The sequence below is a fragment of the Durio zibethinus genome, chromosome 15, assembly GCF_047325235.1.
Source record: "Durio zibethinus cultivar Kanyao isolate XHJ-2024 chromosome 15, ASM4732523v1, whole genome shotgun sequence".
In the NCBI taxonomy this organism is placed as follows: Eukaryota; Viridiplantae; Streptophyta; class Magnoliopsida; order Malvales; family Malvaceae; genus Durio; species Durio zibethinus.
The window spans coordinates 24930063-25002151 of NC_143176.1; the positions used below are offsets into that span (position 1 = coordinate 24930063).

Consider the following 72089-nt stretch of genomic DNA (forward strand, 5'->3'; position numbering starts at 1 on the left):
TTTCTAAATTTTCTTTTTCTGGTTTGTGCATAATTGTAAAATGCTTGATTGAATGATCATATTGCATGGTTTTCAACATGCTACAATAAAAACCAATCGATCCTCTTTGGAATGGATGTTTTTCTAAATTTTCTTTTTTTGGTTTGTGCATAATTGTAAAATGCTTGATTGAATGATCATATTGCATGGTTTTCAATATGCTACAATAAAAACCAATTGATCCTCTTTGGAATGGATCGATTGGTTCTTCACCCCGTAGCCAAAGTAAAGGGAAAACATAGGGAATCGATAGGTCCCCTTTGGACAAGATTGATCAGGTGTAAAGGCAGTAGCCAATTTCGTTGAACCTAAGAAGAATCGATCGGTCCCCTGTTTGACAGGATGGATCGAGTATTCAACCAGTAGCCAAAATGACTTGAAAAGGTGCAAAACTGATTGATCCCCCACTTCACTCGATCGATCGGTTCATGAATTTTAGGAGTGATAAATTTGGGTCCTCACCTGTTTAACCGACCCTTTCATCTTTCCTCTCCTATTCATCTCTTTCCCCTATTCTTTTTTTTTACAAATTTCTCTTGTAAACTTGCTACCCATAATCTTCCATGGCACCTAGAACCAAAGTCACGACTGGCCGATGAAACCCTCCAAGAGAGGCCTTAAGCTCCACCATGAAGCCTTCTTTCAACCAGAATTTCAACAATCTTGATGCCAAGGAGCTGTATGAGACGCACTTTGCTCACCAAGAAGTGAAACCTGGAAGGGTAATCTCACTAGACTTTCTTCAATCCATAGAGTTTCCCTATTTGCATACTTTTGAGTCTTTTGGATGGATGCCTTACTTGTGTATGGAGAGTCATTTATTCGAGAATCTAGTAAGAGTATTCTATAGTAATGCCAGCTGTGTTCAAATTGAAGGAACAAATAGGCATTATCTTGATAGGTTCAAAACATATGTAATGGGGAAGGAAATCTTAGTTACAAAATAAGTGCTAGCTAAGGCTTTTATGTTAGCTGATGAAGGGGAAACAAATCCTAGATGTGATATGGTGCAACTAGCTACGATATCTTTAAGAATCCCAATTTACAAGTTGCTCCCACATAAGCCTCTAGGTTACCTATGCATGATCAGTTGTTACACCTTATTGTAAACCATGTGTTAGCCCCATTTGGGACCTAATACTCCACCATTAGGAAACAAGATTATTGGTGGATGTACAAGATCAAGCATGAATAGAAACCAAATTTAGTGCACTTTATTTTTAGTGACATGATGAGGATTGTCTAGAATAGAGATGTTACTCTGGTATATGGGTATGCTATAAGCAATCTTTTGAGACATTTGGAAGTAAACACTAGAGGTGACAGAGAGATGCGCAGCAATGACCCATTTAGTATTCTTGGGCCTTCCACATTGCATAGTATGGGGTATGTTGAAACTCCAGATGGCCAATGGGTTAAAAAGGGGGATATTGGTGTTGCACCAAAGGAGGAGGAGGAGCAAGACCCTGTAGACATGCCTACACCTAAAGGAGAACTCCCTAGCACATCTTTTGACACTCAAGGTACCTTAGAGATGCTCTTACTTCAAATAAACAGCTTGCACTCGGTGGTTGGCACTATGAGCACTAAATTGGAGTCCATGAAGGAAATTCAAAATGACCTTGTGGCACAAGTCCGACATCTTCGAGCTGATATTGAGCATTTGAGGTCTACTTCTCAGCACATAGGACAATCATCGCATTACTCTCCTCCTCCACCTCCATCTCCTCATTCTCCACCTCTACCTCACTGAAGCCTTCCTATTGGCTTGACTTATGTTTTCCTACATTTTTTTTTGTAAATATAACTTTGCATTATGGCTTGTAGACTTTGATCTTTATATTAATACAACTTATCTTTTATTCTCTTGTGGCTTGTGAATTTGTGGCTTGTGGCATTGGTGTATAGTTTCATGTTTGAAGTGACCTTGGGTGGCCTTGAATTACTTATTCCCTCATTTTTCTTTGCTTCATTTAGTATTTTTTTCTATGACAAAAAGGGGGAGAAACATTGGTATGAAAATTTGATGATGTATGAAAATCTGATGATGTTTTGATATTGATAATGATGCTTTGATATTGATGGATATATTGATGGTTATGGTGATATTACTCTTGTCTAGTTGCCTTAAATCTTATGCCTAAATTTAGGGGGAGTTTGCCTTTCATAAGTTCAAGGGGAGCTTCTTTTCAAAAAGAAAAATGTTTTCCATGAAAATTTTTCATTTGGTTTTGTCATATCAAAAATTGTTAGCCTTGAATTGATTAAAAATTTTTATTTGACAAAATAAAAATTTGCCAAACTTGTTTCAATCTTGTCTAAGCTTAAATTGAACATTTTTCCATCCTTCTATCTTGCCAAAATTCAATTGAGAACCAAAACAACTCATATTCTCAGAACAAACATGATTTATGCAAGTTTTGATAGAAGGGATCGATCTCTTCAGGGAAGGGATCGATCCCCTCCATTACCAGATCGATCCCCTAACAAAAAGATCGATCCTATTTTCAACTAGAATAGAAAGTTCTCAAGATTTGGCAAAAATCATCGATCCCCTCCCTGTAGGGATCAATTGGTTAGTAGAATGGATTGATCCCCTCATTTAAGGGATCGATCACTTTTTCATACAAAATGCTTTCCTCGTGCAATTTTCCAGAAAAGGAATCGATCCCTTCACATAGAGGATTTATCACCTAAGGCAAGGGATCGATCTCCTCTTAAAGGGATCGATCAGTTATTCAAACAGAATGTCCCCCAAGTGTGGAAACCCAGAAAAGGGATCAATCCCTCACATAGGAGATCAATCACCTAAAAGAATAGATCGATCCTCTCAAGCAAGGGATCAATCGGGTAAGGCAAAATAGGCATAAAATCAAGCTTTCTCAAACATGAACCAATCAATGCCCTAAGGAAGGGATTGATCCCTTGAAGGCCTAAAACTCTCAACGGCTATTTTCTGTTTGAAATTTTTTGCAAGTTTGAAACATTAAATGCAATCCAACAGCTATCAACTTCTTTCCAACTATAAATCAAACATTCCACTGCAGACCAAGAGTAACAAGAGCTAAAGAAACTTATTGCTATTCACCTACCAATTTGTTTAAGCATTCAAACCTATAAAAAGAGAAAAAGTGCAAAATTCATATCAGTTTTTTCTCTACTTTCTTATTTATACATTTGTGTACTTCAACTTAGCAAACACCTAGCCTTTGTGAGGTTCTTAAAGTTTGCCAAACACTTCTGAATTTTTTGTACTGTGAGTGTGTAAGCTTAAGGGGGAGGATAACCCTTAAGAGTGTATGTTGTTGAGTTGAAAAGCTTTGTGAAAGCTTAGTTGTAATCTTCATCAAATAGTGGATTGAACTTCTTAGCAAGAAAGGCTAAGGAAAAGGACGTAGGTGCCTAAGAAAGGACTGAACCTCTATAAATCTTGGTGTTAAATTCTCTAACCCTATCTCTTGTTTATATTCATCTATTGTGCTTCTCTATTTTGATAATTTGTGGTTATTGAATATTAACTTTGAAAATTTTATTAAAACCAATTCACCCTCCTTTTTGGTTTATTCCAAGTCTTTGAGCTAACAATTATTACCTTTTTTTTGGAATAAAATAATATGAATTTATTAATATTTTGAAAATTATTAAGAGATTTAAAATATAAATCTGTTTACCAAACTAGTTCAATTAGTTATAACAATTTGAATAATTATTTATTTTAAATCGTTATGGCCATTTGTTTTGTCATAAAACAATTATTTCTATTGGTACAATTTTATTTAGAATAAAATAATGCTAATTTATTAATATTCTAAAAATTAATAAGTAAAAGATTTAAAAAAAGAATCTGTTGGCTTGACCAATGCAAATAGTTATATCTGTTTGAACAATTATCTATTTCAAATCGTTATGACCTTCTATTTTGTCACAAAACAATTGTTTCTATCCATACAAGCTTATTCGGAATAGCATAATTCTAATTTATTAATATTTCAAAAATTAATAAGTAAGAGATTTAAAAACTAAATCTGTTTATCGAACAAGTTCAAACAATTATGATTATTTGAACAATTACCAATTTCAAATCGCTATAAACTTTTGTTTTGTCATAAAATAATTTTTTCTATTCATACAACCTTAATTCAATTAAAATAATACAAATTTATTAATATTCAGATAATTAATAAATAAAATATTTAAAAAATAACTATGTTTACCGAATAAATTCAAATAGTTGTGACTATTTGAACAATTATTTATTTCAAATCATTATGACTTTTTTGTTTTGTCATAAAATAATTTTTTTGTTCATACAAGCTTATTCAAATTAAAATAATATTAATTTATTAATATTTTGACAATTAATAAGTAATAGATTTTAAAAATAAAAATGTTTATTGAACAAGTTTCAATAGTCATAACTATTTGAATAATTATCTATTTCAAATTGTTATGAGCTTTTATTTCATCATAAAACAATTATATCAATTCATATAGGCTAATTTAAAATAAAATAATACTAATTTATTAATATTTCAAAAATTAATGAGTAAGAGATTTAAAAAATAAATTTATTTACCAAACAAGTTCCAATTGTTATGGTTGTATAAATAATTTTCTATTTCAAATCATTATGATATTTTATTTTATCATAAAATAATTATTTCTGTTCATGTAAGCTTATTTCAAATAAAATAATATAAATTTATTAATATTCCAAAAATTAATAAGTAAAATTGTTAAAAATAAAATATGTTTTTTGAATACATTCAAATAGTTATGATTATCTAAATAATATTTTATTTTAAATAATTATGACCTTTTGTTTTGTCATAAACCAGTTGTTTCTATTCATACAAGTGTATTCAAAATAAGTAATGCTAGTTTATTAATATTCCAAAAATTAATAAGTAAAAGATTTAAAAATAAATCTATTTACTGAGCAAATTCAAATAGTTATGCTTGTTTGAACAATTATTTATTTCAAATAGTTATGATCTTTTGTTTTATCATAAAACAATTGTTTCTATTCATGCAAGTTTATTCAAAATAAAATAATAATAATTTATTAATATTTTGAAAATTAATTGGTAGGAGATTTAAAAAATAAATCTGTTTACCGAATAAGTTCAAATAGTCATATCTATATGAATAATTATCTATTTCAAAACATTATGACCTTTTGTTTTGTCATAAAATAATTGTTTCTATTCATGCAAAATTATTCAAAATAAAATAATACTAATTTATTAATATTTTGAAAATTAATAAGAGATTTAAATACTAAATCTATTTATCAAAATAGTTTAAATAGTTATTACTATTTGAATGATTATCTATCTCAAATCATTATGATGTTTATTTTGTCATAAAACAATTGTTTCTTTTCATACAAGCTTATTCAGATTAAAATAATACTAATTTAATAATATTCTAAAAATTAATAAGAGCTTTGAAAAATAAATATGTTTGTTGAACTAGTTTAAATAGTTAAGACTATTATAACAATTATCTATTTCAAATCGTTATGACCTTTTGTTTAGTTATAAAACAATTATTTCAGTTCATACAAACCTATTCATAATAAAATAATTGTAATTTATTAACATTTGAAAAATTAATGAGCAAGAGATTTAAAAAGTATAAATTTATTTATCAAACAAGTTCAAATATATTTGACTATTTGAACAATTATCTATTTAAAGTCGTTATGACTTTTTGTTTTGTCATAAAACAATTGTTTCATTTCATAAAATCTATTCGAAATAAAATAATACTACTTTATTAATATTTAAAAAATTAATAAACAAAAGATTTAAAACTAAAGTTGTTTTTTTTTTAACTAGTTCAAATAGTTATGAATATTTGAACAAATATCAATCTCAAATCATTATGATATTTGTTTTCTCATAAAACAATCTTTTTTTATTATACAAGCTTATATGGACAAAATAATACTAATTTAATAATATTTCAAAAATTAGTGAGAGATTTAAAAAATAAATATATTTGCTGAATCGGTTCAAATAATTATCTATTTCAAATCATTCTAACCTTTTATTTAGTCCTATAATAATTTTTTCAGTTTATACACGCTTATTCGGAATAAATAATGCTAATTTATTAACATTCCAAAAATTAATAAGCAAGAGATTCGAAAAGATAAATGTGTTTATCGAATAAGTTCAAAAAGTTATGACTATTTGAACAATTATCAATTTAAAATCATTATGACCTTTTGTTTTGTCATAAACAATTGTTTTAGTTCATAAAAGCTTATCCAAAAGAAAATAATACTACTTTATTATTATTTCGAAAGTTAATAACTAAGAGATTCAAAAAATAAATCAGTTGACTAAATAAGTTCAAATAATTATGGCCATTTAAACAACTATTTATTTCAAATTATTATTACCTTTTGTTTGTCATAAAATAATTGTTTTTAAAAAATAAATCTTTTTACCAAACCAGTTCAAATAGTTATAACTATTTGAACAATTATCTATTTCATATTGTTATAACATTTTATTCTATAATAAAACAATTGTTTCTATTCATACAAGCTTATTCGAAATAAAATAATACTAATTTAGTAATATTATGAAAATTAATAACTAAGAAATTTAAAAAATAAATATTTTGCTGAACCAATTCAAACAGTTAAGACTATATCAACAATTATTTAACTCAAATTGTTATGACCTTTTGTTTTGTCATAAAATAATTATTTTAGCTTGTAGAAATTTATTCAGAATAGAGTAAAACTAATTTATTAATATTTCAAAAATTTATAAAAGATTTAGAAAAGAATTCTATTAACAGAACCAGTTCAAATAATTATAACTATTTAAACAATTATCTATTTCAAATCATTATTACCTTTTATTTTGTAATAAAACAATCTTTTTTTTGTTAATATAAGTTTGTTCAAAATAAACTAATACTAATTTATTAATATTTATTAAACCAGTTCAAATAGTTATGATTATTTGAGCATTTATTTATTTCAAATTGTTATGACTTTTTGTTGTGTTATAAAACAATAGTTTCTATTCATACAAGCTTATTTAGATTAAAATAATACCAATTTATTAATATTTCAACAATTAATAACTAAAAAATTTAAAACATAAATATTCTTACTGAACTAGATCAAATAGTTATGACTATTTGAATAATTATCTATTTCAAATCATTGTGTGTAATAAAAAAATCATTTCGGTTCATATAAGCTTATTCAAAATAAAATAATATTAAGTTATCAATATTCTGAAAATTAATAATTAAGAGATTTAAAAAATGAATTTGTTTAACGATCAAGTTTAAATAATTTTGACTGTTTGAACAATTATCTATTTGAAATCGTTATAACCTTTTGTTTTGTCATAAAATGATTTTTTTCTATTCATACAAGCTTATTTTGAATAAAATAATACAAATTTATTAATATTAAGACAATTAATAAGTAAAAGATCTAATAAATCTACCCGACCAAGTTCAAATCTTTATGACTATTTGAATAATTATTTATTTCAAATTGATATGATCTTTTGTCTTGTCATAAAACAATTATTTCTATTCATACAAGCTTATTTGGATTAAAAAATATTAATTTATTAATATTTCAACAAGTAATAAGTTAAAGATTTAAAAAATAAATATGTTTATTGAACAAGTTTAAATGGTCATGAGTATTTGAATAATTAATTATTTCAAATCATTATGACCTTTTGTTTTGTAATAAAACAATTGTTTCAGTTTATAGAAGCTTATTTGAAATAAAATAATACTAATTTATTAATATTCTAAAAATTAATAAGTAAGAGAATTAAAAAATTAATCTATTTACCAATCATGTTCAAATAGTTATGACTATCTGAACAATTATCTATTTCAAAACATTATGACCTTTTGTTTTGTCATAAAACAATTGGTTCTGTTCATGCAAGCTTATTTTGAATAAAATAATATAAATTTATTAATATTCTAAAAATTAATAAGTAAAAATTTAAAAAATAAATATGTTTTCTAAACACGTTCAAATAGTTATGGCTATTTAAACAATTATCTATTTCAAATTGTGACGACCTTTAGTTTTGTCATAAGCCAATTGTTTCATTCATAAAAGCTTATTCAAAATAAAATAATACTAATTTATTAAAATTCCAAAAATTAATAAGTAAAAGATTTAAAAAATAAATTTGTTTACTGAGTGAGTTCGAATAGTTATGACCATTCAAATAATTATTTATTTCAAATCATTTTTATCTTTAGTTTTGTCATAAAACAATTTTTTCTATTCATACAATTTTATTTAAAATAAAATAATACTAATTTATTAATATTCTAAAATTAATAAGTTGGAGATTTAAAAAATAAATATGCTTACTGAACAAGTTCAAATAGTCATGTCTATTTGAATTATTATCTATTTCAAATCTTTATGACATTTTTTTTGTCATAAAATGATTGTTTCTATTCATACAAAATTATTCAGAATAAAATAATATTAGTTTATTAATATTTCAAAAATTAATAAGAAATTTAAGAATTAAATCTGTTTATCGAACCAATTCAAATATTTATGGCTATTTGAACAATTATCTATCTCAAATTATTATGATATTTGTTTTGTAATAAAACAAATGCTTCTGTTCATACAAACTTATTATAAGTAAAATATTGCTAAATTAATAATACTCCAAAAATTAATAAGAGCTTTGAAAAATAAATATGTTAATTGAACCAATTAAAATAGTTAAGACTATTAGAACAATTATCTATTTCAAATCATTCTTACCTTTTGTTTATTCATAAAACAATTATTTCAGTTCATACAAGCTTATTCAGAATAAAATAATTGTAATTTATTACTATTCAAAAAATTAATGAGCAAGAGATTTAAATAAAATAAATCATTTATCAAACAAGTTCAAATAAATTTGACTATTTGAACAATTATCTATTTAAAGTTATTATGACATTTTGTTTTGTCATAAAACAATTGTTTCATTTCACAAAAACTTATTCGAAATAAAATAATGCTACTTTATTAATATTTCAAAAATTAATAAGCAAGAGATTTAAAACTAAAGTTATTTTTTGAACTAGTTCAAATAGTTATGACTATTTGAACAAATATCATTCTCAAATCTTTATGATTTTTATTTTGTCATAAAACAATTGTTTCTGATCATACAAGCTTATTTGAATAAAAATAATATTAATTTAATAATATTCTAAAAATTAGTGAAAGATTTAAAAAATAAATGTATTTGCCGAACTAGTTCAAATAGTTAAGACCATTAAAATAATTATCTATTTCAAATCATTCTAACCTTTTATTAATATTTAGAAAATTAATCAGTATTGTTGTTACCAAACCCTTTTAGAGAGAAAATTAATATTTAGAAAATTAATCAGAAAGTTAAATTTTAGAGATTTAAAAAGTAAAATTGTTTACCAAACCCTTTCAAATAGTTTTGACTATTTGAATAATTATCTATTCCAATTCATTCTAACCTTTTATTTTGTCATCAAACAATTGGTTCTATTCATACTATTAGTCAAAATAAAATAATACTAATTTAATAATATTTTGACACTTAATAACCAAGAAAATTAAAAAATAAGTCAAATTGCTAAACCATTTCAAATAGTAAGATTATATGAATGATTATCTATTTCAAATCATTATGACCTTTTGTTTTATCATAAAACAATGGTTTTTTATCATACAAGTTTATTCGAAATAAAATAATACTAATTTATTAATATTTCAAAAATTAATAAGTAAGAGATTTAAAATATAAATCTATTTACCGAATTAGTTCAAATAATTACGACGATTTGAGCAATTATCATTCCAAATTGTTAAGATCTTTGTTCTGTCATAAAATAATTGTTTTTGATCATAAAGCTTATTAAGTTAAAAATAATACTAATTTAATAATATTTCAAAAATTAATAAGAGATTTAAAAATAAATGTGTTTATCGAACCAGTTCAAATAGTTAAAACTATTAGAATAATTATATATTTTAAATCATTCTAACCTTTTGTTTAGTTAGAAAATATTTGTTTCATATCTTACAATCTTATTCAAAATAAAATAATCCAAATTTATTAACATTTGAAAAATTAATAAGAAAAAATTTGAAAAAATAAATCTATTTATCGAACAAGTTCAAATAGTGATTACTATTTGAATAATTATTTTTTTAAAATCATTATGACCTTTTGTTTTGATATAAAACAATTATTTTAGTTTATGAAAGCTTATCCAAAATAAAAGAATAGTAATTTCTTAATATTTCAAAAATTAATAAGCAATAGTTTAAAAAAATAAATTAGTTTACCAAACAAATTCAAATAGTTATACTTATTTGAACAATTGTTTATTTAAAATCATGATGACCTTTCGTTTTGTCATAAAATAATTGTTTCAATTCATAAAAGCTTATTCAAAATAAAATAATACTAATTTGCTAATATTTCAAAAATTAATAAGTAAGCGATTTAAAAAGTAAATCGATTTACGAAATCAGTTCAAATAATTGTGGCCATTTCAATAATTATCTATTTTAAATTGTTATATAACAATTGTTTTTTATTATGCAAAGATTATTCAGAATAAAATAATAGTAATTTATTAATCTTTCAAAATTAATAAGAGATTTAAAAAATAAATTTATTTACCGAACTAGTTTAAATAGTTGACTACTTGAATAAATGTATACTTCAAATAGTTATAACCTTTTGTTTTGTCATAAAACAATTATTTTTGTTTATACAAGCTTATTCAAAATAAAATAATACTAATATAAAAATATTCCAAAAATTAATAACTGAGAGATTTAAAAAATAAATTTGTTTGCTAAACTAGTTCAAATAGTTAAGACTATATGAACCTTTATCTATTTCAAATCATTTTTGTTTTGTCATAAAACAATTTTTTCAATTCACACTAACTTATTTGGAATAAAATAAAATGAATTTATTCATACTAAAAAATTAATATGCAAGAGATTTAAAAAGTAATTCTATTTACCTAACCAGTTTAAATAATTATGACTATTTGAACAATTATCTTTTTCAAATAGCTATGACCTTTTGTTCTGTCATAAAACAAATGTTTTGTTCATGTAAGTTTGCTCGAAATAAAAGAATACTAATCTATTAATATTTCAAAAATTAATAAAGGATTTAAAAAATAAATCTGTTTATCAAACTAGTTCAAATAGTTTTGATTATTTGAGCAATTATTTATTTCAAATTGTTATGACTTTTTGTTCTATTATAAAACAATAGTTTTTGTTCATACAAGCTTATTTGGATTAAAATAATACCAATTTATTAATATTTCAACAATTAATAAGTAAAAAATTTCAAAACATAAATATGCTTACTGAACTAGATCAAATAGTCATGACTATTTGAATAATTATCTATTTCAAATCATTATGGCCTTTTGTTTTGTCATAAAAAAATCATTTTGGTTCATATAAGCTTATTTGAAATAAAATAATACTAAGCTATTAATATTCTAAAAATTTATAATTAAGAGATTTAAAAAATGAATCTATTTAAGAAAAAATTTAAAATAATTATGACTATTTGAACAATTATCTATTTGAAATTGCTATAACCTTTTGTTTCATCATAAAATGATTTTTTTCTATTCATACAAACTTATTTCGAATAAAATAATACAAATTTATTAATATTAAGACAATTAATAAGTAAAAAATTTAAAAATAAATTTGTTTACCGAACAAGTTCAAATCATTATGATTATTTGTGCAATTATTTATTTCAAATTGTTATGACCTTTTTTTTGTTATAAGACAATAGTTTTTGTTCATATAAGCTTATTTGGATGAAAATAATACCAATTTATTAATATTTCAACAATTAATAAGTAAAAAATTTTAAAAATAAATATGCTTACCGAACTAGATCAAATAGTCATGACTATTTGACTAATTATCTATTTCAAATAGTTATGACATCTTCTTTTGTCATAAAAAAATTATTTCAATTCATACAAGCTTATTTGAAATAAAATAATACTAAGTTATTAATATTATGAAAATTAATAAGTAAGAGATTAAAAAAATGAATCTGTTTGTCAAACAAGTTTAAATAATTTTGACTATTTTGACAATTATCTATTTGAAATCACTATAACCTTTTGTTTTGTCATAAAATGATTTTTTGTGTTCATACAAGCTTATTTTGAATAAAATAATACAAATTTATTAATATTAAGCCAATTAATAAGTAAAAGTTTTAAAAAATAAATCTATTTATTAAACAATATCAAATCTTTATGACTATTTGAAAAATTATTTATTTCAAATTGGTATGACTTCTTGTTTTGTCATAAAATAATTGTTTCTGTCATACATGTTTATTTCGATTAACAAAATATTAATTTATTAATATTTTGACAATTAATAAGTAGAATATTTAAAAAATAAATATGTTTTTTGAACAAGTTCAACTAGTCATAATTATTTGAATAATTATCTATTTCAAATCATTGTGACCTTTTGTTTTGTAATAAAACAATTATTTTAGCTCATATAAGCTTATTTGAAATAAAATAATACTAATTTTTTAATTTTCCAAAAATTAATGAGAAAGAGAATTAAAAAAGGAATCTTGTTACCTAACATGTTCAAATAGTTATGACTATCTAAATTATTATCTATTTCAAATCATTATGACCTTTTGTTTTGTAATAAAACAATTGTTTTAGTTCATATAACCTTATTTGAAATAAAATAATTCTAATTTATTAATATTCTAGAAGTTAATGAGAAAAAGAATTAAAAAATAAATCTTCTTACCAAACATATTCAAATAGTTATGACTATTTGAACAATTATCTATTTTAAAATATTATGACATTTTGTTTTCTCATAAAACATTTGGTTCTATTCACGCAAGCATATTTCTAATAAAATAATAAAAATTTATTAATATTTCAAAAATTAATAAGTAAAAATTTAAAAATAAATATATTTTCTAAATATTTTCAAATAGTTATGACTATTTAAACAGTTATCTATTTAAAATTGTTATGACATTTTGTTTTGTCATAAACCAATTGTTTTTATTCATAAAAAGCTTATTTGAAATGAAATAATACTAACTTATTAAAATTCCAAAAATTAATAAGTAAAAGATTTAAAAAATAAATTTATTTGTCGAGCAAGTTCAAATAGTTATGACTATTTGAACAATTATTTATTTCAAATCATTATGATCTTTTGTTTTGTCATAAAACAATTGTTTCTATTCATACAATTTTATTCGAAATAAAATAATTCTAATTTATTAATATTTTAAAAATTAATAAGTTGAAAATTTTAAAAGTAAATTTGTTCACCAAACAAGCTTAAATAGTCATGTCCATTTGAACTGTTATCTATATCAAATTGTTATTATATTTTGTTTGTCATAAAATAATTGTTTCTATTCATACAAAATTATTCAAAATAAAATAATACCAATTTATTAATATTTCAAAAATTAATAAAAGATTTAAAAGCTAAATCTTTCTATTGAACCAATTCAAATAATTATGATTTTTTGAACAATTATCTATCTCAAATCGTTATGATATTTTTTTGTCATAAAGCAATTGTTTTTGTTCATACAACCTTATTTGGAGTAAAATATTGATAAATTAATAATATTCTAATAAAATATTTAAAAAATAAATGTGTTTGCCAAACTAATTCAAATAGATAAGAAAATTAGAACAATTATCTATTTCAAATCATTTTGACCTTTTGCTTTTCATAAAATAGTATTTTCAGTTCGTGCATGCTTATTCAAAATAAAATAATACTAATTTATTAGCATTCAGAAAATTAATAAACAACAAATTTTAAAAAATAAATTTGTTTATCAAACAAGTTCAAATAGTTATGACTATTTGAACAATTATCTATTTAAAATAAATATGACCTTTTGTTTTATCATAAAACAATTTTTTCAATTTATAAAAGCTTATCTAAAATAAAATAATATTAATTTATTAATACTTCAAAAATTGATATATTAGAGATTTAAAAAATACATCGAACTAGTTCAAATAATTATGGCCATTTGAACAATTATATATTTCAAATCATTACAAACTTTTGTTTCTTCATAAAATAATTGTTTTTCATCATACAAGCATATTTGGAATAAAATAGTATTAATTTATTAAAATTTCAAAAATTAATAGGAAAGAGATTTAAAAAATATATCTATTTACTGAATCAGTTCCTATTTAAACAATTATCTATTTTAAATTGTTGTAACCTTTTGTTCTATCATAAAATAATTATTTCAATTCATATAAGATTATTTGGAATAAAATAATACTAATTTAATAATATTCCCAAAATTAATAACTAAGAGATTTAAAAAATAAATATGTTTGCTGAAGTAGCTTAAACAGTTAAGACTATATGAACAATTATCTATTTGAAATCATTATGATCATTTGTTTTATCATAAAACAATTGTTTCAGGTCATAGAAGCTTATTCAAAATAAAATAATACTAATTTATTAATATTCCAAAAATTAATAAGTAAGTTATTTAAAAAGTGAATCTATTTATCAAATCAATTCAAATAATTATGATCATTTTATCAATTATTTATTTCAAATTGTTATTACCTTTTGTTTTGTCGTATAACAATTGTATTTGAGCATTCGATTTTATTCAGAATACAATAATACTATTTATTAATCTTTCAAAAATTAATAAGTAAGAGATTTAAAAATTAAATCTATTTACCGAACTAGTTCAAACATCAATGACTATTTGAACAATTATAAACTTCAAATTGTAATAACCTTTTGTTTTGTCATAAAACAATTATTTTTGTTCATACAAGTTTATTCGAAATAAAATAATACTAACATAATAATATTATGAAAATTAAAAGCTAAGAGAATTAAAAAATAAATTTATGTACCTAATCAGTTCCAATATTTAAGACTATATGAATAGTTATCTATTTCAAATCATTATGACATTTTTTTTTGTCATAAAATAAGGTTTTTTGAATTCATAATAGCTTACTTGGAATAAAATAAAATGAATTTATAAATATTTGAAAAATAAATAAGTAAGAGATTTAAAAAATAATTCTATTTACTTATCCAATTTAAATAATTATGATTATTTGAACAATTATCTATTCAAAATCATTATGACCTCTTTTTTTGTCATAAAACAAATGCTTTTGTTCATATAAATTTGTTCGGAATAAAATAATACTAATCTATTAATATTTCAAATATTAATAAGAGATTTAAAAAATAAATCTATTTATCAAACTAGTTCAACTAGTTTTGACTATTTGAGCAATTGTTTATTTTAAATCTTATGACTTTTTGTTCTATTATAAAATAATTATTTCTGTTCATACATGCTTATTTGAACTAAAATAATACTAATTTATTAATATTTCAGCAATTGATAAGTAAAATTTAAAAAATAAATATGTTTATTGAACTAGATCAAATAATCATGATTTTTTGAATAATTATCTATTTCAAATCATTATGACCTTTTGTTTTTTCATAAAAGAAATGTTTCAGTTCATATAAGCTTATTCAAAATAAAATAATACTACTTTATTAGTAATTCAAAAATTAATAGTAAAGAAATTTAAAAAAGATGAATCTGTTTACTAAAAAAGTTTAAATAATTATGACTGTTTGAATAATTATCTAATTGAAATCGCTATAACCTTTTGTTTTTGTCACAAAAGAATTTTATCTATTCATACAATGTTATTTCAAATAATATAATTCAAATTTATTAATATTAAGACAATTAAAAATGTAAAAGATTTAAAAAATAAATTTGTTTACCAAACAAGTTCAAATCGTTATCACTATTTGTGTAATTATTTATTTCAACTTGTTATAGCTTTTTGTTTTATCATAAAACAATTGTTTCTGTTCATACAAGTTTATTTAGATTAAAATAATATTAATTTATTAATATTTCGACAATTAATAAGTAAAAGATTTAAAAAAATAAATATGTTTGCCAAATAAGTTCAAATAGTCATGACTATTTAAATAATTATTTATTTCAAATCATTATGACTTTTTCTTTTGTAATAAAACAATTGTTTCAGTTCATATAAGTTTATTTGATGTAAAATAATAGTAATTTATTAATATTCCAAAAATTAATGAGTAAGAGAACATAGAAAGAATCCATTTACCAAATAAGTTCAAATACTTATGACTATATGAACAATTATCTATTTTAAAAATTATGACCTTTTGTTTTGCTACAAAATAATTGATTTTGTTCATGCAAACTTATTTTTAATAAAATAATTTAAATTTATTAATATTCCAAAAATTAATAAGAAAAAAAATGTTTTCTGAACACATTCAAATAGTTATGGCTATTTGAACAATTATCTATTTCAAATCATATGATCTTTTATTTCATCATAAACTAATTGTTTTTGCTCATAAAAACTTATTCAGAATAGAAATAATACTAATTTATTAAAATTCTAAAAATTAATAAGTAAAAGATATAAAAAGTAAATCTATTTAACGAGCGAGTTCAAATAGTTATGAATAGTTGAACAATTATTTATTTCAAATCATTATGATATTTTGTTTTGTGATAAAACAATTGTTTCTATTCATACAAGTTTATTCGAAATAAAATAATACTAATTTATTAATATTCTAAAAATTAATAAATTAGAGATTTAAAAAATAAATATGTTTGCCGAACAAATTCAAATAGTCATATCAATTTGAACTATTATCTATTTCAAATCATTATGGCATTTTGTTTTTTGTAAAACAATTGTTTTATTCATACAAAATTATTCAGAATCAAGTAATACTAATTTATTAATATTTCAAAAATTAATAAGACATTTAAAAGCTAAATCTGTTTACCAAACCAGTTTAAATAGTAATGACAATTTCAACAATTACCTATTCAAATAGTATGATCTTTGTTTTGTCATAAAACAAATTGTTTCTGTTCATGCAAGCTTATTCTGAATAAAATAGTGCTAAACTAATAATATTTTAAAAATTAATAAGTAAGAGATTTAAAAAATAAATTTGCTTGCCAAACCGGTTATAATAGTTAAGACTATTAGAATAATTGTCTATTTCAAATCATTCTGACCTTTTGTTTTGTTAGAAAAAATTTTTTTTTTCAGTTCATACAAGCTAATTTGAAATAAAATAATATAATTTTATTAACATTCAGAAAATTAATAAGTAAGAAATTTTAAAAAATAAATCTATTTACTGAATAAGTTCAAATAGTTATGACTATTTGAACAATTATCTATTTAAAATTATTATAAACTTTTGTTTTATCATAAAACAATTATTTTAGTTTAATAAAACTTATCCACAATAAAAATAATATTCCTTTATTAATATTTCAAAAATTGAGAAGTTTGAGATTTAAAAAATAAATCAGTTTATCAAATTAGTTTAAATAATTATGGCCATTTGAACAATTATCTATTTCAAATCATTATGAACTTTTTATTTTGTTATCAAACAATTGTTTTTCATCATAGAAGTTTATTTGGAATAAAATAATATTAATTTATTAATATTTCAAAAACTAATAAGTAGGAGAATTAAAAAATAAATATACTTACCGGACTAGTTTAAATAGTTATTACTATTTGAATAATTATATATTTCAAATCATAAAATAATTATTTATGTTCACACAAGTTTATTCGAAATAAAATAATTCTTATCTAATAATATTATGAAAATCAATAACTAAGAGATTTAAAAAATAAATTTGTTTGTCAAACTAATTCAAATAGTTAAGGCTATATGAATAATTAACTATTTCAAATTGTTATAACCTTTTGTTTTGTCATAAAACAAATATTTCTGTTCATATAAGTTTGTTTTGAATAAAATAACATTTATTTTTTAATATTTTAAAATTAATAAGAGATTTAAAAAATAAATCTATTTACCAAACTAATTCAAGTAGTTATAACAATTTGAACAATTATTTATTTCAAATCATTATAACCATTTGTTTTGTCATAAAACAATTATTTCTATTGACATAGTCTTATTCAAAATAAAGTATGTTAATTTATTGATATTCTAAAAATTAATAAATAACGGATTTAAAAAATGAATCTATTGGCCTGACCAGTACAAATAGTTAAACAAATTTATTTTTTAAATCTCTTAGTTATTAATTGTCAAAATATTATTAGATTAGTATTATTTTATTTTGAATAAGCTTGTATGAATAGAAATAATTATTTTATGAGAAAACAAAAGGTTATAACAAATTAAAATATATAATTGTTCAAGTAGGTATAATTATTTGAAGTGGTTCCATAAATAACATTATTTTTTAAATCTCTTATAAAATTTTAAAATATTAATAAATTAGTTTTATTTTATTATGAATAAACTTGGATGAGTTGAAATAATTGTTTTATAACAAAACAAAAGGTTATAACGGTTTAAAATAATAGATAATTATTCATATAGTCTTAACTATTTGAACTGGCTCGACAAACAAATTTATTTTTTAAACTCTTAGTTATGAATTTTTAGAATATTATTAATTTAGTATTATTTTATTCCAAATAAATTTATATGAACAGAAATAATTATTTTATGATAGAACAAAAAGGTTGTAACAATTTGAAATAGATAATTATTCAAATAGTCATAACTATTTGAACTTATTTAGTAAATAGATTTATTTTTTGAATCTCATACTAATTCCTGAAATATTAATAAATTAGTATTATTTTATTTCAAATAAATTTGTATGTTCAAAATTATTGTTTTATGACAAAACGAAAAGTACTAACAATTTTATTTCGAATAAGCTTGTATGTTGAAAAACAATTGTTTTATGACAAAATGAAAAGTAATAATGATTTGAAATAGATAATTATTTAAATATCCATAATTATTTAAATTGATTCAGTAAACTGATTTATTTTTTAGATCTCTTATTAATTTTTAAAATATTAATAAACTATTATTATTTTTTTGGATAAACTTTTGTGAAATAAAACAATTGTTTTATGACAAAACAAAAGTTCATATCGATTTTAAATAGATAATTATTTAAATAGTTATAGCTATTTGAACTTGTTCAGTAAACGAATTTATTTTTTCAAATCTCTTGCTTATTAATTTTTGGAAAGTTAATAAATTAGTATTATTTTCTTTCGAATAAGCTTTTTTGAACTAAAAAATTATTAATGACTAAACAAAAGGTCAAAATGATTTGAAATAGATAATTATTCTAATAATCTTAACTATTTGAATTGATTCAACAAACATATTTATTTTTTAAATTATTTATTAATTTTGAAAATATTATTAAATTAGTATTATTTTTATCTGAATTAACTTGTATGATAAAAAACAATTGTTTTATGATAAAATAAAGATCATAATGATTTGAGATTGATATTTGTCTAAATAATCGTAATTATTAGAATTGCTTTAGAAAAGAGCTTTAGTTTTTAAATCTCTTGCTTAATAATTTTTAAAATATTAATAAAGTAGTATTATTTTATTCTGGATACATTATTAATTGAAACAATTGTTTTATGACAAGACAAAAAGTTAAAACAATTTTAAATAGATAATTGTTCAAATAGTCATATCTAATTAAAATTGTTCAGTAAATAGATTTATTTTTTTAAATCTCTTGCTTATTAATTTTTCGAATGTTAATACATTAGTATTATTTTATTCCGAATAAGTTTGTATGAACTAAAATAATAGTTTTATGACTAAACAAAAGGTTAGAACGATTGAAATAGATAATTGTTCAAATAGTCTTAACTATTTAAACTCATTCGACAAACATATTTATTTTTTAAATCTCTTACCTATTGATTTTCAGAATATTATTAAATTAGCATCATTTTAATCGAATAAGCTTATGTGAAAAGAAACAATTGTTGTATGACAAAATAAAGATCATTATGATTTGAGATAGATAATTGTTCAAATAGTTATAATTATTTGAACTGGTTCAGTAAATAGATTTAGTTTTTAAATCTCTTATTAATTTTCAAAATATTAATAAATTTGTATTATTTTATTTTGAATAATTCTATATGAATAGAAACAATTGTTTTACCACAAAACAAAAGGTCATAATAATTTAAAATAGATAATTATTCAAATGGAAATAACTATTTGAACTTGTTCGATAAACATATATATTTTTTAAATCTCCTACGTATTAACTTGCAAAATATTAATAAAGTAGTATTATTTTATTCTGAATAAACTTGTATGAATAGAAACAATTGTTTTATGACAAAACAAAAGATCCTAACTATTTGAAATAAAAAATTGCTCAAACAGTCATAATAATTTGAGCTTACTCAGTAAACAGATTCATTTTATAAATCTTTTACTTATTAATTTTTGAAATATTAATAGACTAGATTATTTTATTTCAAATAGGCTTGTCTGGACAAAAACAATTTATTTATCACAAAACAAAAAGTCATAACTATTTGAAATAAATAGTAAATATTCAAATGAGAACTTTGAAGGCCGAAGGGGGGAAAGGTTCCATGTGAGCAGCACTTGAACATGGATTAGTCGATCCTAAGAGGTAGGGGGAGTTAGTCCAATAGTGCATTGAGTCCGAGCTTTGAAAGGGAATCATGTTAAAATTTCTAAGCCAGAACGTAGAGGCTAATGGCAACGTTAGGGAGTTTAGAGTCATCGGCAGGGGACTCAGGAAAAGTTATCTTTTTTGTTTAACTGCCTACCTACCCTAGAAACGGCTTAGCTGGAGGTAGGGTCCAGTGGTTGAAAGAGCACCACACTTCACGTGGTGTTTGGTGCACCCTCAATGACCTTTGAAAATCTAAAGGATCATGCTATTCGTGCCCAGTTGTACTTATAACCTATTAGGTTTCCAAGGTGAATAGCCTTTAGTCGATGGAATAATGTAGGCAAGGGAAATTGACAAAATGGATCTGTAACCTAGAGAAAAAGATTGGCCCTAAGGGCTAGGCACTAGGGTCCTAGTGTCGAACCCATCAGCTACTGGAGCTTTACTCAAGTTGCTTCCATGGCTAGAGTAGGTCACCACATGCCAACCAAGGGATGGACTGGGAAAGGCTCCCTCAAGGGCTTTTCTCGGGTGATGAATAGTTAACTCAAAACTGATATAGACAAGGGGAATCTGATTGTTTAATTAAAACAAAAGCATTGTGATGGTCATTACAGATGTTCATGCAATGTGATTTTTACCCGGTGCTTTGAGTGTCAATGTGAAGAAATTCAACCAAGCATGGGTAAATAGCAGAAGTAACTATTACTCTTTCTAAGTAGCCAAATACCTTGTCATCTAATTAGTGATGCACATTAATGGATTAATGAGATTCCCATTGTCCTTGTCTACCATCTAGTGAAACCACAGCTAATGGAATGGGCTTGGTAAAATCAACAAAGAGAGAAGACCTTATTAGGTTAACTTTAGTCTAACTTTGTGAAATGACTTGAGAGGTGTAGGATAAGTGGGAGACCTCGAATGAAATTGAAATACCTATACTTTTAATATTATTTTACTTATTCTGTGAATCGAAAGTAGGGCACGACCTTTTTTTTTTTACCTAAGGTCGGCCTCAGTTAGTCAATCTAGGCAAAAAACATTCTTAGGTGGGGAGTTTGGTTAGGAAGGCAAATTTGTTAAAAGATAATGTAGGTGTCCCAAGATAAGCTCAATGAGAACACAAAACATATGTGGAACAAAAGGGTAAAAGCTCATTTGATTCTGATTTCCAGTACGAATATGAATTATGAAAGCATGGCCTATCAATCTTTTATACCTTTGGAATTTGAAACTAGGGGTGTCAGAAAAGTTACCATAGGGATAACTGGCTAGTGGTAGCTAAGCATGCATAGCAACATTGCTTTTTGATCCTTCGATGCCAACTTTTCCTATCATTGTGAAGCTGAATTCATCGAGTGTTGGATTGTTCACCCACTAATAGAGAACATGAGCTGGGTTTAGACTATCGTGAGATAGGTTAGTTTTACCTTATTGATGACAATGTCGCATTAGTAATTCAACCTAGTAGAGAGGAACTGTTGATTCACACAATTGGTCATCGTGCTTGGTTAAAAGTCAATGGTGCAAAGCTACCATGCGTTAGAGTATGACTGAACACCTCTAAGTTAGAATCTGGGCTAGAAGTGATGCATGCGCTTGTCACCTGATTGTCAACCCATAGTAGAAGCCTATGGCCCCCAAAGGTACATGTTGTAGGTGCAGCCTCTGAGGTGAACAAATTATGTGGGCCTCCTTAGAGCTTAATTCCTACAAAGCGGCAAGTAGAATCCTTTATAGATGACTTAATTATGTGATGTAGTACTATAAGTGGTAGAGTGACCTTGCTGCCACTCTACCATGATCCACTAAGATTTAGCCCTTTTTTGCTTCAATTCATCCTTTCCCCTCACACTCATTGAAGTCTATTCACTTTATTCTTTTAAATCGTACCTCTTTGGGGTAGGGGATGAATGGTGTTCTCCCTTGCAATCGATTGGGTTGGTGGATGACATCCCTACCTCAAGCATCCAAGTAAATGACAACCATATGCCTTTGGTATTTGTTATAGGAACAGGCTCACCTTTGGTACTACTAGCCTTGGATCAATTATGCCTACACATTATTGACAGCACTTGGCCCTTAGTTTGTATGGGCAATCGCATCCAACACCATTGGTAGATGTTGACCTATTATTTCCTTGAAAACCATCAGCAAATGCTGGCCCCTTAGTTCAGGATGCTACCTCAAACACCATCGCTAGATGCTAGCACTTGTAAAAATTTATCAACCTACGAAACTTAAGTGCTTAGCATAATTCTAGCTTGTCAAAGATTGTGCTATAGTATTAGGCATTCTAGAAGCCCACAAATTTGATCTTCCTAGGACTATGTTTAGGTAATCTCGCACATGGGTTTGATCGTGCGCTCGCACCTTGATCATCAGTGCCTACACCTGGGTCTGACTGTGTGACCGCACATTGCTCACAAGTGCATGTACCCGAACCTAGCTCAATTCTACCAAAACTAAAAACCTTGCTTATGTCTCTAGAGTCTTGATTACTGTCCATACCATTGTTTTTGGTAGTTCCCCATGACCTAGGACTCTAGTAAGCCTTATGGCTTGGTTTGCTTGGTAGTCGAACCCTGTCATACTAGAATTGAGACTGTTCCTCAACTTAGAGAGAACTCTTGGGCTTGGACCAACTTGCGGACCATGACACATACAGATGCCTCAATTCATCTAAATGCTCACCAACGCCTACACCTGAGCCTGGCTCAATTATATAAAACTTAAACACTGTGCTTGAGCCTCTAGAGTTTTGATCATTTCCCATACCACTATTTTAGGCTAGTGCCCCTTAACCTGGGCCTCCAGTAGGCTTTAAAGCTTGGTTGCTTTGGCAATCAGACCCTTTCTTATTAGAACTGAAACTACTCATCGACTCAGAGAGAACATTTTGGCATGGACTAGCATTTAGACCATGACACATGAACTTGCCTCGACCACCATTAAGACATGTTGGCCCTTAGTCTTTGCACATGCTTTGACCTCTAGTAGCACATGCTAGCCTTTTGTATAAATAGTTCCCTTAAACACTATTGGCATATGCTGGGCCACACATCGAGTGTGATATCCTAGGCCTAGACCACATACCATGCACACTACTATCGAGCAGTTGGTGGGTTCAGGCACATCTTTACATTTTTACCATGCGAATACCATTTTAATGGCTTGTCAATTCATCTAAACGTTCACTAGCGCCTGTACTTATGGCTGGCTTAATTTCTTAGAACCCGAACACCGTGCTTTAGCCTTTGGAGTTTTGATCACTGCCCATACCACTATTCTTCGCTAGTGCCCCACAACCTGGGCATCCAGTAGGTCTCAAGGCCTAGTCCCTCTCATAGTCGGACCCATTTCTGCTAGAATTGGAACTGTTCCTCAACTTAGAGAAAACTTTGAGCCTGAACTAGCTTACAAATCATGACATAAGTACATGCCTTGATCACCATTAGGATCTGTTAGCCCTTGGTCTTGGCACATACTTCGACCACCAATAGCACATGTTGGCCCTTTGTGTGAACAGTTCCCTTGAACACCATCAACACATGCTAGGTCGTGCACCACACTAAGTATCCTAGGCCCAAGCCTCACACAATGCATACCATGATTGGGCAGTTGGTGGGTTCCTGAACATCTTCACATTTCTACCATGCCAATGCCATTTTTATGGCCTATAAACTCACATAAGCACTCACTAACGCCCACACTTAGCCTTGGCTCAATTTTGCCAAACCTAAACACCATGCTTAAGCCTCTAGAGTCTTGATCACTGCTCGTACCACTATTTTGGGCTAGTTCCTTATGACCTAGGCCTCCAGTAGGCTTTAAGGCCTAGTCCCCCTCACAATCGAACCATTTTTCTTATCAAAACTAGAATTTGTCCTTGACTCAAAGAGAACCCCAGGCCTGGATCAACTTATGAATTATGATAGATGTATATGCCTTGACCACCATTAAAATATGTTGGCCCTTGGCCTTCGTGCATGCTTCGACCATCATTGGCACATGCTGGCCCTTTGTGCAAGTAGTTCCCTTGACCACCAATGGCACATGCTAGGCCATACACTAAGCATAGGTATCCTGGGCTTAGGTCACATACTATGCGTACCACGTTCGAGTAATAGATGGGTTCAGGCACATCATTATATTTTTGCCATGCTAATGCCATTTTTATGGCTTGTAAAATCATATAATGCTTACTAGCTCCTGCACCTTGGCTTGGCTCATTTCCACTAAACTTGAACATCGTGCTTGAGCTGTTGGAGTCTTGATCACTGCCCTTACCACTATTCTGGGCTACTTCCCTATGACCTAAACTTCCAGTATGCGTCAAGGCTTGGTCTCCCTAGCTATCGAGTTTTGTCTCGCTAGAATTGGAACTATTGCTCGACTAAAAAAATACTTCTAGGCCTGGACTAGCTTGCAAACCATGGCACATACACATACCTCGATTACCATCAGGATATGTTGGCCCATGGTCTTAGCACATGTTTCGACCATCATTGGCACATACTGGCCTTTTGTGCGAGTAGTTCCCTCGAACACCATCGGCACATGCTAGGCCGTACACCAAGTTCAGGTATCCTAGCCTATAGTCATGCACCATGTGCACTATAACCAAGCAGTAGGTGGGTTCAAGTGTCATGGTTCATAAGCTAGAACAAGCCAAAGGGTTCTCTCCAAGTTGAGTAGTAGTTCAAGTTCTAGCGAGATAGAGTTTGACATCCAAGGGGACTAGGCTTTGAGGTTCACTAGATGTCTAGGTCATGGGAAACTAGCCCAAAACAATGGGGTAGGTAGTGATAAAGACTCTAGAGGCCTAGGAAAGGTGTTTAGGTTAGGTAAGATTGAGCTAGGCCCAGGGGTAGGCATTGGTGAGCATTGCACGAGCATCCAATCAAACCCAGGTAAGAGCATTGATGGTTAAGGAGTAGGTACACAATCGAGCCTAGGTGTGGGCACACCTGAACACAATCTTGGGAGGATCAATTTTTTAGGCTTCTAGAAGGCTTGATAATCAGCATGATTTTAGCAAGTCAAAAATTATGCAGCAACACCAATCCCTTAAAATCAAGAATTGTATCTTATCTCCTAAAATCATAAGATTCAAGCCAGTGTAATCCCTAGAGTTTAGAAATGTATCTTGGCACTAATTGTAAAGGGGACTCAATTATAAATAGAGAGATTCTCATCCTTATTGTACATACACTAGAACCATTGAGTAATAACATCCTTACTTTTGCCTTAAACTTTGTTTTATTCTTTTGTTAGCCTTTCTGCAAGCATTTTTTGTGGCCTTTCATTTCACAACTTACTAGTGGCCAAGCCTTGTAGTCTAAAGTGTTCATGCACCGTTTCTTATGTTAGGCTAATTTGGGATGTAAAAGAGTCCATTCTTGTGTCCTGGAGTTGTGCAAGCCTGAAGCTTGAGTCTCAACCAGTGACACAAGCACATCTTCATATTTTTGTCATGCAAATGCCATTTTTATGGCTTGTAAATTCATAAAACGCTAACTAACACTCGCACCTAGGCTTGGCTCAATTTTGCCAAACCTGAACATCGGGCCTAATCCTCTAGAGTCTTGATCACTACCTGTAAATTCATAAAATGCTAACCAACACACACACACCTGTAGGCCTAGCTCAATTCTGTCAAACTCGAACACTAGGCCTAAGCCTTTAAAGTCTTGATCACTACCTGTTCCATTGTTCTAGGCTAGTTTCCTATGACCTGGACCTCTAATACACTTCAAGGCTTGGTCCCCCTAGCTTTTAGACCTTGTCCTACTAGAACTAAAACTGTTTCTCTACTTGAAAAGAATTCTTGGTTTTGGACCAACTTGTAGACTGTGACATATGTACATGCCTCAACTGCCATCAAGACATGTTGGCCCTTGGTCTTAGCACATGCTTTGATTACCATCGACACATGTTGGCCCTTGGTGCAGGTAATTCCTTCAAATATTATTGGCACATGCTGGGCCGTGCATTATGCAGACCATGACTGGGCAATAGTTAGGATCAAGCACATTTTCATATTTTTGCCATGCCAATACTATTTTTATGGCTTGTAAATTCATATAACAGTCTTCTATGCCTTCATGTGAAGTTTCATGGCAAGATGACTCATTTTCTATTTTTCGTGATTTTTAAAATTTTTCATGGTTTGGGATTTTTTAAAATTCTTTTAAAAGGAGTTTTGGTCGTAAATTTAGTATACGTGATCCTTTTATTTTTGTAGGCATCCATAAAAAAATTCAGCAAAGAACTTGAAGTGTAGAAGATCTTATGGCTATTTGAAAAAAGCTTCTTTATTTTAGACACTTGAATGGCTACTGGTTACAAACTTGTAAAAGCTCTTATGCTTTTTAAAGGGGTTGTGAGTTGTTGAGGTTCCTTGGGGGATAAGGGGCCAATATAAGGGCTAAGGACTAGCACCCATTATATATCATATGCACACACCCCTTGGCCCCCTTCCCTAATCGTTGGAACCTTCAATGCCATTAACTAGGTTCTTCAACAATCTTTCAGTGATGGTGCCCTAGGTAAAAAATGAGGCACCAGTACATGCCTGAGCCTAGCATGTGCATTAGGGCCCCAAATAAAACTTTAGCCAAGGCCTCGACCATCATCAGCAGATGCTGGCACATGGTACGAGTATATGCCTTGACCATCATCAGCACAAGCTAGCCTTTGGTAAAGGCACCTACCTCAACCACCACAGGCACTAACTGGCTTTGGTATGGGTAATTACCTTGACCACCATTGGTACATACTGGCCTTTGGTGAAGGCACATGCCTTGATTAGTATCAATAGAAAATGGCCTTTGGTGTAGGTAGTTACCTCAAACACCATCAGCATATGTTGGCCCTTGCTATGGGCACTTGCCTCGAACACCATCAGCACATGTTGGGCCTTGGTATGGGCACATGCCTCAACCACCATTAACACCTACAAACCCTCGTGTAAGATATGCCTGTTTGAAAGAAGTTCCCCATTATAGACACTTTAATGTTTACTGCTAACATATCTATAAAATTTATCATGCCTTTTAGGGGTGATTGTCTAGTCCCCCTTTTTCCCTCATAAGGGAGTAGGTGTGCATGATAGGTTTTTTGTTGCAAACATCCATGGCAATGTCCCTAGAGCAAAATCTAGGCCATGCATGCCTTCTGGTCATGTTATCAAGCAACTAGTTGCTTTGGTGACTTGTAAGAGCTTATGACCTTAACTAGTTGGTGTGCATATGGAAAAAGGGCTCAGTTATGCTGAGCTCAAGCCCATGCTACGATTGATGCTGCCCTAAACCCCAGACCAAGTTCCTAAATCGGGTAACAGCTCCTTAAAGTGGTACAAGCAGAAGTTGCAGTCATTGGCTTAGTCTGGCCAAGTCTCTTGAGTATTTGGCAGTCTCGTGGTCCCTTATCATCAACCATAAAAATGCCTTGGCTTTGCCAAGCCCGTGCATGTAGCCCATGCTACCAATGACCCTAGGAACAAATCCCTAAATTAAGCAACATCCCCTTGTGAAGGTTTCATGTGCTATCTCGACTAGACCAAGCATTGGTGGTGTCATGCCATTATTGCCTATTAGATGGCAACGGTAGTCTTTTGTCCCCTGCTTGTGTTTTTCCCATACCAAGCGGTTGTGGCATGGCCTCATACATCATTTCCTCCTCTCGCTCATCGAGTAATTGATTGGGTGGGTTATGGACTAGTGTGCATGGATGCTGCCACTTGTATGCAACAGGCATATGAGTGATGTTATGATTATGCATGTTGGTAGGCTCCATACTTGATGCATCAAATTGTCAACCTATCATCCTTTTCAATCTCCCTCTATGTGGTCATCGTACCTTGGGGTTGCAATCAGGATCCTATGCTACATACCTAAATTGATGGTAATTGGATGTCTTGCAATCCATCATTCTTCTTATATCTTTAAGGGCTATAGGTCAAACCTCAATCATGTGTTATGTCCTAAGTATGCCACCCAAACCTCTATAGCCACATTGGTGCACTAATGTTCGATTATGCTATTGGATGTGGAATGTTTTGTGGGTATAGGCTCTCGACCCTTGCACATTTGTTGCTATGCATTTTAGGAGCTTGACACGCATGATGCTTGTGCTTTGTGTTGGCTATCTCCATTGCTCAATCAATGCATTGAGGCCCATACAGTGCCAACATCCTAAAGGAATGCTACTTGGTTGATCTTGCCAAGTTGTCATATGCTTGTCTCGAAGATTAAGCCATGCTTATGTAAGTTTGAACTAATTCAGATAGTGAAACTATGAATGGCTTATTAAATCAATTATAGGTTATTTGATGGTATCTACTACTAGGATAACTATAGTAATTCTAAAGCTAATATGTGCAACAAACCCCAACTTTTGGAAAAGATGCATTCATTAGACAAAAGGTCTACACAGGCTTTGTCTATTACTCTGATGATTCATGATAACTCAATAGACCACACAACCTATATGCTGGAGATGCATCATTCAAAATTTTACCCTATCAACTTTTGATAGTAGGACAATGGCCTATTATGGTGGTGATGGGTGATGGAGAATTAGGGTTCGATTCCAAAGAGGGAGCCTAAGAAATGTCTACCACTTCCAAGGAAGGTAGCAGGTGTACAAATTACCCAATCCTAACATAGAGAGGTAGTGAAAATAAATAACAATACGAAGCTTTATGAGTCTGGTAATTGGAATAAGTACAATCTAAATCCCTTAATGGGGATCCATTGAAAGGTAAGTCTAGTGCTAGCAGCTGTAGCAATTCCAGCTCCAATAGCGTATATTTAAGTTGTTGCAGTTAAAAAGCTTATAGTTGAAACTAAGATTGGGTCATCTGGTCCATCTCACAGTGAGCACCAAGCTACTCTTCCTTACTACTGGTGAGGCACTCCTAGCCTTAATTAGCCAAGTCGTTCCTCTAACATTGTTACTTTGAAGAAATTAGAGTGCTCAAAGTAGGCTTGTGCTTGTATACATTAGCATGGGATAACATCATAGGATTTCAGTCTTAATATGTTAGCCTTTGAGATAGGAGTAATGATTAATAGGGACAATTAGGGGCATTCAAATTTCATAGTTAGAGGTAAAATTTTTGGATTTATGAAAGATGTACAACTGCAAAAGCATTTTCCAAGAATGTTTTCATTAATCAATAATGAAAGTTAGGGCTCAAAAATGATCAAATACCATCCTAGTCTCAACCATAAATGATGTCGGCTAGGGAACGATGGATGTTACTTTTAGAACTCCACCAGTACCTTATGAGAAATCAAAGTCTTTGGGTTCCGGGGGAGTATGGTCACAAGGTTGAAACTTAAAGGAATTGATAAAGGGACATCACCAAGAGTAGAGCGTATGGCTTAATTTAACTTAAGAAAGGCAAACTTACTAGGTCCAGACATAGTAAGGATTGACAGATTGAGAGCTCTTTTTTTATTCTATGGGTGGTGGTGCATGGTCATTCTTAGTTGGTGAAGTGATTTGTCTAGTTAACTTCATTAAAGAACAAAACTTTAGCTTGCTAACTAGGTACGCGGAGGTGCTCCTTCGTGGATAGCTTCTTAAAGGGACTATGGCCACTTAGGCCAAGGAAGTTTGAGGTAATAATAGGTCTGTGATGCCCTTAGATGGTCTTGGCCACACACTTGCTACATTGATGTATTCAAAGAGTCTATAGCTTTGGTTGACAAGCCTGGGTAATCTTTGAAGTTTCATCATGATGGGGATAGATCATTGTAATTGTTTATCTTTAACAAGGAATTCCTAGTAAGTGTAAGTCATCAACTCATGTTGAGTACATTCTTACCCTTTGTACACCACCCATTGCTCCTACCGATTGAATGGTTTGATGAAATGTTTGAATCACTATGACATGGACTATTCGTTACTTGTGACATCATGGGAAGTCCACTGAACCTTATCATTTAGAGGAAGGAGAAGTTGTAGCACGATTTTAGTAGGTGAACATACAGAAAGATCATTGTCAAAACCCACTTAACGAATGACTCATGAAAACATTAACGAAACATCAAAAGGGTGAGGGTGCCTTCATGCCCTGAGCCCCTTTTAGCCTCAGACGGGTGTGACACTTCATTCTACCTCTCAGAGGGGCGAAATGATTGGTATTGTTGCCTGTGGCTGAATAACAAAGCCATAATGTGAATTGTGCCAAACAACCAGAATGAAAAAGAATGCATGTGCCATCATCATCCTGTTTGCAATATGTGCATAGTTGGCATTGTGACTTTTTTTGTCATGAAAAACAAAAAATGACTCTCAACAATGGATATCTGAACTCTTACATTGAAGAAGAATGTAGTGAAATGCAATACTTGGTGTGAATTGAAAAATCTCATAAACCATCGAATCTTTGAATGCAAGTTATGCCCCAAGCCATTAGGCCGAGGACACGCTTGCCTGGGTGTCATGCACTGTCACCCCCTCTAAACCCCCGCCCATCGAGCTCTAGTGAAGGGGGTGGAAGATGGCCTCTTATGATCTTGTCGATCATGGTTGGCCTAAAAGTGAGTCTCTGGCAATGATAGCGCTGTGACCATCAATGGTTAAGCCCCTAATGTGCCTCATCTTTGATGACATGTACTTGTTGTCCACCCAGACCCTATTAGATCCCCCACATCACTTGGGTAATGCTTGCATCATGACCTTAGGTTAGGCGAGATTACCCACTAAGTTTAAGCATATTAATAAGTGAAGGAAATGAAATTAACCAAGATTTTTCTAATAGTGGCGAGCAAACTGAGAATAGCCTAGCTTGAGAATTGGCCACCTTCGGTGTCCAAATTGTAGTATGGAGAAGCATCGTCAATGGTAGACTGGGCCCAAGTACTCTAAAAAGGGGTGCCAAGAGGGTGAGAGCCCTGTTGTGCCTGGACCCTTTCATAGCACTAGGCATTGCCTGTGAGTTGGGTTATTTGGGAATATAGCCCTAATCAAGGGGTAAATTCTATCCAAGGCTAAATATGGGTGAGAGACTAATAGCAAACAAGTACCATGAGGGAAAAATGAAAAAGACTTTGAAAAAAGAGTCAAAAAGAGCTTAAAATTATCGAAAGGGAAGCAGATGGGGTTTGACAATGCACCTTCATCAGATGTGGAATAGTGAGAGCCAATTTGCTGATCAACTCAAGGCATGGATCGACATGGGTCATGATGGTGGCCCAAGCTTAGGCTTTCGATATACCTATAGAGATGTTATCACCGTGATCATGGAATGTAGCACACATCATCTTGGTGTGCCTTGACACCGGCATGCACTAGGCATTAGCCTGTTGTCTCACCATCTGACCCATTTTGAAACACAGACCAAGGAGTCTAACATGTGTGCTAGTCAATAAGCTAAAAAACCCATAAGGTGTAACGAAATTGATTGGCGGGATCTCTCACGAGTGCACCACCAACTGACCTTGAACTTTTTTATGAAAGGTTCGGGTGTGAGCTGCCTATTAGAACCTAAAAGATGGTGAACTATGCCTAAACAAGCAAAGCCAAATGAAACTTTGGTGGAGGCCTGCAGTGATAATGATGTGCAAATCATTTGTATGACTTAGGTATAGGGGTGAAAGACTAATCGAACCATCTATAGCTAGTTCCCTCTAAAGTTTCCTGGAGGATAATTAAAGCCCTTGGCATGTTCTATAGGGTAAAGCCAATAATTAGAGGCATTGGATGGACAATGCCCTCGATCTATTCTCAAACTTTAAATAGGCAAGATGGCATGCGTTACTATCTAAGCTTTCTCTTAATTAAGCAATAGACCATATGGCATTTGGATGGATGCTTCCCCATAAGTAGCCAAGGATAGTTTGATATCTAAATAGGCAACTAACAAGCCATAAATTAATCTCAAGAATATATAACGATATATTAGGCCATATTAGGAGCACACCAAGGCAACCTTCGATGTTCCCATAAGAAAAAAAATTGTTTTATTAATATTAAGAAAGTACAACAAGTATAAAAAAAGCACCGAGTCTTCCCACCATCGTCGAGGCCAGAGAGGTAGCCCGAGATGGGTGGTCTAACATGTACCTTGATCAGTGAGGTAGCCTAATAATATGTTGATTGCTTAACCCCTCGAAAGAGATTAAGAGATTTTATACCGATGCTACTAAGAATCATTACAAAGTTTGAAATGAGGACATTTTTTCTGAGCCAATGAGATTTACCCTCTTTTTTGGCACCTTTATTTAGTCATGGCCCTATACATGGGTGGCTCATTACATCCTATGCTCGGTTATGGCCCAATACAAGGTTGGCTTATGACATCCTCCCTCACCTATTTTGTAGATGACCTTATTGACTTGTTGGCATAGAATTCTTTAATCTTTTGCTTGAATGCTTGGAGGACATGATCTCTCTCCTAATTAGTTTCTTCTAGTCCTAAGCTCTCCCACTCCACTAAATATTCATGAACTATTCTTCATGATACTTAAGATACCTTGTCAACTAAAATCTCTTTAACTCAATGTTCTAATAGTGGCTTTATGGTAATGGCAGCTCTAGTTGATTCACCTTAACTTGTATATGTGGGGTTTGCATGATAAGGCTTTAAGTTGTTCACATGGAACACTAGGTGCACCTTCATCCATTTTGGTGGGTCAATTTTATAAGAGGCATTCCCAACTTTGGAAAGGATCTTCACTGGACCCTTATACTTATGCTTCAACCTATGATCTTGGTTTTTTAAGAACCTGGTTTGTTCAGGCACTAATCTAACAAGAACAAGATCACCAACTTTGAATTGTTGTGCCTTTTGACCCTTATCTACCCATTTCTTCATGTGGTTCGATGCCTTCTCTAAGTCTGCTTGCACAATTTCTGTGTTTTGTATTGATTTTTTGCTAAGGTTGAAGGCTCATGGATTCTTCCCTCGATATGGCTCAAGGGATGTATGTAATGGTCTCTGTAGTTATTCAGTGACCACTTTAAATGGATTTTTGTTTGTAGAAAAAGACTTGTTGGAATTAAAATAAAGCTGAGCTACATCCAACAATAAAGGCTAATTCTTCTAATTAGCTTGAACAAAGTGTCTTAAGTACTCCTCCAATAACCCATTAAATCATTTAGTTTGACCATTAGCTTGCAAGTGATAACTTGAAAAGATGTTGAGCTAAGATACCAAGATCTTTAAAATTCTCTCGAGAATGACCTAGTGAATCTTGGATCCCTGTCACTAACAATGTTTTAAGAAAAGCCTTAATACATGATTACATGTTTAAATATTATTCAGGCCATATCTTCTATGATGTTATACTTTTGGGTGAGAATCAATGTAGCATATTTAGAGAAATGGTCAATCACTACTAGAATAGACACAAGATCACCAACCTTAGGAAGGCCCAATATGAAGTCAAGGGAGAAACTTACCTAAGGTTTTGTGGGCATAAGTAATGGGTCAAGTATGCCTGTCGATTTCTTCTTTTCAACTTTGTCCTATTGGCAAATGAGGCAAGTCTTCATATAGTCCATCACATCTTGCCATATGTGAGGCCAATAATAGCTTTGTTTCAATAAAGCCAAAGTACATTGCCAACCAGGGTGACCTGTCCATGGTGTATCATGGCATTCCCTAGCATCTATCTTAGACCTCCTACTTTTGGCACAAACAACTAAGGACCTTTTACCAATAAGGCCCCATTTTTTTGCCAAAAGTACTTGGACTTCCTTTCTTCTACTAGCTCCAGGATGGCACTAGCCTATGGGTTTTTTTACAGATTATCTTCAATTAGCTTGTGAATATCTATTGTGGCTTTACTAGCTACCATTAGGTTAATTCTCCTAAGGGCAGCCAACTTTGCCTATCTATTCAGGGCATCTACCACTTGATTGGTTATTCCAGTTGTGTGCTTAAAAAAAAATTCAAATTCGGTTAGAAACTTTACCATTTAGCTTGCTTAGCCATAAGCCTCAGTTGGGTGAGAAAATGACTAACCGTCGCATTGTCTATCTTAACTACAATTGTGAACCTAACAAATAATGCCGCCATGGTTTCCAATAATGGATTACCATTAGAAGTTTTTTCTTTTGAGCCATATATTACTTTTTAGCTTCACTTAACTTTTGACTTTCAAATGCTACAGGGTGTCATTCTTGTAAAAGCACTCCCCCAATAACGAAATTAGATGCATTTGTTTGAACTTCAAAAGGCTTCCTAATGTAAGGGAGAGTTAAGACAAGGTCCTTCATCATGGCTTTCTTCAAGCCCTCAAAAGCCTCTTGACATTCATTTGTCCAACACCATTTATGCTCCTTTTTCAATGGCTCTATGAGAGCCATGATTCTACAAGAGTATCCTTTCACAAATCTCCTATAATAGTTCACTAACCCCAAAAATGAGTGGAGTTCACCTAACATTCTTTGGTGTTGCTCAATCCTTGATAGCCCTAACTTTTTCCATATCCATTCGAATGTGGCCTTGTTCAACATTATAGCTTAAAAAGTGAATTCATGTTTGAACAAATGCACTTTTTTATCTTTTAACATACAACTGATGGTCTTCTAGTATTTGAAACATAAAGTGTGGTGCTCTTGGTGCTCTTCCAAGGTAGAACTATAGACTAGTATGTCATCTAAATAGATGACCACAAACTTGTCAAGATAGTCATGAAACACTTAATTCATCAAGGTACAAAATATGGCAGAGGCATTAGTCAATCCAAAAAGCATAATAAGTCAAATGCACCATACTGCATTACACAAGTGGTTTTTAGCTCATCTCTTTTAGCAATTCTAACTTGATGATAGCCAAATCTCAAGTCCAATTTGGAAAAGCACTTGGCCTAACTTAGTTGATCAAACAAATCTATAATAGGAGGAATAGGATATTTGTTTCTCATAGTAACTTTGTTCAATGCCCTATAGTCCATACATAACCACAAATTCTCATTAATCCTATCTTTGTAAATTGGCAAGCCACATAAGAAGGCTCCCTTCTTTTTACTCATTTCTTGAATTGTAATGTTGAAATCATTTTTTTCCTACTTTTATGGAGGATTATGGCTGACACAATACATAAGCTTTCCCCCAAGAACAATAAACAACTAGCAGTAGCGATTGGGATTGCCTGAGCCAACATCATGAAGCCCAATCCTAGGACAACATCAAAGTCATCCATGAGGGAAATCAAGAATTCTACATTTCCATCCCATGGCCCTAACTTGGTCATCACACTCTTGGAGCTTTCACTAATCACAAAGGCTAATGAGTTAACTGCTTTCATTTGCCCACAGTGTTTATTAACCTAGAGACCACACATTTTTGCTTTCTCTGGTGTGATGAATGTATCAATTGCACCTATATCTACCATGGCTTTTGTGGTTTTACCATTGAGTACTAGGTCCACATACATCAAGCCTCTAACAGATTCTTTCTTTATTATGTTTAGTTGGGTACAAAAGGCATTAAAGAACCATATTGAGCCCATCCATGATGGTTTCTATTTAACTTCTTCAACAATTTTGACTATTTTGGAAGACTCTTGAAAGGAGGCTCTCAAAGCATTAAAGGCACTTTTACGTGGGCATTTGGCCATCCGATGTGACCCCTTGCACAAGAAACAAGCTAGCAGTTGCTTCAGATTGAAATTTGATACATTGTTTGCCTTGGGTTGGGTATTGTCTCAACTAGAAGGCATCTTATCTAATCCTTCATTGAAGGGTCTATGTACTTTGACCATCTTTCTACCATTCCCAAAGTTGGAGTTATTGCCATCGATAGAGGGTTCTTTCATTTTGAGGGGGCATTGTTATAGTCATTAAGACGTTTGGTGGCAGCCATGGTCATAGCCACATCTTGCACCTTTTATCTTTGTAATTCCATCCTAGCCCAAGGTTTGAGGCCCTTAAGGAATTAGAACATCTTGTATTTTTTAGACTTGTCTCTAATGTCCAACATCAAGGTAGAAAAGCTCCTTACAAACTATCACATTGTTCTTGTTTACACTAATTTTGGAAGCATCATTTGGGCCATATACTCCACATTCTCAGGGAAGAACTCATTTTTCAACTCTTGCTTAAGATTTGCCCAAGTTTTAATAGGGCATTCATTGCTTACAAATTTTGAACACCACTATAGCTTGGCATCCATGGCAAGGTATATTGAAGCCATTACAACCTTATCCTCCTTTGATTATGTGTGCATAGCTTAAAAGAATTGTTTTATGTTAAATAGGAAGTTCTCAAGCTCTTTGACATCTCTTGTCCCTTCATTACATCGAGGCTCTGGCACTTTGGCCCTTTTCTCTTTCTCCATGAGTTAAACTTGACCTGGCCATAACTATTTGTAGCATACTCACATGGCCCTAAACTCCTCAAACTCTCTCTAGAGGACACTCAAGGCATATTTGGTCTCTTTACCCAAGCTATGTAGAGTATCAAACAACTCCTATTGGGATATCTTGATCCCCTTTAGTGGATCATGAGTTACCATATGAGCTTTTAGGGTAGCCACCATGGCCTCAAGCTCCTCGATCCTTTGTTGATCATTAAATCCACCACTCGTAGCCATTTTATCAATTCTCTAGCACTTCTTAATTGTGCTCTAATACCACATGTCACAGGCTAAGCTTTCTCTCAATGAAGCAATAAAATGTGTGGCACTTGGATGGATACTTCCACACAAGTCAGCCAAGGATAGTTTGATATATGAATAGGCAACCAACAAGCCACAAGTTAATCTCAAGAATACATAACAATATATCGGTGCATAATGGGAGCACACCAAGGTAACCCTCGGTGTTCTCATAAGAAAAAATGTTTTATTAATATCAAGAATAGTATAATAAGTACATAAAGAGCATTGAGTCTTCCCACCATTGTCGAGTTAAGAGGGGTAGCCCTAAATGAGTGGTCTAGCACGTACCTTAGCTAGTGAGATAGCCTAACAATGCGTCAACTACTCAGCCCTCTAAAGAGCTAAAGAGATTTTACACCTATGCGACATGAACCATTACAAAGTTTGAAATGGGGACATTTTTTCCTAGCCCATGGGATTTACCCTCCACATTGGCACCTCTACTCAATCATGGCCTTATACATGGGTGGCTCATGACATCCTATGCCTAGTCATGGCCCTATATAACGTTGGCTCATGATAGCATGGTTGCTTCGTTTAGCCGTGCCACAGAATCAAGAGCTCTAAGTAGGCCATTTTTGGTAAGCAGAAATGGTGATACGAGATGAACTAGAAGCCAAGTTATGGTGCCCAATTGTGCTCTAACCTAGAACCCATAAGGGATGTTGGTCAATTAAGACAGTAGGATGGTGGTCATGGAAGTCAAAACCCACTAAGGAATGTGAAACAAGTCACCTACCGAATCAACTAACCCAAAAAATGGATGGCACTTAAGCACGCTACCTATACCTAGCTGTTGGGGCAAGGGCCAAGCTCGATGAGTAGAAGGACACAGCATTCACCATAAAACCCAAGGTGTGAACCTAGGTGGAGTGACCATCGGTGCAGATCTTGGTGGTAGTAGCCAATATTCAAATGAGAACTTTGAAGGCCGAAGAGGGGAAAGGTTCCATATGAATAGAACTTGCACATGGGTTAGTCAATCCTAAAAGAAAGGGAAAGCTCGTCTTATAGCATGTCTAGCATGAGTTTCAAAAGGTATTTAGGTTAAAATTCCTTAATCAGGATGCAACAACTAATGACAACATTAGGGAGTTTAAAGAAGTCGATGGGTTATCTTTTTTGTTTAATGGCTTGCCTACCCTGGAAATGGCTTAGTTGGAGGTAGGGTCCAACAACCAAAAGAGCACCACACGCCTTATGGTGTCAAGTTTGCCTTTAGTGGCCTTTGAACATCTAGAGGACCAAGTACCATCCATGCCTAGTTGTACTTATAACTGCATCAGGTCTCTAAGGTGAATAGCATCTAGTCGATGGAATAATATAGGTAAGAGAAGTCACAAAATGGATCCATAACCTTAGGAAAAGGATTGGCTCTAAGGGTTGGGCACGATGGTCCCAATCTCAAACCCGTCAGCTACTGATACATTGCTCAATCTACTCCTATAGTGAGAGCAAGTTACCATGTGCTGGTCAAAGGGATTGGGAATTGCTCCCTCGGGGGCCTTCCTTAGGTGAGAGCAGTCAAATTAGAATTGGTATAGACAAAGGGAATCCAACTATTTAATTAAAACAAATCAATGCAATGGTTTTTGCATATGCTCACGTAATGTGATTTCTACCCACTGTTCTAAATGTCAGAGTGAAGAAATTCAAACAAGCACGGGTAAATGACAAGAGTAACTATGACCTTTTTAATGTAGCCAAATGCCTCATCATCTAATTAGTGTTTCACATGAATGGATTAATGAGATTTCCACTATCCCTATCTACTATCCATTAAAACCATAGCCAAGGGAATAGGCTTGGAAGAAACAACAAGGAAAGAAAACCTTGTTGAGCTTGACTGTAGTCTGACTTTGGGAAATGACTTAATTGGTGTAGGATAAATGGAAGGCCTCGAGTGAAATTGAAATACCACTACTTTTAATGTTATTTTACTTATTCCATGAATTGGAGGTGAGGCATGACCCCTTCTTTTAGACCCAAGGTTGGCCTTGGTCAATCAATCTGGGCATAAAACATTGTCAAGTGGAGATTTTGGCTAAGGTAGCACATCTGTTAAAAGATAACATAGGTGTCCCAAGATGAGCTCAACAAGAACAAAAATCTCACATGGAATAAAAGTGTAAAGGCTCGTTTGATTTTTATTTCTAGTACAAAAATGAACCATGAAAGCGTGGATTATAGATCTTTTAGACCTTAAGAATTTGAAGCTAGAGGTGTCAAAAAAGTTACCATAGGGACAACTAGCTTATGGCAGCCAAGCATTTATAGCGATGTTGCTTTTTGATCCTTTGATGTCGGTTATTCCTATGATCTGAAGCAGAATTCACCAAGTGTTGGATTGTTCACCCACCATTAGGGAATGTGAGCTGGGTTTAGACTATCATGAGGCAAGTTAATTTTACCCTACTAATGGCAGCATCGCGCTAGTAATTCAACCTAGTATGAGAGGAACCATTGATTTACACAATTGGTCATTGTGCTTGGTTGAAGAGCTAGTGGCACAAAGCTACCATGCTTTGGATTATGATTGAATAACTCTAAGTCAAAATCTAAGCTAAAAGTGACACACGTGCCCATCACTCAATTGTCGACCCATCATGGGGGCACATGCTAGCCCTTTGTGTGAGTAGTTACCTTGAACACCATCAACACATGTTGGGTTGCACACCATGCACCCATTGACCTAGTAGTAGGTGGGTTTAGGCACATCTATTGTGCCAATGCCATTTTTATGGCTTCTAAATTCATATAAGCACTCACTAGCACTTGCACCTAGGCCTGGCTTAATTTTGTTAGAACTAAACAATGTGCCTAAGACTTTGTTGCCTTGATCACTACCCGTACCATTGTTTTAGGCTAGTTCCCCATGACCTGGGCCTCCATAGGCCTTAAGGTCTGGTCCTTTTGGTAGTTGGACCTTATCTTACTAGAATGCTCCTTGACTTAAAGAGAACCCTTAGGCTTGGACTAGTTAGCGGACTGTGACACATGCACCTGCCTCGACCACCTTTAGGACATGTTGGCCCTTAGTCTTGGCACATGCTTTGACCGCCATCGACACATGCTGGTCCTTTATATGGGTAATTCCCTCGAACACCATTGGCACATGTCGAGCCGCACACCACGTGTAGGTATTCTAGGCTCAGGCTACTCACCTTGCACACCATGATTGGAAAGTAGGAGGGTTATGGCACATCTTAATTTTTCTTCCATGCCAATGTCATTTTTATGGCTTGTCAATTCATCTAAGTGCTCACTAGCACCCATACCTAGGCTTAGCTTAATTCCACTGAACTTGAACATCGTGCCTAAGCCTCTGAAGTCTTGATCACTACCCATACCATTGTTTTAGGCTAGTGCCTTATGACTTGGGCCTCTAATAGGCCTCAAGGCCTAGTCCCCCTAGCAATCGAACCGTTTCTTGCTAAAATAAGAACTGCTCCTTGACTCAGAGAGAACCAATGGGCTTGGACCAACTTGCAAATTGTGAGACAAGCACATGCCTCAATCACCATCAAGACATGTTAGCCCTTGGTCTCTATACATGCTTCAACCACCATCAGCACATGCTAGCCCTTTGTGTAGGTAATTTCCTCAAACACCATCAACACATGCTACGCCATGCACCACACGTGAGTATCCTGGCCTTGGGCTGCGCACAATGCACACCATGATCAGGAAATAGGTGGATTTAGCCCCATCTTCATATTTTTGCAATGCGAATGCCGCTTTTATGTTCTATAAATTCACATAAGTGCTTACTAAGGCCTACACCTAGGCCAGGCTTAATTCTACCAAACCTGAACATCGTGCTTATAATTCTTGAGTTTTGATCACTGCCCGTACCACTATTTTGGGCTAATTCCCTACGGCTTGGGGCTCTAGTAAGCCTCAAAGCCTGGTCCATCTGGCAATCAAACCATTTCCCACTAGAACTAATACTACTCCTTGACTTAGAGAGGACCCTTAAGCTTGGACTAGCTTGCGGGTAACACATGTACATGCCTCGACCACCATTGGGACATGTTGAACCATGGTCTTCACACATGATTCAACCACCTTTGACACATGCTGGCCCTTTGTGTGGGTAGCTCTCTTGAACACCATTGGCATATGCTAGAATGTGCATCAAGCATAGGTATCCTAGGCTCGAACCGTGCACTATGCACACCATGAACAGGCAGTAGGTAGGTTCGGGCACATCTTCATATTTCTATTTTGCCAATGCCATTTTTATGGCTTATAATTTCATATAATGCTCACTAGTGCCCGCACGTAGGTTTGGCTCAATTTTGCTAAACCTAAACATTGTGCCTAAGCCGCTGGAGTCTTGATCATTGCCTATACCACTATTTTAGGCTAGTTCCCCATGACCTAGACCTCTAGTATGCCTTAAGGCATGGTCCCCTAAGCTGTCAAACTATGTCCTACTTGAACTGGAATAGCTCTTTGACTCAGAAAAAACCTATAGGCCTAGACCAGTTTGTCGACCATGGAACATGCACATGCTTCGAATGCCATTGAAACATGTTGGCCCATGGTCTCAGCACATGTTTCAATCACCATTGGCACATGCTAGGTCGTACACCAAGCACAGGTATCTTGGGCTCAGGCCATGCAATGTGCACACCATGATTGGGTAATAGGTGAGTTTAGGCACATCTTTATATTTCTATTATGTCAATGCCATTTTTATGGCTTGTAAATTCATATAAGGCCTCACTGGTGCCAGCACCTAGGCCTGGCTCAATTTTGCCAAACTTGAACACCATACTTAAGCCCTTGGAGTCTTGATCACTGCTCATACCACTATTTCGGGCTAGTTCCCCATAGCTTGGGCCCCAAGTAGGCCTTAAGACCTAGTCCCCTTGCCATTCAGGCCCTATCCTGCTAGAACTAGAATTGTTCCTTGACTCAGAGAGAACTTCAGGGCTTGGACCAGCTTATGGACTTTGATGTAAGCCCATCCTTGACAACCATTAGGACATGTTGGCCCTTGGTCTTAGCACATGCTTCAACCACCATCGGTACATGTTTACCCTTTGTACAAGCAATTCCATCAATCATCATGATATATGCTAGGGTACACACCACACACGAGTATCTTAGGCTGGAGTCATGCATAATGCGCACCACGATTGGATAGTAGGTGGGTTTAGGCACATCATATTTCTGCCATGCTAATGCCATTTTTATAACCTATAAATTCACATAAATGCTTACCAATGCCTGCACTTGGGCCTAGTTCAATTTTGCCAAAGCTGAACATCGTGCCTAAGCCTCTAAAGTCTTGATCACTGCCCATACCATGATTTTAGGCTAGTTCCCCATGACCTGGGCCTCCATTAGGCCTCAAAGCCTAGTCCCCCAAGCAATCAAACCCTTTCCCACTTGAACTAGAACTGCTCCTTGACTCAAAGAGAATCTTTGGGCATGGACTAGTTTATGGACTATGACACATGCACATGCCTCGACCACCATCGAGACTGTTGGCCTTGGTCTCCACACAAGGTTCGACTGCCATTGGCACATGCTAGCCTTTTATGTGGGTAGTTTCCTCAAACATTATCAGCATATGCTAGGCTGTATACCAAGCATTGGTATCCTGGGCTCAGACTGCGCACCATGTGCACCTATACTAGACAATAGGTGGATTCGAGAACATCTTTATATTTATGCCATGCCAATGCCATTTTTATAGCTTGTAAATTTATATAATGCTCACTAGCACTCGCATCTAGGCTTGGCTTAATTCTGTTGAACTTGAACATTATGCTTGAGCCACTGAAGTCTTGATCACTACCCAACTACTATTTTGGGCTAGTTTCCCATGACCTAGACCTCTAGTATGCCTTAAGTCCTAGTCCCTTTGGCTATCGACTCTATCTCGCTAGAACTAGAACTAATCTTCAACTGAAAAAGACCCTTAGGCCTAGACAGCTTATTGTCTATGGTACATGGACATACCTAAAATACCATCAGGAGATGTTGGCCTTTGGTCTTGGCATATGCTTTAACCACCATCCACACATGTTGGCCTTTTGTGTAGGTAGTTCCATCAAACATCATCAGTACATGCTAGGTCGTGCACCTAGCGTAGTTATCCTAGGCCTGAGCCATGCACCATACGCACCATGACTGGGTAGTAGGTGGGTTCAAGCATATTTTCATATTTCTACCATGCCAATGCCATTTTTATGGCTTGTAAATTCATATAACACTCACCAGCACTCATACCTAGGCTTGGCTCAATTCTATCAAACCTGAACACTGGGCTTGAGCCACTAGAGTCTTGATCACTACTTGTACCACTATTCTAGGCTAGTTACTCGTGACTTGGACCTTTAGTATGCCTCCAAGCCTAGTCTCCCTGGTTGTCAGACCCTGTTCTGCTAGAGCTAGAACTACTCCTCGACTCGGAGAGAACCTTTGTGCCTAGACTACTATATGGACCATGACACATGCATATACCTTGACTGTCATTAGCACATGTTGGCTCTTGGTCTTGACACATGCTTCAACCACCATCAACACATGCTTTAACTACCATCAGCATATGCTAGCCCCTGGTATGGATAGTTTCCTCAAGCTTTAACTGCACATGTTGAGCCACGCACCATGCGTGGGTACCCTAGTCCCGGGCTATGCACCTTGTGCACGATCGAGCAATAGGTTGGTCCATGCACATCTTCATATTTTTACCATGCCAATGCCATTTGTATGGTTTGTAAATTCATATAACGATGCCCTAAGCCTTCTTATGAAGTTTCATGGCACGATGACTTGCTTTTTATTTTTCATGATTTTTAGAATTTTTCACAGTTGAAGATCTTTTGAAAATTTTTTTAGAAAAAGTTTTGGGTCGATGTGCATGGATGCTGCCACTTATACGTAATGGGCATATGAATGGTGCTATGGTTATGCATGTAGGTAGGCTTCATGCTCAATGCATAAAATTGTCGACCCATCATCCTCTTCAATCTCCCTCTCTGTGGTTATCATACCTTGGGGGCATAATTAGGATCTTGTGCTACATACCTAAATCAATAGAAACATGATGTCTTTCAATCCTGCATCCATCTTGTGTCCTTAAGGGCTATGGGTCAAACCTTAATTATGCCTCATGTCCTAAGCGTGCCTTCTAAACCTTCGTGGCCACATTAGTGCATTGGTGTTCAATCGTGCTCTTAGATATGGAATGTTTTGTAGGCACAGGCTCTTGGCTCCTATTCATTCGATGCTATGCATTTTACGTGTTCAACATACATGATGCTTATGCTCTGTGTTGGCTTTTTCCACTACTAAATTAGTGTGTTGAGGCCCATGTAGTGCCAATATCTTGAAAGAATGCTACCTAGTTGATTTGGCTAGTAGTAATATGCTTGTCTCAAAGATTAAGCCGTGCATGTGAAACTATGAACTAATTCAGATTGTGTAATTATGAATGGCTCATTAAATTAATTATAGTTTGTTTGATGGTATCTATTACTCGGATATCCATAGTAATTCTAGAGCTAATATGTGCAACAAACCTTAACTTTTGAAAAGGATGCATTTATTAGAAAAAAGGTCGAAGCGGGCTTTGCCTATTGCTTTGATAATTCATGATAACTTGACGAATCGCATAGCCTTTGTGCCAATGACACATCATTCAAAATTTTGCCCTATTAATTTTCAATGGTAGGATAATGGCCTACTATGGTGGTGATGGGTGACAGAGAATCAGGGTTCAATTCTAGAGAGAGAGAGCCTAAGAAATGGCTACCACATCCAAAAAGGTAGCAAGTGCATAAATTACCCAATCCTTACATAGAAAGGTAGTGACAATAAATAACAATATTAGGATTTATGAGTCTGATAACTAGAATGAGTACAATCTAAATCCCTTAACGATGATCAATTAGAGGGCAAGTCTGGTGCTAGTAGCCACAGTAATTCTATCTCCAATAGCATTTATTTAAGTTGTTGCAGTTAAAAAGCTAGTAGTTAAAACTAGGGTTAGGTCATTTGGTCTACCTCACAGCGAGCACTGATATACTTGTCCCTACTATCGATGATGCACTCCTAACCTTAATTGGCAAGGTTATTCATCTGGCCCTATTACTTTGAAGAAATTATAGTGCTCAAAGTAGGCCTATACTTGTATACATTAGCATGGGATAACATCATAGGATTTTGATCCTATTGTGTTGACCTTCTAGATCAGAGTAATGATTAATAAAGACAATTAAAGGCATTCATATTTCATAGTCAGAGGTGAAATTATTGAATTTAAAAAAGATTAACAATTATGAAAGCATTTACCAAGGATGTTTTCATCAATCAAGAATGAAAGTTGAGGGCTTATAGATGATCAGATACTATCTTAATCTCAACCATAAATGATGCTGACTAGGGATTGGCGGATACTACTTTTAGGACTATGCTAGCACCTTATGAGAATCAAACTCTTTGGGTTTTAGAGAGAGTATGGTTGTAAGTTTAAAACTTAAAGGGATTAATAGAAGGACACCTCCAAAAGTGGAACCTACAACTTAATTTGACTCAACATGGAGAAACTTACTAGGTCTAGATATACTAAGGATTGATGGACTAAGAGCTCTTTCTTGACTCTATTGGTGGTGGTGCATAGCCATTCTTAGTTGGTAAAGCAATTTGTCTAGTTAATTCCATTAACCAATGAGATCACAGCTTGCTAACTAGCTACATAGAAGTGATCTTTCATGGCTAGCTTTTTAGAGGGACTGGTCACTTAGGCCAAGGAAGTTTGAGGCAATAATAGGTCTACAATGCCCTTAGATGTTCCAAGCTACATGTGTGCTACACTGATTTATTCAACGAGTCCATAGCGTTGGCCAACAAGCTAGGTAATCCTTGAAATTTAATCATGATAGGGATAGATCATTGTAAATGTTGGTCTTCAATGAGCAATTCCTAGTGAGCATAAGTCATCACCTTGCATTGACTACATCCCTACCCTTTGTACACATCACTCATTGCTCCTACCAATTGAATGTTCTGGTAAAGTGTTCGAAAATAGGGAGGTAGTGACAGTAAATAACAATACTAGGCTCTATGAGTTTGGTAATTAGAATGAATATAATCTAAATCCCTTAGTGAGAATCCATTGGAAGGCAAGTCTAGTGCTAGCAACTATGGTAATTCTAGCTCTAATAGTGTATATTTAAGTTGTTGTAGTTAAAAAGCTCATAGTTGGAACTAGGGTTGGGTCATCTAGCTCACCTTATGATGAGCAATGATTTACTCATCCCTATTATCAATAATGTGATCTTGGACTTATTTGACCGAGTCACTCCTTTGGCCCTGTTACTTTGAAAAAATCAAAGTGCTCAAGTAAGCCTACAATTGTATACATTAGCATAGGGTAACATCATAGGATTTCAATCCTATTGTGTTGGCCTTTAAGATCAGAGTAATGATTAATAAGGATAGTCAGGGGCATTCATATTTCACAGTCAAAAATGAAATTTTTGGATTTATGAAAGATGAACAACTATGAAAGCATTTGCTAATGATGTTTTCATCAATCAAGAATGAAAGTTGGGATCTTGAAGATGATCAAATACCGTTCTAGTGTCAACCATAAATGATGCTGACTATAGATTGATGGATGTTACTTTTAGGACTGCTGACACCTTATAAGAAATCAAAGTCTTTGGGTTTTGAAGGAAGTATGGTCATAAGGCTGAAACTTAAAGGAATTGATGGAAAGGCACCACCAAAAGTGGAGCTTACAGCTTAATTTAACTCAACACAAGGAAACTTACTAGATCCATACATAGCAAGGATTGATAGATCGAAAGATCTTTCTTAATTTTATAGGTGGTGTTGCATGGCCATTTTTAGTTGGTGGAGTGATTTATTTTGTTAATTCCATTAACAAACAAGACCTCAACTTGCTAACTAGCTACATAGAGGTGATCCTTTGTGGATAGCTTCTTCGAATGACTATGGCCACTTAGGCTAAGGAATTTTGAGGCAATAATAGGTTTGTGATGCCCTTAGATGTTCTGGGCTGCATCTACGCTAGACCGATGTATTCAACGAGAGGTAATCTTTGAAATTTCATCATGATGGGGATAGATCATTGTAATTGTTGGTCTTGAACAAGGAATTCCTAGTAAGCGTGAGTCACTAGTTCACGTTGACTATGTCCTTACCCTTTGTACACATCACCCATTGCTTTTACTAATTGAATAGTTTGGTGAAGTGTTTGGATCGTGGCAATGTGGATGGTTCATTGCTCATGATGTTATAAGAAGTCTACTGAACCTTATCATTTAGAGGAAAGAGAAGTCATAACAAGGTTTCTTTAGGTGAACCTATGAAACGATCATTGTATAAACTTGCTCAATGAACAACCCACAAATGCGTTAACAAAACACTAAGGGGGCGAGGGTGCTTTTGTGCCTTGAGCCCCTTTTAACCCTGGGCATGCATAACGATTGATTTGTTTAACCTCTCAAGTAGGTGAACTGATTAGTATCATCACTTATAGCTAAATAACAAACCCCTAGCAAGAATCACACCATGAAATTGAAACCAAAAAGAGAGCATGTGCCATCAACATCCTATTCATAGTATGTGTGCAAGTGACACCGTAACTCTTTTTGTCTTAAAAAACCAAAATGACTCTCAGCAATGGATATCTTAGCTTTTACATTGATGAAAAATGTAACAAAATGTGATACATGGTGTTAATTGCAGAATCTTGTAAACCATCAAGTCTTTGAACACAAGTTGCACCCAAGCCATTAGGCTAAGGGCATGTTTGCCTGGGTGTCATGCATCATCTCCCCTTCTAGCCCCTTGGCCATCGGGCTTTGGTAAAAGGGGTGAAAAACAGCCTTCCGTGATCTTATCGATCATAATTCACCCAAAAGTAAGTCCCCGACAATGATAGCACTGTGACCATCGATGGTAAAGCTCTTGAGGTGCCTCATCTCTGGTGACGTGTGCTTATTGTCCATTTGACCCCATCAAACCCCCTACATCTCTCAATCAATGCTTGTATCATGACCCTAGGTCAAGCAGGATTACACAGTAAATTTAAGCATATCAATAAGTTGAGGAAAATAAAACCTACCAAGATTCTTTTAAAAATGATGAACAAATCGGAAAGAGACCAGCTTGAGAATTAGGCACTCACGACATCCAAATTGTAGTCTAGAGAAGCATCTTCACCATTGGACTAGGCCTAAATTCCTTGGAAAAGGATGTCAGAGAGGGTGAGAGCCCCATTGTGCCTAGACCTTATCGCACCATAAGGCACTATCGATGAGTTGGGTTATTTAGGAATACAACCCTAATTAGGCAGTAAATTTTATCTAAGGCTAAATATTAGTGAGAGATCGATAGCAAACAAGTACCATTAGAGAAAGATGAAAAAGACTTTGAAAAAATAGTCAAAGAGTGCTTGAAATTGTTAGAAGGGAAATGGATGAGAGCCAATGATGCACCCCAATCAGATGTGGAAAGGTAAGAACTGGTCCATTGATTGGCTCTAGGTGTGGACTAATGCAAGTCACGATGATGGCCTAAGCTCAGAGTTTCAATATGCCCACAAAGGCATTGTCACTACGATCATGGAATATAGCATGCACTGTCTTGACATACCTTATCACCTATATGCTCTTGACATTGGCTTACGAGCTCCCCATCTAGCCCATCTTGAAACACAAGCTAAGGAGTTTGATATGTGTGTGAATCAATGGGCTAGAAAACCTATAAAGTAAAGGAAGCTGATTGGCAGGATCCCTCATGGGTGCACTACCAATTGACCTTGATCTTCAGAGAAGGGTTTGAGTGTGGACATACCTGTTAGGACCCAAAATATGGTGAACTATGCTTGAGTAGGGTAAAGCCAAAAGAAACTCTAATGGAGGCCTATAGTGATACTAACATGTAAATTGTTCACCTAACTTGAGTATAGGGACAAAAGACTAATTGAACTGTCTAGTAGTTGTTTCTCTCTAAAGTTTCCCTTAAGATAGCTGGAGCCCTTGGTGAATTTCATTGGGAAAAGCCAATGATTAGATGCATCAGGTGCATAATGCCCTTGACATATTCTCAAACTTTAAATAGGTAGAATAACACAACTGCTTCGTTGAGCCATGCCATGAAATCGAGAGCTCAAAGAGAGCTAATTTTGGTAAGCAAAATTGGTGATGCAGGATGAATCGAAAGCCAAGTTATAGTGCCTAATTGCATGCTAACCTAGAACCCACAAATGGTGTTGGTTGATTAAGACAGTAAAACTATCACAAAACCCAAGGTGTGAATGCATATGGAGTGGCCATCAGTGCAGATCATGGTGGTAGTAGTAAATATTCAAATGAGAACTTTGAAGGTTAAAAAAAAGGTTCCAAGTGAACGACACTTGCACATGGGTTAGTCAAACCTAAGAGATGGGGGAAGCCCATTTAATGGTGTGTCCAATGCAAGCTTTGAAAGGGAATTAGGTTAAAATTCTTGAATTGGGACACAACGGCTTACAATAATGTTAGAAAGTCTAAAGATGTTAGCAGAGGCCTCGGTAAGAGTAATCTTTTTTATTTAACAACCTACCCACCCTAAAAATAGCTTAACCAAAGGTAAGGTCTAGTAGCTAGAAAAGCATCGCACATCATGCGGTGTCTAGTACACCATTGGTGGCCCATGAAAATTCAAAAGAGTAAGTGCCATTCATGCCCTATCATACTCATAACAGCATCAGGTCTCCAAGGTGAACAACCTTTGGTAGTTAGAACAATGTAGGCAAGGGAAGTCAACAAAATGGATTCATAACCTTGGGAAAAAGATTAGGTCTAAGGGCTAGGCATACGGGTCCTAATCCTGAACCCAGCAACTACTGGTGCACTACTTGAGCTGCTTATCAAGTGACAAACAATCAACTTAAAACTGGTACAGACAAGGGGAATCTAACTATTTAATTAAAATAAAGCGTTATGATGGTCCCTGCAGATGCTCACAGAATGTAATTTCTGCCCAATGCTATGACTGTTAAAGCAAAAAAATTCAACCAAACGTGGCTAAATGGTGGGAGTAACTATGTCTCTCTTAAGGTAGCCGAATGATTTGCCATCTAATTAGTGACGTACATGAATGGATTAACAAGATTCCCACTATCCCTGTCTACTATCCAGTGAAACCACAGCCAAGGGAATGGGCTTGGCAAAATCTACTAGAAGAAAAGATCATGTTGAGCTTGACTCTAATCTGACTTTTTGAATGACTTAAAAGGTGTAGTATAAGTGGGATCCCTTAGGAAAAATTGAAATATAACTACTTTTAATGTTATTTTACATATTTCATGAATCGAAGGCTAGGCATAACCTTTTCTTTTAGACCCAAGGTCAGCCTCAATCGATCAATACGGGCAAAAGACATTGTCAGGTGAGGAGTTTGGCTAGGGTGGCACAATTGTTAAAAGATAACACAAGTGCCCTAAGATGAGCTCAACTAGAACAGAAAGTGTGGTCTTTGCAAATGACTTAAATATGCGATGCGGTGTTGTAAGTAGCTAAGTTGCTTTGTAACCACAATCCATTGAGATTCAACCTTTTGTCACTTTGATTCATCCTTCCCCCCATGACACTCACTGAAGTCTTCTCACTTGATTTTTTTTCACCATACCCCTCTAAGGTTAGGGATGAATGGTGTTCTCCATTGTAACTGATTTAGTTAGGTGATGACATTCCTCCCTTGAGCATCTAAGTACATGACAACTAAATGCCCTTGGTATTTCTTATAGTGACGGGCTTGTCCTTGGTGCAAGCACTTGCCTTGAACTCCATCGGCACACCCTAGCCCTTGATCCAGGTTGTTGCCTTAAACACCATCGACAACATCTGGCCCTTGGTTAGTGAAGCCAATTGTATCTAACATCATTAACAAATGTTGGCCCATTGTTGACTTGAACACCATCAGTAGATGCTGGCCCCTTAGTGTGGGATGTTGCCTTAGACACCATCACTAGATGCTAGCACTTGCCTTAACCACTATTAACATAAGCAGACCCTTGGTATGGATTGTTGCCTCAAACACCTTTTTGGTAGATGCTAGCATTTGGTGCAGCATATGTACCATGAACCTCCCATCCAAGGCACTTGTCTACCCCTCGATCATAATCAGCACCAAATGATGCTTGGTGCATGTGTCACGGGCTTTAGTTTTAAGTCAAACTTTGTGTGACCTTGGATAAGGAATTGATTTCATCTGCCAAATTCAACCTACAAAAGTCAAGCACTTAGCATAATTCTAGCTTGTGAAAAATTATGCTATAGTATTGGGCCTTCAAGAAGCCCATAACTTTGATCCTCTTAAGACTGTGTTCAGGTGTGCACACATTTGGGTCTAATTATGCACCTGTAACTCAGTCATCAGTGCTTGAATTTAGGTTTGACCATGCACCCACACCTTGATCACTAGTGCCAACACCTAGGTCTGACTATGTGCCTATGCATCCCTCATCAGTGCCCACACCTAGTCCTGGCTCAATTCTGCCAAGCCTGAACATCGAGCTTGAGCCTTTGGAGTCTTGATCACTGCCCATACCATTGTTCTGGGCTAGTCCCCTAAGACCTGAGCCTCTAATTGGCCTCAAGGCGTGGTCTTTATAGTTGTCAGACCTTGACCCACTAGAGCTAGAACTACTTTTTGACTTGGAGAAAACCCTTGGACCTGGACCTGCTTGCAAAATGTGATATATGCACATGCCTTGACCACCATCGGGACATGTTGCCCCTTAGTCTTGGCATATGCTTGGACCATCATCAACACATGTTGAGTCGTGCATCACACGCTGGTATCCTAGGCTCAGACAACACACCATGTGCACCACAACTAGGTAATGGGTGAGTCATCTTCTTATTTTTGCAATGCCAATGCTATTTTTATGGCTTGTAAATTCATATAAGCTCTCATCAACACCTGCACCTAGGCTTGGCTCAATTATGCCAAACATGAACACCATGCCTAAGCCTTTGGAGTCTTGATCACTACTCGTACCACTACTCTAGGCTAGTTTCCCATGACTTGGGCCTCTACTAGCCTCAAGGCCTAGTCTTTTTGGTTCTCAGACCTTGTCTTGCTAGAACTGAAACTACTTCTTGACTTAGAGAGAACCTTAGGGCTTGGACCAACTTACGGACCATGACACAACACATGCCTCAAGCACCATTGGGACATGTTGGCCCTTGGTCTTGGCACATGTTTCAATGACCATCACCAGTGCTCTAACTTGGGCCTGGCTCAATTCTACTAAACATGAACATTGTGCCAGAGCCTTTGGAGTCTTGATTGCTACCCATACCACTATTTTGGGCTAGTTCCGCATGACTTGAGCTTCTAGTAGGCCTTAAGGCCTTATTTATTTGGCTATTGGACCTTGTCCTGCTAGAACTAGAATGGCTCTTTAACTCTAAGAAAACCCCTAGGCCTAGACTAGTGTGTAGACTATGACACATGCACATGCCTAAACCACCATCAGAACCTGTTGGCCCTTGGTCTCGACACATGCTTTGACCACTATTAGTACATGTTGGCACTTTGTGCGGGTAGTTCCCTCGAACACCTTCGGCACATGCTGGGCCATGCACCATGAACAGGTATCCTAGCCCCTTACTGTACACCATGATTGAGCTATAGGTGGGATCAAGTACATTTTCATATTTTTACAAAGCCAGTGCCTTTTTTATGGCTTGTAAATTCATATCAGTGATCATTAGCGTCTGCACATGGGCTTGGCTCATTTTTGCCAAACTTGAACACAGTGCCTGAGCCTATAGTGTTTTGACCACTACTTGTATATCACGAGTCAACCTTGTAGAGGGCCATAACCAGGCATAGGATGTCATGAGCCACCTAAATATAGGGCCATGACTAGGCGTAAGATGTGCCAATGAGGAGGATAGATCTCATGTGCTAGGAAAAAATGTCCCCATTTTAAACATTGTAATGGTTCTAGGTAGCATAGCTATAAAATCTCTTAAGCTCTTTAAAGGGGGTGAGCAGTTGGCATATTATTGGGCTACATCATTGGCTAGGATATTGAACTATCCTTGGTTGACTTGTGTGGAAACATCCATCCAAGTGTCATATGGTCTATTACTTCATTGAAAGAAAGCTTAGTCTATGACATGTGGTAATAGAGCACTATTGAAAAGTGTTAGAGATGGCTACAAGTGGTGGATTTAATGACTAACAAAGGATCAAGGAGCATAAAGCCACAATGGTTGCCCTTAAACCTCATGTGGTAACTTATGGTTAACTGAGGTAGATCGAGACATCCCAACGGGAGTTGTATGATACTCTACATAGATTGGGTGAGGAGACCAGAGTTGCCTTGAGTGTCCTTTAGAGAGAATTTGAGAAGCTTAGGGCCCAAGTGAGTGTGTTACAAATGGCTATGGCCAGGTCAAGTTCTAGCTCAATAGAGAAAGGGAAAAGGGCCAAAATGTTGGAGCCTTGATGTTACGAAGGGGCAAGAGATGCCAGAGAGCTTGCAAACTTCCTATTTGACATAGAAAAATAATTTTGAGATATACACATAAAATCAAAAGAGGATAAGGTTGCAGTGGCTTCAATGTACCTTGATAGGGATGCTAAGCTGTGTTGGCATTCAAAATTTGTAAATGATGAATGCCCTATCAAAACTTGGGTGGATCTTAAGCAAGAGTTGAAAAACCAATTCTTTCTTGAGAATGTGAAGTATATGACCCAAAGAAAGCTTTAAGAAATTGTGCAAATGGGAATGGTACAAGAGTTTGTAAGGAGCTTCCCTACCATAGTGTTGGATATTAAAGACATCTATAAAAAAGATAAGACGTTTTATTTCCTTGAAGGCATCAAACCTTGGGCCAAGATAGAATTACAAACACAAAAGGTGCAAGATGTGGCCATAGTGATGGCTACCACTAAACATCTTAATGACTATAACAATGGACCCTAAAAAAGAAAGAACCTTCCATCAGGTGATAGTAACTCTAACTTTGGGAATAGGGGAAAGATGGCCAAAATGGACTGACCCTTCTATGGGGGATCATATAAGAGGCCTCCTAGTTGAGACAATACACAACCTAAGGCAAACAATGCATTGAATTTCAAGCTGAAGCAACCACTAACTTGCTTTCTATGCCAAGGGCCACATTGGGTGGCTAAATGCCCACATAGAGATGCCCTTAATGCTTTAAGATCCTCTCTCAAAAGTCTTTCAAAGTGCCTGAAACTATAAAAAAAATTCAAGAGGGGCCTGTTAAGATAGGCTCAATATGGTTTTTTAGTGCTCGTTGTACCCAACTAAACATGATAGAAAAAGAACTTGGAAAAGGTTTGATGTATGTAGACCTAGTACTCAATGGTAAAACCATAAAGGCCATGATAGATACGGGTGCAACTAATACCTTCATCACACCAAAGGAAGCAAAAAAGTGTGGTTTCAACGTTAATAAGGACTGTTGGCAAATGAAAGTGGTTAACTCACCAACCTTTACAATTAGTGGAAGCTCCAAGAGTGTGATGACCAAGTTGAGGCCATAGGAAGGAAATACAAACTTCATAGTATCCCCATTGATGACTTTGATGTTGTCCTTGGATTGGACTTCATGATGTTGGCTCAGGCAATCTCAATCCCCACTGCTAGTTTTTTATTGTTCTTTGGGGAGTGCTCGTATATTGTGCTAGCCACGATCCTCCCTAAGAGTGGGAAGAAAATGATTTGAGCATACAATTCAACAAAGAGGTAAAAAGAAGGAAGCCCTTTTATGTGGGCATGTAAATTTACAATGATGTGATTGAGCTAGAATTGATATCTGATGGGGTGTAGAAAATATTGAAAGAGTTTGAGAATATGATGCCAGAGCAGTTTCCCAAGGTCTTATCTCTTCGAAGATCAATGGACCATGAGATTAAGATTCTCTTAAAAGTTAAGCTACTAGCTAGAGGCCTATATTGCATGGCTCAACTAGAGTTGGTTGAATTGAGAAAACAATTAGATGACCTTTTATAAGCTGAATTCATTAGGCTATCGAAAGCACTATTTGGGGTACCCAAGCTATTTTAGAGAAAGCATGATGGGAGTTTGTGGTTATGTGTGGACTACAGGGCCTTGAACAAAGTCACTATGAGAAACAAATATCCTATTCCTTTTATTATGAATTTGTTTGATCAACTACGCCAGGCCAAGTACTTCTCCAAATTGGACTTGAGATCTGGCTATCATCAGGTTAAAATTGTTGAAAGAGATGAGCCAAAAACCACTTGTGTAATGCAGTATAGTGCATTTGAATTTCTTGTATGCCTTTTGGTTTGACTAATGCCCCTACCACATTTTGCACCTTGATGAATCAAGTGGACTATGACTAACTTGACAAGTTTATGGTCATCTATTTAGATGACATAGTGTTTTATAGTTTTATCATAGAAGAGCACCAAGAGTACCTGTGTCTTACATTTCAAAGACCACAAGACCATCAACTATATATTAAAAGAGAAAAATGTACATTTGCTCAAACCAAGATTCACTTTCTAAGCCAAATTCAAATGGACATGGAAAAAGCTATGCTATCAAGGAGTAGGCAACACCAAAGAATGTCAGTGAACTCCTATCATTTTTGGGATTAGCCAACAATTATAGGAGATTTATGGATAGGTACTCTCGTACAATCACAACCCTCATGGAGCTATTAAAAAAAAGTATAAATGGTGTTGGATAAGTGAATGTCAGGAGGCTTTTGAGGGTTTGGAAAAAACCATGATGAAGGACCCTATCATGGCTCTCTATGACATTGAAAAGCTTTTTAAAGTTGAAATAGATGCATTTGATTTTGCTTTTAGGGGAGTGCTTTTATAGGAATGGCAACCGATAGTATTTGAAAGTTGAGCGAAGCTAAAAGGATATATACATTTTAAGAGAAATAACTCCAGGTAGTAATCCATGGTGACATTATTTGTTGGGTTCACAATTTGTAGTTAAGATAGATAATGCAACAATTAGTCATTTTCTCACCCAGTCGAAGCTCACATCTAAGCAAGCTAGATGGTAGGAGTTTTTAGCCAAATTTGAATTTTGTTTTAAACACACAACTAGAAGAACCAATCAAGTGGCAAATACATTAAGTAGATGGGCAAAGTTGGCTACCCTTAGGAGAATCACCCCTATGGTGGCTAGTAAAATCATAATATATATTTGCAACCTAATTGAAAATAATCTGAATAAAGACCCATAGGCTAGTACCATTTTGAAGCTAGTAGAAGAAGGGAAGTCCAAGTACTTTTGGCAAGAAAATAGGGACTTATTGACCAAGGGTCCTTAGTTGTTTATGTCAAAAGTGAGAGGTCTAAGATAGATGGTAATGAGGGAATGACATTACACACCATGGGTAGGTTACCTTGGTTTGAAACATACTTTGGCTTTACTAAAACAAGGGTATTATGGCTCTCACATGTGATAAGATATGATAGACTATATGAAAACTTGCCTCATTTGCCAATAGAGCAAAGTTGAAAAAAAAAAACTAGCAGGTATGCTTGAACCATTATCTGTGCCTACAAAACCATGGGAAAATATCTCCATTAACTTGCCTTCCTAAGGTTGTTGATCTTAGGTTTATCCTAGTGGTGATTGACTGTTTCTCAAAATATGCTATTTTCATTCCCACCTAAAAGTATTACATCACGAAAGATACTGCTCGACTAATATTTAAACATGTAATCAAGATTTAGGGCCTCCCTTAAACCATTGTTAGTGATAGGGATTTGACATGCACTCGGCCATTTTGGAGAGAGCTTTCCAAGATCTTAGGATCTTAGCTCAACATATTTTAAAGTTATCACCCTTAAACTAATGGTCAAATCAAACAATTTAATGGGTTGTCAGAAGAGACTTAAGACACTTTATTCAAGCTAATAAGAAAAATTAGCATTCATTGTTGGATGTAGCTCAACTTTATTTTAATTCCAATAAGTGTTCTTCTACAAACAAGAGTCCATTTAAAGTGGTCACTGACAACTACCAAGACTACCGTATACATCTTTTGAGCCATATTGAGGGAAAAATCTATGAGCCTTCAACCTTAGCAAAGAATGGAGACAAAACCAGAAATTGCACAAGCATACTTAGAAAAGGCATTGAAGCACATGAAGAAGTGGGTAGATAAGGGTCAAAGGGCATAACAATTCAAAGTTAGTGATCTTGTTCTTGTCAGACTAGTGCTCTAACAAACCAAGTTCCTAAGGAAATAAGATCATAGGTTGGTGCATAAATATGATGGTCCATTTAAGATTCTTTCCAAAGTAGGGAATGCCTCTAACAAAATCAACCCACCAAAATGGGTGAAGGTGTATCTAGTATTCCATGTGAGCAACTTAAAGCCCTAACATGTAAACCCCATAGATACAAGTCATGGTGAATCAACCAGGGCTGCCATTACCATGAAGCCACCATCAAAACATTGAGTTTAAGAGATTTTAGTTAACAGGGTATCCCGAGTATCTAAAAGAATAGTTCATAAATATTTAGTGAAGTAGGAGGACTTAGGACCAAAAGAAACTAGTTAGGAAAAATACGATGACCTCTGAGCATTGCAACTGAAGATTGAAGAATTTTAGGCGAACAAGTCAATGAAGGCAATGACAAAATAGGTGGGGGAAGATGTCATGAGCCCACCTTGTATAGGGCCATGACTGGGTTTAAGATGTCATTAGCCACCCATGTATAGGGCCATGATTGAGTAGAGTGCCAAGGGGGATGATAGATCTCATGTGCTAGGAAAAAGTGTCCTTATTTCAAACATTGTAATGGCTTTAGGTAGCATAGCTATAAATTCTCTTAAGCTCCTTAGAGGGAGTGAGCAATCGGTGTATTGTTAGGCTGCCACACTGGCTAAGATATCAAACTAAGCTAACATATGTGAAAGTGTCCATCCAAGTGCCATACAATCTATTGCTTCATTGAGTGAAAGCTTAGCTTGTAACACCATACCACTATTTTGGGCTAGTTCTCCATGACCTAGGCCTTTAGTATTCCTTAAGACCTGGTGCCCCTTATTATTAAACCTTGTTTCACTAGAACTAGAATTGTTTTTTGACTCATATAGAACCTTTAGGCTTAGACTAGCTTACAAACCATGACACATGCACATTCCTTGACCACTATCGAGACATTTTAGCCCTCAGTCTCAGCACATATGTTGACCACCATCGATATATGCTAGCCCTTGAGGGGTTGTTGCCTCAAACACCATTGCCAAATGTCAGCACTTGGAGCAACATGTATACCATGACCTTTCCACCACTTTTTTATCCCTTCCAAGCCACTTGTCTACCCCTTAAGTGCCATTGACACCTAATGGCACTTGGTGCATATGTCATAAGCTCTAACCATAAGCCAAACTTCGTGTGGCCTTAGATAGGGAATTAACTTTTTGTGCCTAAGTAAGCCTACAAAACTTAAGTGCTCAGCATAATTCCAGTTTGTAAAGATTATGCTGTAGTATTAAGCTTTTTAGAACCCCTTAAATATGATCTTCCCATGACTGTGTTTAAGAATGCCTACACTCGGGTTTGACTATGGTCCCACACCTTAATCATTAGTGCCTAAGCTTGGGTCTGATTGTGTGCCCACACATCACTCACTAGCACTCACATTTAGGCCTAGCTCAATTTTATCAAACTTAAGCACTGTGCTTGAGCCTCTAAAGTCTTTATCATTACCCATACCACTGTTCTATGCTATTTTCTTATGACCTGGGCCACCAGTAGGCCTTAAGGCCTGGTCCCCCTAGCTATCAGACCTTGTCCCACTAAAATCGAAACTACTCCTTAACTCAAAGAGAACCTTTGGGCCTAGACTAGCTTGTGGACTATGACACATACACATGCCTTGACCACCATCGGCATTAAATGACCTTCGATGCATGCACCTACCATAACCAACATTGGGACTTCTTGGCCTTTTATCTCAGCACATGCTTCAACCATTATTGGTACATGTTGGCCTTTGTGTGGGTAGCTCCCTTGAATACCATTAGTGGATGTTAGGTCATGCACCATGCACACCATGACTAGACAGTAGGTAGGTTCAGGTACATCTTCATATTTTTGTCATACCAATGCCATTTTTATGGCTTGAAAATTCATATAATGGTCCTTTAAGCCTTCATATGAAGTTTGATGGCAAGATGACTCGTTTTCCATTTTTCATGGTTTAGATTTTTTTGAAAATTTTTTAAGAATTTTGGCCCCAAATTTGGTATACATGATCATTGTATTTTTGTTGGCATCCATAAAAAAATTTAGCCAAAAAATAGAAATGTAGAAGATTTTGTTGACATTTGAAAAAAACATCCTCATTTTAGAAATTTGAATGGCTACTAGTTGCGAACTTATAAAAACTCTTACCCTCTTTAAGGGGGTGTGAGTTGTTGAGATTTTTTGAGGGATAAGGGGCTAATATAAGGGCTAAGGACCAACACCCATCACACATCATGTGCGTACACCCCTCGACCCCTCACTCCTAATCATCGAAACCCTCAATGCCACCAGTTAAGTTCTCAAGTGCTAGTGTTGTAGGCAAAAAAAATATGGCACCAGCACTTGGCGAAGCCCAAAATGTGGCACCAGCACATGCCCAAGCCCAGCATGTTCATCATGGCCTAAAATCAAACTTTAGCCAAGGCCATGACCATTACTGACACATGCAAGTGCATAGTGCAGGCACATACCTCAACCATCATTGGTACAAGCTAGCCTTTGGTCTGAGCACTTCTTGATGACCATTGGCACATGCTGGCCCTTGGCGTAGCACATGCCTTGGCTAGCATCGGCATAATCTAGACCTAGTGCAAGCACATACTTCGATCAGCATCGATAGAAGATGGCCCTTGAGGTGAGTAATTACCTCAACCATCATTAGCACCTACGGACCCTTAGTCCTGGATATGTATATTTGAAAAAATGTCCCTATTTTAGACACTTTAATGTCTACTACTAGCATATCTATCAAATCTCTCATACTTTTTAGAGGGTGGTTGTTTGGGCAATCTGTCCCTCTACAAAAAGAGTAGGTGTACGTGATGGACCTATCATTGCGTACATCAACAACAATGTCTTTGGAGCAAAATCCAGATAGTGCATGCCTTTTGGTAATGTTGTCCAGTGACTGCTTACTTCAGTGACTCATAGGTGCTTATGGCCTCGATCGATTGGTGTGCATACGAAAAAAAGGCTCGACTATGCCGAGCTTAAGCTCATAACTATGGTTGATGCTGCCCCAAACCCCAAACCAAATTTCTAAATCTTGCAATAGTTCTTTGAGGTAGGGCAAGCAGAAGCTAAGGTCATAGGCTTGGTCTAGCCAAGTCTCTCGAGTATTTGGCAGTCATGCCATCTCTTTTTGTCGACCATAAAAATGCCTTAGCCTTGCCAAGCCCTTGCATGTAGTTGAGGCTACCCAATACCCTAAGAACAAGTAATTGAATCAAGTAACATCCCTTATGAAGGTGACAGAGGAGTTTGCATGTGTGATCTAGCTAGACCAAGTATTAGTAGTGTCATACCATTGTTGTCTATTGGATGACAGGGGCAATCTTATGGCCTTTCCTTGTATTTTCCCATGCCATGTGGTTGCGGCATGGCCTTGTACATCATTTCTTCTACTCACTCATCGAGTAATTGATTAGGTAGGTTATGGATTAGTGTGCATGGATATTGCCAATTGTACATAATGGGCATATGAGTGGTGCTATGGTTATGCATGTTAACAGGCTCCATGTTCATTACATCAAACTATCAACCTGTCATCCTCTTCAATCTCCCCCATGTGGTCATCATACCTTTATGGTGCAATCAAGATCCTATGTTATGTACCTAAATCGATATAAACCAGATGTCTTGCCATCCCTTATCCATCTTGTGTCCTTAGGGGCTATGAGTTAGACTTTAATTGTGCCCTGTGTCCCAAGTATGGCACCTAAACCTCCATGGCCATATTGGTGCATTGGTGTTCAATCATGCTCTCAAATGTAAAATGTTTTGTAGGTGTGGGCTTTTAACCCTTGTTCATCTGATGCTATGCATTTTACGTGCTTGACACACTTAACGCTTATGCTTTGTTTTGGCTCTCTTTGCCACTCAGTTAGTGTGTTGAGGCCTATACGGTGCCAACATCCCACAGGAATGTGACTTGGTTAATCCTGCTAGTAGTCATATGCTTGTCTCAAAGATTAAGCCATGCATGTCTAAGTATGAACTAATTTAGGCTATGTAATTGTGAATAGCTCATTAAATCAATTATCGTTTGTTTGATGGATCTACTACTCAAATAACCATAGTAATTCTAGAGCTAATATGTGCAATAAACCCTAACTTCTAGAGGGATGCATTTATTAGATAAAAGGTCGATGAGGGCTTTGCTTGTTGCTCTGATGATTCATGATAACTCAACAAATCGCATGGCCTTTGTGCCAGTGATGCATCATTCAAATTTTTTCTCTATCAACTTTTAATGGTAGGATAGTGGCCTACTATGGTGGTGATGGGTAATGGAAAATTAGGGTTCGATTCTATAAAGGGAGCTTAAGAAATAGCTACCTAAGGAAGGCAGTAGGTGCACAAATTACCCAATCCTAACATAGGGAGGTAGTGACAATAAATAACAATACTAGGCTCTATGAGTCTGGTAATTGAAATGAGTATAATCTAAATCCTTTAACAAGGATCCATATGAGGGCAAGTCTTATGCCAACAACCATAGTAATTCTAGCTCCAATAGCATATATTTCAGTTATTACAGTAAAAAAGCTCATAGTTGGAACTAAGGTTGGGTTATCGGTCCATCTTATGATGAGTACCAATCTACTTGTCCCTACTACAAATGATGCCCTTATTGCCTTAACTAACCAGGTCATTCTTTCAATGTTGTTCCTTTGAAGAAATTAGAATGCTTAAAGCAAGCCTACACTTGTATACATTAGCATGGGATAACATTATAGCATTTCAATCCTATTATGTTGGTCATTAGGATCAGAGTAATGATTAACATAGACAATTGGGGGCATTCATTTTTCATAGTCAGATGTGGAATTCTTTGATTTATGAAAAATGAACAACTATGAAAGCATTTACCAAGGATGCTTTCATTAATCAAAAATGAATGTTAGGGGCTTAAAGATGATCAAATGCCATTCTAGTCTCTACTATAAATGATGCTAATCGGGGATCGGAGGATGTTATTTTTAGGACTCCGCTAGCACCTTATGAGAAATCAAAGTCTTTGGGTTTCAAGGGAAGTATGGTCTTAAGGTTGAAACTTAAAGGAATTGACTAAAGGGCACTACCAAGAGTGGAGCATGCAGCTTAATTTGACTCAACATGAGGAAACTTATTGGGTCCAGACATAATAAGTATTGACTGATTGAGAGCTCTTTCTTAATTCTATGGGTGGTGATGCATGGCCATTCTTAATTGGTGGAGTGATTTGTCTAGTTAATTATGTTAAAGACCAAGACCTCAGCCTATTAACTAGCAATAAGAAGGTGATCCTTTATGGCTAGCTTATTAGAGGGACTATGGCCACTTAGGCCAAGGAAGTTTGAGGCAATAATAGGTCTATTATGCCCTTAGATGTTATGGGCCACAAGCATGCTACATTAATGTATTCAACTAGTCTATAGCCTTGGCTAATAGGCCTAGGTAATCTTTGAAATTTCATCATGATGGGGATAGATCATTGCAATTGTTGGTCTTTAATGAGGAATTCCCAGCAAGTGCGAGTCATTAGCTTATGTTGACTAAGTCCCTACCCTTTGTACACACTGCTTGTCACTTTTACCAATTGAATGGTCTAATGAAGTGTTTGGATCACAATGATGTGGATAATTTTTTGCTTACAATGTTGTAAAAAGTCCACTAAACCTTATCATTTAAGGGAAGGAGAAGCCGTAACAAGCTTTCTATAAGTGACCCTAAAGAAGGATCATTGTCGAAACCTGTTTAATGAACAACTTGTGAATGCGTTAATGAAACATCAAGGGGGTGAGGGTGCCTCTGTGCTTGGAGTCCTTTTTAGCCCTAGGCGTGCATGATGGTCAATTTGTTTTACCTCCTGGGTAGGTGAAATGATTGATATCATCTTTCATGACTGAATAATGAACCCTCAGCATGAATCATGCAAAGGAACCAGAATGAAAAAGAGCGTATGTGTCATGACCATCCTATTTGTGGTGTGTTCATAGGCATTACCATGACTCTTTTTGTCATAAAAAGCTAAAATGACCTCGACAAATGATATCTTGGCTCTTGCATCAATGAAGAACATAGTGAAATGTGTTACTTGGTGTGAATTTCAGAACCTCATGAACCATCCCATCTTTGAATGCAAGTTACACCCTAAGCCATTAGGTCGAGGGCATGCCTACCTAGCTATCATGCATCATCGGCCCCTCCAACCCCCCACCTATCAGGCTTTGGGTGAGAAGGTAAAAGATGGCCTCTCGTGATCTCATTGGTTGTGGTTGGCCCAAAAGTGAGTCCCCGACAATGATAGTGCCATGATCATTGGTGGTAAAGCTTTCGACGTGCCTCCTCTCTAGTGATGCACACTCGTCATCCATCCAGACCCCATTAGACCCTCTGTATTGCTTAGTTGATGCTTGCATCATGACCTTAGTTAGGTGGGATTACCTATTGAATTTAAGCACAGTGATAAGTGGAGAAAAAGAAACTTACCAGGATTCACTTAGTAACGATGAATGAACCGAGTAGAGCCTAGCTTGAGAATTGAGCACCCATGACATCTGAATTATAGTTTAGAGAAGCATCCTTAGTAGTAGACTAGGTCAAACTCCTTTGGAAAGGGCCACCAAGAGGGTAAGAGCCCCATTGTGTTGAGACCTTGTCACACTACGAAGCATTGTCTATGAGTCGGGTTGTCTAAAAATGTAACCCTAATCGGGCTATAAATTCTATGTGAGGCTAAATACATTCGAGAGACAGATAGCGAACAAGTATCGTAAGTGAAAGATGAAAAAGACTTTGAAAAGATAGTTAAAGAGTGCTTGAAACTGTTAGGAATAAAACAGATGGGGCCAGTATGCACCCAGTCGAATGTAAAATGGCAAGAGCCAGTCTGTCGATCGATTCGGGGAGTGAACCAACTTAGGTCACAGCAGCAGCCCAAGCCCAAGCTTTTGATATGCCCTTAGAGACATTGTCACCATGATTGTGGAATGCAACACACACCACTTTGGTGTAACTTGGTACACACGTGCTCCTGACATCAACCTATAGGCTCTCAATATAGCCCGTCTTAAAACATGAACTAAGGAGTCTAACATATGTGTGAGTCAATGGGCTAGAAAACTCATAAGACGTAAAGAAGTTGATTGGTGGGATACCTCATGGGTGTATTGCCTACCAACCTTAATCTTCTAAGAAAGGTTTAAGTGTGAGTATGCTTGTCAAGACCTAAAAGATGGTGAACCATACCTGAGCAAGGTGAAGCTAAAGAAAACTCTGGTGGAGGTCCAAAGTGATATCGATGTTGAAATCGTTCATCTAACTTAGGTATAGGGGCAAAAAACTAATCAAACCATCTAGTAGCTAGTTCCTTTTGAAGTTTCCCTTAGGATAGCTACACCCTTAGTGAGTTTTATAGGGTAAAGCTAATGATTAGAGGCATTAGGGGTGCAATGCCCTTGACCTATTCTTAAACTTTAAATTGGTAGGATGACGTTGCTACTTCATTGAGCCATGCCATGGAATCAATAGCTCTAAGGGGGCCATTTTTGGTAAGTAGAACTAGCAAGGTAGGTTGAATTGAAAGTCGAGTTACAGTGCCCAACTACATGCTAACTTAGAACCTACAAAGGGGTTGGTTAATTAAGATAGTAAGATGGTGGTCATGGAAGTCAAAATCTACTAAAAAGTATGTAACAACTCACCTACCAATCAACTAGACCCAAAAATGGATGGTGCTTAAGCATGTGACCTATTCCTGGCTATCGGGGAAAGGATCGAGCCCTGATGAGTAAGAAGGCAAGGCGATCATTAAAAAACCCAAGGTATGAGCCTGGGTAGAGCAGCCATTAGTGCAAATTATGGTGGTGGTAGCAAATATTCAAATGAGAAATTTGAAGGGTGAAAAGGGGAAAGGTTCTATGTGAATGATACTTGCACATGGGTTAGTTGATCCTAAGATATGAGGAAATTCATCCGATAGCGTGTCCAGTGTTAGCTTTCAAAAGAAATTTGGTTAAAATTTCTAAAGTAGAATATGGTAGCTAACAACAACATTAAGGAGTCTAGAGACATTGGTGATGGCTCAGGAAGAGTTATCTTTTTTGTTTAATGGCCTACCCACCCTAGAAATGGCTCAGCCAGAGGTAAGGTCTAGCAACTAGAAGAGCACTGCACATCATGCAATGTCTAGTGCACCCTTGATGGTCGTTAAAAATCTAGAGGATCGAGTGCCATCTATGCTTAGTTTTACTCATAATCGCATCAGGTCTCCTAGATGAATAGGCTCTAGTCGATGGAATAATGTAGGTAAAAGAAGTTAGCAAAATGGATCTATAAGCTTAAGAAAAAGATTGGCTTTGAAGGCTAGGCATGGGGGTCCCAGTCTTGAACCCATTGACTATCAATACATTACTCTAGCTGTTCCCACAATGTGAGTGGGTCATAGCTTACTAGCTGAAGGATGGACTAGGAATGCGTCCCTTGTGGGCCTTACTCGAGTGATGAACAATTAACTCAGAACTGGTATAGGCAAAGGGAATCTGACTATTTAATTAAAACATAGCATTGTGATGGTCCTTGTAAATGCTTATAAAATATGATTTTTGCCCAGTGCTTTAATTGTTAAAGTGAAAAAATTTAACCAAACACAGGTAAATGGTAGGAGTAACTATGACTCTCTTAAGGTAGCCATATGCCTTGTCATCTAATTAGTAACAAGCATGAATGGATTAATAAGATTCCCACTGTCTCGTCTACTATCTGGTGAAACCATAGCCAAAGGAATAGGCTTGGTATATTCTGTGGGGAAAAAAGACCCTGCTGAGCTTAACTTTAGTTTGACTTTATGAAATGACTTAATTAGTGTAGGATAAGTGACAGCCCTCAGGTGAAATTGAAATACCACAACTTTTAATGTTATTTTACTTATTCCATGTATCAGAGGTGGGGTATGACTTTTGGACCTAAGGCCAACCTCAATTGGTTGATCCTAGCAAAAAACATTGTTAGGTGAGGAGTTTAGCTGGGGTAGCACATCTATTAAAAGATAATGCAAGTGTCCTAAGATGAGCTCAATAAGAATTGAAATCTTGTGTGGAATAAAAGGGTAAAAGCTCATTTGATTATGATTTACAGTATGAATATGAATCATGAAAGCATGGCCTATTAATCCATTAGACCTTTAAAATTTCAAGCTAAAGGTGTCAAAAAAGTTACTTCAAGGATAACTGGCTTGTGGTAGCAAATCGTTCATAGTGACATTACTTTTTCATCCTTTGATGTAAGCTTTTCCTATCATTATGAAGCAAAATTCACCATGTGTTTAATTTTTTACCCACCAATAGCAATGTGAGCTTGGTTCAGACTATCATGAGATAGGCTAGTTTTACCCTACTGATGGTAGCATCGCAATAGTAATTCAACCTAGTGTGAGAGGAACCATTGATTCTCACAATTGGTAATCACACTTGGTTGAAAAGTTGGTGGTGTGAAGCTACCATGCACTAGATTATGACTAAATGCCTCTAAGTTAGAATCTAGGCTAGAAGTGATGCATGCACCGTTGCCTAATTGTTGACCTGCAATAGGGCTAATGCCCTTAAGGGCATATGTCATAGGTGTAGGCCATACAATAGACAAGTTGTATAGGCCTCCTTAGAGCTCAATTCCCACCAAGTGATGGGTAGAATCCTTCACAGATGACTTAAATATGTGATGGGTATTGTTGCCTCAGATGCCATCAATAGATGCTAGCCCTTTGGTATAAGATGTTGCCTTAGACACCATTGCTAAATGCTGGCACTTGGTGTTGGCACTTTCCTCAACCATTATTGGCATAAGTGGGACCTTGGTATGGGTTGTTGCTTTAGACATCTTTTTGGTATGATGCTAGCACTTGGTGCAGCATGTCTACCATGAGCCTCCCAGTCAAGATACTTGTTTTCCTCTTGATCACCATAGGCACCAAACGACACTCAATCCATGTGTCATGGGCTTCGATCTTGAGCCAAACTTTGTACGGCCTTCGATAGGGGATTGTCTTTGTCTACCTAAGTTAGCCTACAAAACTCAAGTGCTCAACACAATTCTAGCTTCTCAAAATTATGTTGTAATACTAGGCCTTCCATAAGCCCATAAATCTAATCCCCCTAATACTGTGTTCAAGCATGCCTACACATGGGTTTGATCATGTAGTTGCACATCGATCATTAGTGCCTACACATGGGTCTGTCTATGTGCCAGCACCTCCATCATCAATGCCCATACTTCGATCTGATTGTGTGCTTGAGCATTACTCACCAATGCCAGCACCTAGGCCTAACTCAAGTCTACCAAACCTAAACACCATGATTGAGCCTCTAGAGTCTTGATCATTACCCATACCATTATTCCAGGCTAGTTTTTTATGACCTGGGCCTCCAGTAGGGCTTAAGGCCCAGTCACCTTGGCTAAACCTATCCAGCTAAAACTAGAACTGTCCCTCAACTCAGAGAGAACCCATGTGCTAAGACCTACTTATAGACTGTGATCATCCACATGCCTTAACCACTATCGGGACATGTTGGCCCTTAGTCTTGACACATGCTTCGACCATCATCAGCACATGCTAGCCCTTTGTGCGGATAGTTTCTTTGAACATCATTGGCACATGCTAGGCTATACACCATGTGTGGGTATAAATAAGGGCCTTTCCTCACATTTGTAGTTAACAAAGTAAGAGGAACCAAGTCATTGACTTAGCCATATTAGAGACTTAGGGTAGACATTGGAGTCATTGTATGGTCATTAAGCAATTGTACATAGCATCAAGTAAATAGAAATATAATTACTTTAACTCTCTTTCTTAGATTTCTACTAAGCTCCTTGGAAGCCAATGGAAGGCACAGCACAAGTGTTTAGAAAAGAGTCAGAAAAGAAGTTGACTTATGTCCATGGATGGTAGTTTCTAACCTATGGCTGCATGGGTGCTAGGCTTAAGCCCCTGGCCCATGACAATTGGTATCAAAGTAGGTTTTGACCAAGAGGGATTAAAACTTTTCTTATGACCAGTGTTGATACTAGTTTGAGTTATACAAGCAACATGTGTGCTAATGTGCTACTTGTAATGATAGCTTGCATGTGGGGTTACTTAATGTGGGCATTGTTGGTTGTTGGTGCCAAGAGTAGGGCACAAGGACACTTTAGTGCTCATAAGGATGTGTGGGAGATCTTTAGTTCTAGCTTCACATTTATGGTTAAGTGAATGGGTTATGCGCATTAGGGCCACCCACCTATGTGTACAGGGAGAAAGGCTAGTTCAAAAGAGAGGCTGTCATCCATGAAAACCTACTTGAGAACACCAAGGATCATATGCAAGTGCTAGACTCAGTGTGGGAGGAGTCTAAAAAAGGGTAAAAGCCAAGGGTAATAGTTGAGTAAAATGGTAGGGTATGGAACTTAAAGTAGGAGTATTGCCATTGCTGAGTTGGTGGTCGAGGCTAAGTGCACTAAGTCTCCACAACCCAACGGTAAGAGTTAAGCCTGAAGGTAAAGGCTTGAATTGGAGAGATGAGAGTAGCAGTTCCTCAAGGGAAAAGACGGCCAATGAAGACCATAGCATCGAAAGGCAAGGACCAAGGGTTCAGTCCAAGACAAAGGTACAGTGACCATGTCTTTTAACTACTTATTGTGCTTAGGACCATATATGGCCAATAAATGGCCAGAGTGGAAAAAGCCTGGGCCATTGTAAGGACTTAGGGAGAGTCTAATGGCAAGAGTTGCAATGGCAATTAAGCCAAGAATAGGGGATCTCTTAGGCTCCTGAAGAGGGTAAGGTAAGTGTGGATACGGAGAGCCACTGGCATAGGAAATGGATAGTTTGTTGAAGAAAGTGTAATGGCCTAGCCGTGAGCATTGCACACCCTACACCGGTGTGCCCTGCATATCTTGAAGGGCCCATTAAGTGTGGGAAGAGGGTAAGGACCCTATGGTGCAGAGGAAAGGGTAATGGCACATCGAACATAGAAGTGCTACACTTTTCCACATGCCAGGATTTGTGGAAGCCTACATGACATGAGTGGTACATGCCCCAAAAGGTCCATTAAGTGTAGGGAGAGGGTAATGACATCTCACTAGCTAAGGCATTGCATGCTTTGACAAACATGGTTTCATGGGAACCATATTGGGATCACAATCAGAGTAAAGGATGACTGTGAAGGTGTACCGAGAACCATCATGTAGCAATAACCATAATATGCCAAAGACCATCAGAATAAGAGTGGGACATCGATCTCGCATGCATATATATAGTGAAAGAATAAGATCCTTTAGTAATAAGGGCGTTGCTAGAATGAGTAGGGGAGAATGTCATGGTCTGTATGCAAGTCCTAAGCTAAAAGGATTAAGAGACATAGCTTGTTCAAGTTGGTATGGGTAAAGGATCAAGAAGGATCAAGACCAAGGTCCTTAAGGCACATATAAGGTCCGAGTGTGTTGACCAGAGCCTTAGCTAAAGTATAAGAGCATGGTAAGGTGAGCAACCTAGTGCCAAGAATAGGGATTTCTCATTGGAAGGATCTAAAATGGCCTAGAAGAGTGGCACTGGCAAACAGGCACAACAGGCTCTAGATTAGCCTAGAGACAAGCCATGTTCATGGGCACAAAAGAGCCTGGAGAAGCATGGAGGCCATCCAACAACATAGGCACCAAGGGTTCCAAAATAGCCTAGCATGGGAATAGTTGCGTGTACTGTCTATTTATAATATAGCAAGAAGTATTTATGGCTAACTAGGTAGATTGTTTTCACAAAGCATGGTTCTAGCCATTTCTTCTAAAGTTCTATTTCTCCTTTCTACTACCCCATTTTTTTGAGGAGTTCTAGGAGCAAAAAAATTGTGGCTAATACTATTTTCACTACAAAATATATTAAAGCCTAGATTTTCAAATTCTTTTCCATGATCACTTCTAATACTAGTAATTGAATAACCTTTTTCATTTTGTATTTGTTTGCTAAAAGTGATGAATTTTTCCAAAGCCTCATTCTTTGATGTAAAAAGAGAACCCACGTGAATCTAGTGAAATCATCAACAATAACAAACCCATATTGTTTTCCACCAAGACTCATTGTTCTAGTAGGGCTAAAAAGATCAATATGCAATAGTTGAAAAGGTCTAGTAGTTGAAATGTAGTTCTTAGGTTTGAAAGAAATTCTTCTATGTTTTCCTTGAGCACATGCATCACAAACCTTGTCATTTTCATATTTCAACTTTGGCAGACCAACGACCAAATTATTTTGAGAATGTTTTGAAATTACATACATACTTGCATGTCCAAGCCTTCTATGCCAAATCCAACTCTCATTTTCTTTTTGAGCCATAAAACAAACATTTTTAGAGGATAAGTCATCTAGATGCACTACATAAATGTTTCCTTGACGGTGCCCAACAAAAACAAGCTTGTTAGTTTTGATATCAATTACTTGACAGCATGTGGATTCAAACACAATCCTAAATCTTTTATCACATAATTGACTAATGCTAAGTAAATTATGCTTGAGACCTTTCACAAGTAAAACATTTTCAATAGAAGTAGAGGAATTGTTACCAATGGAGCCAATCCCTTCAATTTGGCCTTTTGAGTTGTCACCAAATGTAACATCTCCTCCACTTTTCACTTTCAAGTCCTTAAAAAGAGTTTTGTCTTCGGTCATGTGTTTTGAGCATCCACTATCAAGGTACCATTGATTGTTCTTGTTGGAATTTGCTTTGTAGCAATGCTCATCCACCTATAAAAACATAATTAAATTTTTGTGCCTTTTGGAATCCACTTCATTTTAGTAGCCTCATCTTGAGATGTGCTAAGTCCTTTTGAAATCCACACTCTCCTAATGAGCTTACCTCTATAAGTGACTTTCTTCAAGGAACAATATTGTATGGAATGACCCAATTTATGACAATGTGCACACATGCTAAATGAATCATTTGGCTTAACAAGGAAAATTTTTAAGTGAGTCTCTTTGTTGTCACCATTATAACCTAGTCCATTTTTATCAAAGAAAGCTCTTTGTGTTTCTAGCATGTCATTGAGCTTTTGATGACCCATATAAAATCTAGAAAATGAATTATGTAGATTTTCATTTTTCTTAGTCAAGTCATTAACATTTACCTTCAAGAGTTCAACTTCCTTTTCTAAGACTTATTTTGCTTTAGTCAATGACTTATTTTCTAGTTTCAATTTACTAATCATTTTCCTATATTTCATGCTTATGTTTTCAAATTCTATAGCTAATTCATCATAGGCATCTTGTAGTTCATCAAATGAGTATGAATTTGAATCATATGGATTAGAGGTTACCTTAGGCTTATCAAGAGCCATGAGACATAGGTTGGTTATTTCCCCCTCATTTGATTCATCATCGGAGAAGTCACTATCACTCTATGTTGCTACCATAGCTTTCTTCTTTGGCTTGGTCATGTTCTACTTTTTCCACAAAGGACAATCAATTTTAATGTGACTCGATTT

General features: G+C 35.0%; 2 non-coding genes and 9 pseudogenes across 2 annotated transcripts; all 11 read left to right on the forward strand.

Annotated features, from left to right (window-relative positions):
- Positions 1-20158: 20158 nt before the first annotated feature.
- Positions 20159-22542, forward strand: LOC149514889 (25S ribosomal RNA; annotated as a pseudogene).
- A 6370-nt stretch (positions 22543-28912) lies between these two features.
- LOC149514890 (18S ribosomal RNA) lies at positions 28913-30717 on the forward strand (annotated as a pseudogene).
- A 288-nt stretch (positions 30718-31005) lies between these two features.
- On the forward strand, positions 31006-31161 carry LOC149514891 (5.8S ribosomal RNA). The gene has a single exon (XR_016328415.1). It is a non-coding gene; the product is annotated as a 5.8S ribosomal RNA (ribosomal RNA).
- Positions 31162-31393: 232 nt separating this feature from the next.
- Positions 31394-40055, forward strand: LOC149514892 (25S ribosomal RNA; annotated as a pseudogene).
- A 4633-nt stretch (positions 40056-44688) lies between these two features.
- On the forward strand, positions 44689-45795 carry LOC149514893 (18S ribosomal RNA; annotated as a pseudogene).
- A 536-nt stretch (positions 45796-46331) lies between these two features.
- Positions 46332-47694, forward strand: LOC149514894 (18S ribosomal RNA; annotated as a pseudogene).
- Positions 47695-47985: 291 nt separating this feature from the next.
- On the forward strand, positions 47986-48140 carry LOC149514895 (5.8S ribosomal RNA). Its single transcript, XR_016328413.1, has one exon. It is a non-coding gene; the product is annotated as a 5.8S ribosomal RNA (ribosomal RNA).
- A 254-nt stretch (positions 48141-48394) lies between these two features.
- On the forward strand, positions 48395-50096 carry LOC149514896 (25S ribosomal RNA; annotated as a pseudogene).
- Positions 50097-61533: 11437 nt separating this feature from the next.
- On the forward strand, positions 61534-63333 carry LOC149514897 (18S ribosomal RNA; annotated as a pseudogene).
- Positions 63334-63623: 290 nt separating this feature from the next.
- LOC149514898 (5.8S ribosomal RNA) lies at positions 63624-63779 on the forward strand (annotated as a pseudogene).
- Positions 63780-64011: 232 nt separating this feature from the next.
- LOC149514899 (25S ribosomal RNA) lies at positions 64012-67363 on the forward strand (annotated as a pseudogene).
- Positions 67364-72089: the final 4726 nt, after the last annotated feature.